Raw genomic sequence first — 72,089 nt, forward strand, 5'->3', positions numbered from 1 at the left:
AGGGATGGGTGGTATGAGAGTGGGAAATTGGGAGTTTTATGGGGTGGATTCTTTCTTTGTATGTTATGTTAAAAAAGCTGTCTTTGTACAACTGTGTACAATTTTAACTAATGTAAATAAGGAATATGAGGAAGTACTCAAGCACTTCATAAAACTGATCCTGCAGTCCAGCACATCCAGTCAGCATTATCTTCATACACTGACCCAGGTGGCCATCACAATCCACTCTATTTCTCACATTGATTTCGAGCCACAATGAGCTGCTGTTGGACCATTGCTCGACACTATTCTTTGTGTAGAACAATGCAACTACGGCACTTAAGCCACTTTGAACCACACAAACAGCACTGAACAGCCTGGTTCACCATGGTCGAACCGCCAACAAAGTACTGTTTATTTATTTATTTATTTTATTTTTATTTATTTATTTATTTTATTTTTTACATTTATAAAGCGCTCACACAGCCCGCAAGCATCGAGGCGCTGTTACAAGAATTGTTTGTTTTTCTTACTTGCTAATTGTGTTTTTTTTTTTTTTTTTTTGTCTTAGTTACGTATTTATAACGCGCTTAAACACCCAGAGGTTTCTAAGCGCGGACCCGGGGATCGAACCTGTGTTGCTTTGTGTCGTCTTGCTTCCAAGACGTGCACGCTGCCGCTGAGCTATCCTCCCGGGATATACCCCATATCTGCCCCCCATGGCCATTTTGGGCCCTAGAGATTGGTAAAGTCATGTGTCCACCTTTTCACTCAAGACATAGGGCCTCATTACGACCCTGGCGCTAAGGGATTACCGGTACCGGTAAGGGTACCCGTACCGGTAATCCCTTAGCGCCTGATTACGAGGTCCCTTTGCGGGTTGGAGACTTTAACGCCTGCTTTTTGCAGGCGTTAAAAACCAACCCGCAAAGGGACCTTGGTGCTAAGTACGGTGCCGCAATTTGCGGCACCGTACTTGGCGCCTTCCCCATTTCCATTGAGCCCTATGGGGCAAAAATGGGAAAGGGGAAGGGCCATGGCGGCATGGGGAATTACCGCCCTGCCAACCTCGGAATGGGGCGGTAATTCCCCATTCCGCCATGGCGGAGTCGGTAAGTTACCGGCATGGACCATGGTACTGTTAGCACCATGGTCCAACGCCAGGGTCGTAATGAGGGCCATAGCCTTTTAAACAAACATTGTGGTAATTGAAATTGCCTTTCACTCCTATATTCTTGCCCAGAGTGATACATTTCCTTTTATAATGTATATTTTCTGCTGGGTGGATTTAGATACAGTTTGTCTATCTAGTTTTTTTTGCAGATGGTGTGTTTAATTAAAGTATATACATTTTGTATACACATGTGATCGGGCATCCCCCTTTTTTTTACAGCCTTTTGTACTTTGCTCTTAGGGTTGCTACAGAATCACATTCACAACCCTCTTGAGAGTACAGCCTTGCCTCAGCCCACGTTACCACAAAAGGCAAAGGAGATGTATCTCTTAACTGTGTCTATTTTACATTTACGTCTGAGAGCCTGGTTGGGACTATGTCGATAATTCCTGGATTTTATTCTCCTTCCCTTCCTTTTCTGTCTCCCTCCATTCCCCAGTTTCTGCATATTTCTCTAATTTCTCACTCAATCAAGTTTCATCCATAGGTCACTACTCTTTCTCCCCTATCAATGACTCCCACTATCCCCTTCATTCCTTCTTCCCCTCTTGTTAGCCCCCACACCATTGGGTGTCTCTCGATCATTATTCCCTTTGATCTCCTTTATGCAAAGCACAACACTCCTCCTTACACTCATCCTTTTCCCCATTCCCCCATCCACCTATCCCCATTTGCTCCATCGCACTTCCCATCTTCTTCAACAACTTCCCTGCATTTTTCATTTTCCCTGACTCAAACACTGCTTCCCTTCTTTCTAACACCCATCCCATTGCCTCCCCTTGATCATGTTCCCCTTTCTCTTATCCAATTGTTCTATCCTTCGTTAATCCCTCATCTGACCTCTCTCTTAAATCATTCCCTGCCCACTTCTGCCTCCCCATCCTCCTTCAAACACAGCTCTATTACCCCTATTGTAAAAACAAATTTTCTTGACCAGTCATTGCCCTCTAAGATTCAACCTATTTCTCTCATTCCTTTCCTTTGCAAACTCCAGGGCAGAGTTGTCCAATTTTGTCTTATCTTAATTTGTACGGTCTGCTTTCTCTGACTCTATCAGGATTCTGCCCTACATGCTCTACTAAAACTGCTCTTCTCCATGTCACTAACTCTCTCCTCATTGCTCAGCACATAAATTATCCTCTGTTCTTATTCTCCTGGGCGTTTCTGCTGAATTTGACTCTTTTGACCATCCCACTCTGCTCTCTATCCACACTGCATTGTAATTTTTGGATTCTGTCACTCGCTGGTTTCACTCATGTCTCTCTGATTGCACCTACTCAGTCTCTTTGATGGGCCAAACCTCCTCTCCGTGTTATCTCCTTTAAAGTGACCCACAAGGATCCATATTTGGTTGTCTGCTATTTTTTTCATATAATGTTCCTCTTTTCTCACTTATTGAATCATTTAAACTCATCTCACTTCTATGTCGATGACTCCCAGATTTCCTTCTCTTTCACTTCCTTTTCTGGCTACCTCCATTTGTTAGTCTCTGCTGTCTCGTATTGCCTATATCCTGCTTCTGACATCTCAATGCCTCAAAAAGGCAGATCATCTTCTTTCCAGCATCCTCCCCCTCCCCTTCATCTTTCAGGTCTCTTCTTTCTTCCTTCTTCTCTACCTTTGTATTCTTCTGCACATAATCCAGGTGCCATCTTTGACTCTCTGCATTCCTTCTCGTCTCAAATCTCCACAACTGCCTGCATCTTTTTCATTCATCTTCACAATATTTGTGGAAGTGTGGGGGCTGATTAGGTGGTTTATTCATGACTCAACCCTTTACTGAGGCAGAGCAGAAGTCCTTTTGTCACACCTCCACTGCACTCGTACCCACCAGTTTATGGAAAAGGGCCACTGTCCCAACACAGCTGATTACATGAAGAGTCACGTGACCCAACCATCGGCGACTTCTGGCTTGCAAACTCTGCTATTCCGAACACTTCCTTCTGCTGACTTCTTGCAGTCACGCTGCAACCCAAGGAACACTCCTTTGCATCCACACATACCAGATAAGTAAAGAAGCAGCCACTGTCCCAGCTTGGGTGGCCATGTGGTAAGTAACATGACCAAACTATCAACCTATTCTGGTACCCAGTCTCTGCCAGTAAGACAATTCATCCTGATGCATTCTTGTGGTTGGGTTGCCACTGAGGAGCTCTCTACAACTGTTGCTCTTCCACACACCGCCCCTTCCTTGCACTCAAATGCACCAGCTGGTTGAAGGATCTGTCACTTTCCCACCATGACTGATCACTTAAAGAGTCCCAAACTCCTTAGATCTCCATCCTCCAGGGTGTCCTTACCCTAGAAATCCTCATTAAAAGGTGAAACATTTAAGGGATACAACAAACCTGTGCTTCTCATGTTTCCCTTTTTTGTTTGCAATATCCATTTTAATTTCTATCAGAAATGTATCATCTATCATTCCTCTCAAACAAATTATCATGTCCTTGCTTATGGCTTCTTTAATCCCAACCCTACTTTCAACTCGTCCTTCTCCTGCTCTCCCATTCTGGTCTCAGTTCCCATCCAATCTTGCCTATCCTCCCATATCCTCCTCCCCTTCCGTAGATACTTTGGAACTCAGACTCCATCTGCTGTAAGTCCCATGATACTCTTGACTTGCTTTACCATCCGATTATACAATTCTCTTTGCGTACAGTAACTTGGTGTATTGCTCATAACACCTCCACTCCAGCTCTGCTTTCCTCTCCCTTAGCTAAACTCCCTCAAACTCCTTGGTCTGTTGGCTGAGGAGCTGCCACTGACATTCTTTACCACACTTCCTGGTCTTTACCACACCATTTTCCCCTACTAATTTCCCTGTTTTCATCCATTCAGTACTGTGAAGGCATCATGCTGCAAGACACAGACAGCAAATTCGATGTTCAAACAAACTTACTTTATTTAACTTAAATGTCAGGATGGGTGAAGGCCTAACTTGCCCTAAGCTAAGGTAGGATTTCCCTAAATAAAGAAGAAACTAAGGACAGTCTGTGTCACACAGTTCAACTTAAAAGTCTGTCTGTGTCCAAAACCTATACTTGCCCTCACAACTAAAGCTACACAATGTGTAGGCATGTCAGCAATAAAGAAATAGTGTTCCAAACAAAGGTTGGAGCTTCTTCCAGCTACTGGCTAACTCTTCAGTTCCCCTTTAAAGTTAGAAACAGTTCCACAATACTCTTAGGGTTCCCTTCACCAGGTTTAAGACAGTTCCACCAAGTCTTGGCGTTCCCTTCCCCAAGTTCAAGACAGAAAGTTTGCAGTTTAAACAGAACAGTTCTCAAAGGAATGGCGTCCTCGCCAACCCTCTTACGAAGGGTGATTTCTCTGGTTCACCAATGCACGTTTGCTGCAACACAAGTCTTTCCACATTTTATTGACTTGTTCCTACACTTGCTTTTTATGCAGGCACTTGGCCTAGGCACAGTTTGACAGACATCACGGTCCACCCATTAAAGGTCACACAACCAATAACCCTTTCTTGTCTGTTGTTCTTTAATATAGCAGCCATCAAGGGGTTCCGTTGGTCTAGGTGCAGTTAACAGACCACACGGTCCACCCATCACAGGTCACACAACCAATACCCCTTTTCATCAGCTTTTGCAGCAATTGTTCACTGCTTTCCCTTGACAGTGAAAAATACTTCTTGTATCAAAATGATCCTCTTCCAACACTTTATCCTGGTTGGCTTTATCACTACTCACTTGGTTATGCTGTGGAACTGCTCTGGCCCTTGTCAATTTTGATAAACCAAAGGGTGTCCTATCTGCTAGTCCCCGGGATTCCCTCTCTCAGGTGGGCAGGGCACGTACATTACCTTTGAATCCAGACCCTGGTGGTGGACCAGTGCGGGAGATCACCTGGGTGAGAGGTCTTTGAGGAGTGGAGGTGAGGCAGTCCAGTTCCCATGATTCCTCCTATTTCTTAAGGTTTCTGTGATGTCCCAACTTCCCCCCTATCCATACAAACACTGGGCGGAGGAAGACAGTGACTGAGAGTAAAAATTATAACTCTTATACATTGCAATGGACATGTCACGCTAAGTGGGTCAGGCAAAGTCAGGCATTTGACTGTAAGTGCATACAACTGATACCAATTAACTCTCCTTGCATGGATAAAAGGTGTAACATAGACACAAACTTTGAGCAAGGTGAAAAATGAGAAAGAGCATAACTTCCGGGGTGAAGGCAAACCTACAGAAGCAGAACAAAGGACTAAGGGACGAGAGTCATAGGCCGAGAACCCCAGGAGGTCCCCACGGGAAGTTGTTGCCTCCAAAAAGCTGTGAAAGACACGTGGATAAGGCTGAATCCCAAACAAGAAGGCTGCATTGCGTTTCAAGGATGCCAGTGACCCTCCCTGGTGAACGGCACAGTTGGGGAACCGAAGCTGGGCCTGTGGAACTAACCTTGACTCATAAACTAAAAGACAGAAAAGACAAGAAAAAATGCACACAGCTGGTGAGTTGGCAAGCGATGTGTGGGACCGGTGTGCACTAAAGAAAGATTGAAGTGCAACATTGTATCAAGTGAAGTGAAGGTTGCATGCATGTCAATGAGACACGAAGAAAGGCCTGTGAGTGAAACTTGAAGTAATGATAGATGTAAAGTCAGCAATAATGATTAACGGAGTGTTCCGGTGAAAGGAAGAAGCCCACTCAAAAGTCTCAGTTAAAGGGTGAAATGTTTATAGCGATAAAGTGAACGAACTATAAAAGCGAGGTGATTAAATTTGCCCCTCAGAAAAGGGGGGAGAAAAAGGTGTGAGAAACCTGAAGGTGTCTCACCCGCTAGTCCGTGGGGATCTGTCATCCAGGTGGCAAGGACACAGCCGGCATTTTTGGATCCAGTTCCTGGGGATGGACAAGTGCAGGAGGATCACCTTGATGAGGGGTCTTCAGGGAGTGGAAGTGGGACACTGGAAGGTGAGGTGCAGTATCCCCTTCGCTGCAACACCTTTTCCCCATCCTATCAGGTAGGATACTTAGGAACTCAACCCCCCCCCGCACCCCTATTTTCCGACTTGAACACTTTCTCATAGACAGCTCACTGTGAGAGAAATTGGACTTACACCCGAGCCGTATACCTGACATGTCCCAATACAATGGTCAGGCTGGGTGAGGCAATTACTTATCATTACACACCCCTGACTTCCACCACACTTCCCCATACTGATAAAAGGTGGAGCACGAAAGCACACTCTGAGCAAGTCAAAGCACACGAGCAAACAGGAGTTACAATATGGCAGTTTAATACAAGGAGAAAGGCGGCGAGACTGAAGAGGGTTACAAGGAAGGAAGTGCCCTTGACCTTGTAAGAGAAAGACTGTTTCTTTCATGAGCCTTCGAGGATAAGAAATGACCTGGAATCAAAGCTGAAGAAACCTGCACCGTGTGTCGGATGTACCCGGGCTCTCGCACGTCGATAGCCATGGCTCAGAGGATCGTTTGTCTCTGTGATACTATCATTCGCTCCCACAACAAAGCAGCACCGTGAAGTCAGCACAGCCAGTGAGTTTAGGAGACTGATGCCTGACCGGCCTGTGTTGAACCCAAGGTTGTAAGCGGCACCATTGTATAGATAAAACTGATGAGAATAGTGTGTGAAGTGTATGTGACAAGAAAAGTGAATATAATTTAACAGCAGATGAGTGACTGAACATTTGAATCCAAGACAGATATCGTAAAAAGAGTGGCCCGGTGCCACATTGATGATCATTCGAAGGTCTCTGTTAGGTATCATACTGAAATGTGGTAATTGTAAAAAGAAATTGTGAAATGAAAGTGGTCCTGCAACGGGTCAAGACAAATCCTGTGCATATTCGAAAGTCTTCAATACCTGATGCTAACTAAAATTGGTCTGAACCCAGCTGAGGGAGACTAATTGTATTAAGAATGGGATCTGAGCCTGGCTGAGGGGGATCCGGGGTGAATCGCAAGTCACCCGAGAAAGAATTTTCTATGAACATTGTGAAAAAGCATCTGAGCCCGGAAGAGGGGGATCCAAAGTGACGATCATTGTATTAAAGGGATATGTGCCCAATTGAGGGAGATCCGGGGTGAATCACCTGAATTGAGTACTTGTAAGAGGAAAATAACTTCTCGTTTGTTGTATCATACCAGTCCTCTGCATGAAAAGACTTTGATAGGCAAATAGACTTGGGCACAGAAGGACTTGATGTTAATGATTGAACTGTATTATCATGCTGAAGAAGCCAGAGATTGTGCTACGTTCGAGTGAACCACCTTGTCCCATGCTGAAAAAATGGGGAATGGCCTGAACATCCTGACATATCATTTTGTGAACTTTATTTTTCATAAACTATAACCCACACTATTTGTATTTAGAGGTAAGGATTGGTAATAGTTGTTTTTAGTATAGGCCCTTTTATTTTGACAAGGACTGTGTTATTATTATTATTTGATGGTTGTAGCTTGCTCCCGTCTGTAGATTTAGGATTAGGATTTAGGATTAGATAGATGATTTGGTAAATTGTGTCTGTCTTACTGTTGATACTATTCCTTCCTTACAAAGGTGAAATTTGGTGCATAATACAGTGAGCTACCGTGACCAGGAAGCACTGGTGCAAATAACATAGTAGTGTAATTGAAAGCTGCAAAGTCGAAGTGGTCCTGCGGAGGGCTGTAGAATAAAGAGCCACGCACATTCAAAAGTCTTTGACATCAGTAAATGGTCTGAGCCAGACTGAGGGAGACCGAAGTTGTACTAAGTTAGGGAAAAGGAACCCCTAAACAAGATGAATCAAAGCTTGTGGAAAGGAACCCCTGAAAGTGTTTTGTTTTGCTTTAAGAGGTCAGAACCTGACGGAGGGCGTCCGATGTGAACTTTTGCTTTGTAGAGGCCTGAGTCCGATTGAGGGAGACTGGTGTGAACTATTGATTTAAGAGGTCTGAGCCTGACAGAGGGGGACCGGCGTGAACTTTTTGGTGAATTGTGTTATGGAAAACTTTAACGTGCAAGGCCAGGCAGGACACAAACCATGTCTTGAACTGTGTTTGTGTTAAGAGCCTGAGCCAGAGTGTGTCATCTTTGCTACAGGGACCGCCCTATTCTGTGCTGTCGAACGTGGATAGATAGTCGACTAAGCCACATTTATTCTTTATATTTGAACACTGATTTTCCTTTGCATACATATTCTCCTTTTCACACTTTTTGTACAAGATATAGGGCAGGCATTAGGTTTTTGTTAGCATAGGCCATTTTTATTTGACATACTTAACTAGGACTGTTTTCTTTATTGTTTGATGGTCGAGGCTACTCCCATTTTAGCTATAGGGCAAAGTAGGAGTTTCTCCAAACCCATTGATACTTCAATAAAGGTTTGACAAATTGTACCTTTTGTGTCAGTGTCACACTTGTGATACAATTGCCTCCTTTACACAATACAGGTTTGCATTCAACCTACAGTTCCTTGACCAGTTCACTTGTGTCACTACCTGTTTCTCTTCTCACAACCTTCTAAGGATTTGACTTGCTTTGCCAACACTGGTATTTCAATCAACTTGCTCTGTGGTATTTGCCACTTGCTCCACATAGCTTTGGTTTCATTCCAAACATTCTTATAATGTTCTCCATTTCTTAGCAGTATTCAAAAATGCTTATTTCAATCATACTTTCATGTTGCTTTAATTCTGTATGGTATTTAATAATGCTTTCACTTTGTTTGGTATTCACAAGATTATCTGTTTCACCCTTCAAAACGTCTTGACTTCTTTTCAAGCTTTTAAGCAGAATTATTTAACTTGCTTTTTGAATTGAAGAACGGCCTATTGGCAGTTTTTGGAGCACCCCGGTGTGAGTATTTTCCATCCACACTCACTGGCTTCAGACGGTAGCTCCCATGGGCTCTGTTCCTTTCTCTGTGATGCTTTTTCCACTTCCACAGCCTCTGCACCTCTCTCACGGAGGTTGGGGAGAGTGCTGCTCAATCTCCCTCTGGCCCGCGATGACCGGAGTTCTTCGGCAACCCACTGCTCCTGCTTGCGCCCGACATGGAAGGTGCAAAGGACTTCTCGACCTTCTCTGAGCCTGCCTTGACCCTGCATCTCTGGTCCCTGCCTGGCACGGCTTCTCGCACTCATGTGTCCCACTCCAGTTCCTCCAGTTCACCAGCTTCCAGCTCCTTCTGTGCGACCCCTTCGACCTGAAAAGTCTGCATTTGTATATCCATTGGACTTACTAAATGACCACAGGTGGTGGTCACTTAGTCCAAATGCCTGACCATAATTTAAGGGACATGCCTGAGCTTTACAATACTCTGGAGATCGCTTCCTCATTTCAGTACTAGAGTTGTAAAAGGACCTGTTCATCACTCTGAGTTGCCTTTTCCTCTTCCTAGTACCATAGTGTTTTGAATGATGGAAATGTGGGGAAAGGTGTTACAACAGCCCATAAAGGCCGGGGGAGGGTTAAGCTGGTCAATAGGGAAAGGGGATACCATGTCTCACCCGTGGACATCCGCTTCGCAATCCCAATGACCCTCCACCAAGGTGATCCTCCCTTGCTTCTCCACTCTCAGGGTGAAGATGCAAAAGTGATGGCATTTCCCTGGTCAGTTGAGAAGAGGATCCAAAGGTAGTAGGTGTGCAGATACCGTTGGATTTCTCACATGCAATTCCCCTATTTGGGTTGCCCTGGGGTGCTTCACAGGGAAACCGGGAGAGGAAGTCTACAGTACTTGATCTCCTCCCTTTCTATGTTCTTCTGTGAAGCAATAAGGTTGGAGGTCCAATAACCACTGCATTTCCCTGGCTAATCCATACTAAAGGAGAGTGGTCAGTAATTAATTGAAACCGCCCACTAAAGAGGTATTCCTTCAGATGCATCACAGCCCACTTGGTTGCCAGTGCCTCTAACTCTTTGACAGAGTAGTTTTTTTCAACTGATATGCAAAACTGGGTGTTCCAAATCGTCGTGATTTTGTGATAAAATGGCTTCTAAACCCATTAAGGAAGCGCCAGTCTAGAGGATGAATTCCTTAGAAAAGTTGCCATTGTCAGAATGAGGCTCTGGCATAGGGCTTGTTTCAAGGTCATATAACTTATATCGTCTTCCTCCTCCCATCTGATCTTTTGGAGCTCATTGTTATTTAATTGATCAGTTAATCTTGCTACCTTGCTGGAGAAATTTGGAATAAATCTGCCACAGTAACCGATTAGCCCCAAAAAGGCCCTCAGATCTTTCTTGGTTTTTGGAGTGAGGGTATCAAGAACAACTCTCACCTTCTCTTGCTGTGGTTGGACCCTACCATTAACCACCAAAAAAACAAATATTTAACTGCAGATTGGGCCAGCTTCCATATTCTGGGATTAGCGGTTAGCCCTGCTTTTCTTAACACTCTCATGACTAAGTAAAGGTGGTACAGGTGATCTTCGGATGTCTTGCGATGGATCGCAACATTGTCTATATAGGCTCCGCAGAAATCTGATTATGGCTGTAAGATTTTATCGTTCAACCTCTGAAATGTTGCGGGAGCACCATGGAGACCAAAGGCCAGGACTTTGAAATGAAACAATCATATGGGAGTAGCAAAGACAGTTTTCTCTTTATCAGAGCCATACCACTCAACTTGCCATTATACTTTTGTTAGATCTATTGTTGAAAGGTAGTGTAGGGGATATTTTGGGGTTATATCTAGTATTTATCGGTATGTTGTGGTATTTTGTGCTATGGTGGTATAGTGGTGAGACTAATTTCAGAATACTGCCTAATAATTATTTCACCAGGGTCACTAACAATAAACGCATACTGGACTTAATACACTCTGAATAAATGGCTCATGCTCGCCTGTGATGTTTTATTTTCAACAGCACGCTTATGCCCCTTTGGCTCTGTTTCAACAAATGTAAAGCATGCAAATGAAATACAAAACATTAATTCAGTCTCTCTTATTTACCGTGCCCCACTTTGCTTTGAGATTGAGATTAGCCGGTCAAGTGGCACAGCGAGCAGAGTGCTCGCTTTGACATTCGTGCAGATCCTGCTAACGCAGGTTCGAATCCCAGCGGGGCCAAACTCAGCCTTTCATCCTTCCGAGGTCGACAAATGAACACCACACACCGTGGGTAATAATAAGCAGCGCTCAGATACCTGAGGGTTCGTAGCGCTATATAAATGCCAAATTATTATTATTATTTCATAGCACACACTCTAACTACCTATGTGCGCTGAACCAATGAGACTGAAATGCCAAAAAATACAAGGAGACTAAATTACCTTTTCAAATTTATAATATGCAAGTTACCCACAGTGACATGTTAACCCACGTTGATATTCACAATGTAAGCAAAGTGTTTTCTGCAATGGATTTCAACACTGTGATAATGTGCAAAGCTCTGCCAAATCAACCTTGCCTTTGTAACAAAAATTGACAGGATAAATATACTTTGACTTGTAGCAAAACTTAGAGAAATACAAACACAGTGGTACATGCACGTTTAAAATCTCATTGTTAATGCAGTGCCTATAAATGAACCGAATTATCTAATATGTGCTATATTGTATCACTCACTTCACATGCCCCTCAATTAACAGATAATTACCTAGGTTAAGCTGCTGATATTCCCCGACTCAGCTTGTGTTACACTCACCTGGTCTCTGCAGAGGCGTTGGGGCACAGTTGCAGCCCTCCCAGAACTTGAATCACCCCCTTCAGGCCTCTCCCCCAGTAGAAAAGCTGTGAGCGGTGATACGTGGTGATACTGCTCCTGCGTGGAGATAAGAGTGTGTGAGTGCACCAATCTGTGATTGTTGTACCTCTCAAACCCTTCACCCCAAAGTACGGTTTCTGTGAGCATGCGCCAGCCGATAAAGCTCACCTGTGAATTATGGAAGATAAGCTCTCCGCCCTGCAACTTCTGTCAGGTGCGCGTCAAATGGGATCTAGTTCATTCACTGATCCCTGATAAGGATTAGTCTAGTCCAGCTGCGACTATGCTTCTCCTTATGATTGGTAAGTCTTTCTTGAGCTCTTGTGATGCTGTTCATTCTCTTTAATGTCTGTATATGTTTCTCCTATTTATGCCCGCAATAATGTCTCTCTTCTGTTTTCTTCCCTTAGATGGATATGCGGCCTCAATGCAGCTGTGAGACGCGAGACGCGGCCAGATGGAAGATGGATGCAACCGCAATGCTCGACAGCAGGTAAGTGATGGTTTAAGGGAAAGCATGAAGTATGGCGAAGCAAAACCTTAAACTGACATGTCTAACCTTGTCTTCTGATTTTCCTTGCAGGCGCTGCTGTCAACGATGGAGTGTGTCGTGCTGCTGTGCCAAGATGGAGATTTTGGCATTCCGGAAAGTGTAAAGATGAATACTTGGTTCGCTGAAGAGATGTACAGGTAAGAACAGCTTCCCCCAGTTGGTAAGTATGCTGACAGGAAGCAGGATGTCTAGGAAGCAGGCTCTTCAAAGGTAAGTCTGACCTCAGGCGACGGTGAGCGTTACGCTGCTTGCAAGTGCAGAATAACGCGAAGCGTCTGTCTTGAGGATCAGGGCAGCTTATATAGCTGAGATCGTGGGCACGCCCACTAGGGCTGGCTTACCAGCCACACCCTGCCACTCCTAGAGAGTGAGCATGTGCAAAGGCAATCCATTAGCAGCCACACCCAATAAAACAATAGGGGCTGCTTAATGGATGGAATGCTCAAGGTTAATGCATCCTGCTTAATGGATGGAATGTTAAAGGTTAATGCATCTGAAGTTTGATGTCCATAATAAAAGTCTTTTGGTGTTAAATGGATGTTCTTGTTTACTTTTGTTCATGAGCCTTGCAACAAAGGTGCCAGGACATTGACCACCCAGGTCTCCTGTGCATCCGACCCCTGCATGCCTGTACCCATGACTTCATGACCATGACAGCTTGGCAGTGATCCAGGGTCATTCACAGCTAAGGTTGCTCAAGATTTCGCAGCACTTCTAACGATTACCAACCCAGAAAAAAGACAGCCCAGCCTCCGTCCAGAAAAAAGACAGCCCAGCCTTCTGCGCCTCCGTCAGTGAGTGCAAGAAGAATGCCCCTCTAACTCTGCCTCAATCCCTTTTCATCAAACCCCCTGTCACTCAAGAGCACCACGCCTTGACAAGATCATCCCACTGAAATAGAATGTGATTTCCTCTGAGCCTTTCTCATTGTGCTAACTGCATTGCTGAAGAGAAAATGATACATCTGTCCTCCGCTTCCTGCTCCGTAACATTGTTATGCCTTTAGAAAAATTGATCTTTACATTCCTTAACTTACAACTCAGATCCAGCCTGCACGTTTAAATCGTTTTTCTTTTCCATTTTCAGAACATCATGCATTATGCTCAATCTGCATCCATCTTATATCATGGGCCAATTTGCACTAAATGCTATTATGGGAATCAGTTACATGTTAAATGGGGTTGGGTTAATTAGTATATTAATTTCATGTTAGTATTATTTTTCAGTGCAGCTCAGCCCATTAAAATAGCATAATAGAGCAATGTGATCATTTTCTAGCACAGGCTCTGTGCATTGGCATCTTATTAAATTCAGATTGGCACTTATACTCTTGAGTCATAATGAGTCTCCAACCTTGGCCCTAATAAAATTCAAACTCTCACCTTAATGTGAATTATGAAATTTGGAGTCTAGATGTTGAAATGTGGAGCCTGCATTCTTCCTACAGTAGACCGCATTACCCAGCCAATCAAACAAATTGTCGATATGGGGCATTGGGTAAGTGTCAATAGCAGAAATGGCATTCACCTTTCCAAAGTCTGTACAAAACCTCCAACTCCCATCAGGTTTTGCCACCAACACGATAGGGGAGGAGCTGGGACTATTAGATGATTTGATGATGTTTGTCTCAAGCTTTTTCTAACTTCCTGGATGATGGCCTCTTTTCTAGCTTTGGGTAATTAGTAAGGTTTTAAGTGTACCACTATGCCTATGGTAGTGCGGATATGGTGATAAATATATTTCACTTTTCCGGGTGCCTCTTTAAACACATCAGTGAATTGTCGTATTGTTGTTATCCGTGTCTTCTAGTAATAGACAGAATAATATTACAGCCTACGATTCTGAAGGATTTTTTTGCCATTCCTTTAATATGTTTATATGGTAAACATGGGTTTTAAGACAGTGGTTCGGTTGCGTGATCTGATAATTACACAGACCCATTTGTTCCAGAACCTCATATGGTCCATGCCACTTGGATATAAGCTTATTTCCAGAAGTGGGCAACAACACTAGCACATTTTGACCTATGGAAAAGGACCTCAACAAAACCTTTTTATCATACAAGGTCTTTTGCTGCTCTTGTGCTCTCATCATGTGAGTTTGTACTAAAGATCTAACAGGCGTCATATGTTCCTTAAGCCTAGGTGCAGTTTGGGAGATTGGAATTGGGGCTTCTTCCCTTTCTTCCAATGTTTCCCTCAGCATATCCAGAATATCCTGAGGTTCTCGTCCATAAAGAGGTCCAAACAAAGAAAATATAGTAAATGCCTGAGGGTTCTTTCTGACTATGAACAAAGCCCAGGGAATGATCTGTTCCCAGTTCTTACAATCCTGTCCCACTAACCTCTGAAGGATTGTTTTTAGAGTTTAATCAAATTTCTCCACAAGGCCACCTGTCTCAGGGTGATACACTGATGTTCGTAGTGTAGTAATATGCAACAGTTGTTTAACTTCCCCCATAAGTTTACTCATAAAGGTAGAGAACTGGACAGTTAATATTTCCTTCGGAAACCCTACTCTGGAAAAGAAAGGGAGCAGGTGTTTCTGAATTTGTTGTGTTGGCTCTCAAGGGGAAGGCCTTGGGATATTGGGTAGTGTAGTCTACAAAGACTAGGATGTATTCATTTCCCAATTTGGAGGTTTCCAGGGGTCAGACAATGTCCATACCTATACTAGAGAATGGAATCTCAATTATTGATAGCGGATTTAATGGGACTGGTTGAGTCATATGTATTCTGGTGTTATGGCAGATCTCACAGGCTTGAATGATATCTTTAATGTCTGCATGGATCCAGGGCCAGTAAAATGCATTCATTATATGGACCTGAGTTTTGGACTGTCCCAAATGCCCCCCCCCCCGTTAGATGTGAATGGGCTATCTCTGGAACCACCTGTTTGTGGCTTTTAGGGACAACCGACTATGTTTTCAGCAAGCCCTCCAAAGTGCTATCTTCTCTCTATAGAAGTCTATGCTTCAAAAAGACAAAAAGGTACCCCTTTCTCACGACCCTCTGTCTCAGGTAGGACTTGTAAAAATGACTCAGCCAACACAGGATCATTCCTTTGGGCAAAGGCTAAGTATGTAAGTGTATCAGGTTCATCCTCTCTAGTTTATCTGAGTTCAGGGTTGAGAGGGCCATCACATGTCTCATCAGCCTCTCAAAAGACTTGTGTTCATCTATCTGTTTTCTCCTCCCCAGATTCGTCCTTAACCATTCAGAACAGGGCCTTCCCATGTACCCCTTGAGCACTTTTATCGACCTGATGAATTTGGAATCAGTCCTTCCCATTATTTTGTCACATGGCCTAAATGTCACCCCTGAAGTCTGTGTCTATAACTCCAGCTAATATGGTAATTGCAAACCTCCCTGCCAGCCCTGATTTGGGTGCCAACCTGATGTAGGTATTAGGGGGGGGGGAATTAGGATCAAATCAGTGAGTATCAGTATTCTTTTACCTGGAGGAATGTTTTAATCGCTAGTGCTACAGATATCAAACCCAATAGAGCCCTTTGTGTCTAATGAAGGGTCTTATTCTCAGGCACTTACCTTTTCAAATTTTAGGGTACCCCAACTTGTATTGGTTGCGCCGCATCCCACCCTGACACCATATGTGAAGGCATCATGAAGCAAGATGCAGTCAACAGATTAAAAGTCCAAACAAACATACTTTATTTAACTTAAACATCAGAATGGACAAAGGCATAACTTGCCCTAGGCTAATGTGGGACTTCCCTACCTAAAGATACTAAGGACAGTCTGAGTCAAAGAGTTCAACTTAAAAGTAGGCCTGTGTCCAAAACCTCTACTTTCCCTCACAACTAAAGCTAAACAATGTGTAGGGATGTCAGCAACAAAGAAACAGTGTTCCAAACAAAGTTCTGAGTGTCTTCCAGTTAATGGCTTACTCTTAAGCGTAAACAGTTCCACACAATTCTCAGGTTCCATTCAACAGGTTTAAGACAATTACACAAAGTCTTGTAGTTCCCTTCCCCAAGTTGAAGACAGAAAGTTCACAGTTCAAAGAAAACTGTTATTAAATGATTGGGGTCCTCCCCTACCCTCTTACCAAGGATGATTTCTCTGGTTCACCAATGCACATTTGCTACAACACAAGTGTTTCCACATTTTCATTGATCTGCCCCTTCACTTGCTTTTCATGCAGGGCACTTGGTCTAGGCATAGTTTGACATACCACATGGTGCTCCCATTACAAGTCATGCAACCAATAGCACTTTCTTGGTTGTTGCTCTTTAATATTGCTCCCATCCAGGGGAACTTGGTCTAGGCACAGTTAACAGATCACATGGTCCACCCATCACATGTCATGCAACTGATAACCCTTTTCATCAGCTTTTTCAACAATTGTCCACTGCTTTTCCTTGACAGTGAAGAATATTTCTTGTGTCAACATGATCCTCTTCCAACACTTTATGGTGGTTAGCTTCATCACCATTCACTTGGTTATGCTGTGGAACTTTTCTGGCCCTTGCAAATACAGGTTTGCATTCAACTTCCAGTTTCTTGACCATTTGGCTTATGTCAATACTTGTTTCTCTTCTCACACTCTTCTTGGGATTTTACTTGTTTTGCCAACACTGGTATTTCAATCAACTAGCTCCTTGGTATTTGCCACTTGCACCGCGTTGCTTTTGTTTTATTTCAAACATACTCATAATTTGCTCCTTTTTTTGCGGCATTCAAAAATGCTTATTTCAATCAATTATACTTTCAGGTTGCTCTAATTCTGTACGGTATTCAATAATGATTTCAGTTTGTTCGGTATTCACAAGGTTATCTGTTTCACCCTTGAAACTATCTTCACTTCTTTTCAAGATTATAAGTACTTGTTTCAGCATTTAAAAGTACTTAACTTGCTTTTCACAATGTTCGACATTCCAGTACTGTGTATTGCCGGTCGTCGCAGCTACACAGTCTGTTTCCCATCCGCACTGACCGGCTTCAGACGGCAGCTCCCATCAGGTCTATTCCCTTGTCTGTGGTCCTTTTCCTGCTTCCACGGCCTCTGTTCTTCTCTTGCAGAAGTCGGAGGAGAGTGCTGCTCGCTCTCCATATGGTCCGAGACGACCGGAGTACTTTGGCACCCCACAGCTCCTGATTGTGCCCAACACAGAAGGTGCAAAGGACTTCCTGACATTCTCTGAACTTGCCTAAGCTCCATGGTCTGTGGTTCCCACCTGACATGGCTTCCCAAACTCGTGTGTCACGCTCTTGTCTCTCCGGCTCGCCAGCTTGCAGCTCCAGTTGGCTCCACAACCCAGACTGCTGTACAAACTCTTTCACCTGAAATGTATGCATTTGTATATCAGTTGGGCTTACTAAGTGGCCACAGTTGGTGGACACTTAGTCCAATTGCCTGACCATAATTTAAGGAACATGCCTGATCTTTACAATACCCTTCAGGCCTCTTCCTCGTCTCAGTACTAGAGTGGGGAAATGACCTACATATGTTCATCACTCTGAGTTGTGGATATCCTCTCCCCAATCCCCAAGGACCCTCCACCCAGGTGATCCTCTTTTGCTTCTCCACCCCCAGGGTGAGGATCCAAAAACAATGGCCTTTCCCTGACCACCTCAGATGAGGATCCAAAAGGAGTAGGTGTGAGGATATGCAGAAGTCTCTGACAGCACCACTTATATTCCTTAAATAAAACACACTCAGTTGTTTCAATAACCAACTTTTGTCCTCCAATCACTACCATCACTTTCTATGGTGATCCGGGCTCTGTCTTGTCCCTACATCTTCCCTGTTACACTCTTCATCTTCATCTCTCATCTACCCACTTGTTCTCCCTACTTACACCTCTTGTTAACTCTTTGTCTTTCTCAACTCTCTACTCCTTCCTCCCACATGAGTTGCATATTTTGTTCAATATTTCTTGATTCCCCACTTTCTTCAAATCCCATCTATTCTTTGGGTCACGTCTTCCTTTCCTTCTCCTTCTCCCTATCTTAAACGTCCATCCCTCGTCACTCTTCCATTTCTTTTCTCTAATGCAATTTACAGTCTTTCTCATCATCTTCCATCCTTTCTTCCTTTCTTCCATCCTTCTGTCTCAAGCATGTTTCTCTACTCTCTTACTCGATCAAGTTTCATCCACACTTCACAACTCTTTCTCCGCTATTAATGACGTCAACTATCCCCTCCATTTTCTACCTCCCCTTTTGTAGACCATGTCTCCTGATTATTCCCATTATTCCCCTGAACTCCTTCATGCAAAGCAGAAATCTGCTGCAAGAAAGCACATGACCCCCTTTGATCTCACCTGTCTATCTGTACTCTATTCTGTCTGTGATTCTTCACTTCTCTGTGTCAAAAATCATTATTTCATAACACTCATCTCTTCTCCTTCACAATACTGATGCCTTTTCCAAGTAATCATAAATGCCTTTTCATCAACCTGATCATTCCATCTCTTCCAAGCTTTCCTCTACCGACTTTGTTAACTTCTTTATCTCTCAGTTCTCCTCTTTGCGCTCATCCTTTTCCTCATTCCCCCATCCACCTACCCACATTTGCTCCATCTACCTTTGCATCTTCTTCCCCCAACGTCCCTGCATTTTTCATTCTCTCTGACTCCAATACTACTTCTCTTATTTCTCACACCCATTCCACTGCATCCCCTTTATCATTTTCCTGTTTCTCTTATCCCATTAAGCTATCATTCTTGAATCTCGTATCTGACCTCTCACTTAAATATGCCCCTGTCTACTTCAGCCTCCCTATCATCCTTCCAACACAGCTCTATTACCCCAGCGTAAAACTCCTTTTCTTGACTAGTCATTGACCTCTAACTTTCAACCAATTTCTCTTCTTCCTTTCCTTTGCAAACTCCAGGACAGAGTTGTTCACTTGCAAGTTGTGTCTTCTCTTAATTTGAATGGTCTGCTTTCTCTGACTCTACCAGGGTTATGCCATGCACAGCCTACTAAAACAGCTCTTCTCCAGGTCACTAACTCTCTCCTCACTGCCCAGCACAAATAATATCTTCTATTCTTATTCTCCTGGACATGTCTGCTGCATTTGGCACTGGTGACCACCCCACTCTGCTCTCTTTCCTCATTGTATTGGGATTTTCCGATTCTGTCACTCACTGGTTTCACTCATGTTTTGCAGATTGCACCTACTCAGTCTCTTCAGTGGACCAAACCTCCTCTCCAAGTTCTCTCCTTTACAGTGTCCCACAGGCTCCATATTTTTCCTCTCCCATTCTTTGTATATAATGTTACTCTGTTCTCTCTTATTGAATCATTTAAACTGTTCTCACTTCTATGTCAATGACTCTTGGATTTTCCTCTCCTTCACTTCCTTTTCTGGCTCCCTACATTCCTCAGTCTCTGCATGCCTCTCTACTGTCCGGTCTTGGTTATTTTCCTTCTTCTGACATCTCAATGCCTCAAAAAATGTAAATCACCTTCTTTCCAGCATCCTCCTGCTCCCCTTCAGCTGTCAGGACTCTTCTTTCCTCCTTCTTCTCTACCTTTGTCTTTTCTGCACGTAATTCTGGTGTCACCTTTGCCTCGTCCCCTTCCTTCTCGTCTCACATTTCCTCAACTGCCCGCATCTTTCTCATTCATCTTCATTATTTGTCATATTCTTCCTTTCTTGTTTTTTCATTCAGTTCAGTATCTTATTATGTTCTCAATCCTCTCTTGCCTTGACTATTGTTCTGTTATTTTCATTGGGTTGCCCTCCTCATGCCTTACCCCCGTTCTCTCTGTCTGAAACTCTACTATTAGTCTTATTTTATAGCCTTCTCCTTGATCCTCTGTTAGAGCTATGCGTCTGTCCATCTCTCTTCTCCTCTATGACTTTCGTATTCTCTTACAATTTCTCTGTATTGTCTTTAAATGTTATCACAGACTTGCAACTCCCTACCTTGCTGGTCTCATCTCACCATTATATCCACCTCTCTCACAATATCGTCCTCTATTGTCTTCTTCTGATCCTCCCTGTGCTCCCTGTCACATGCGCTATTAACTCTTCTTGCTCCCAAACTCTGGAACTCTTTTCCCTCTAACATTCGTTCTTCTGTTCCCCCATATTTTTCGCTCTAATCTAAAAGCCCATCTTTTTTCCTCCCTCTCCTCATCCTAACATTTCTCTGACCTGATCATGCGTTTTAGCAACTGTTCTTCTTTTGTTCCCTGTTGTTGTTATTATGTGCAGGGCTTTGGCAAAAGTGTTTTTATAAATCCCAATAAAATGCAAATATAAAATACAAATCTCAAATGACAATGTAAAAGGAAATCTGGTGATGAAGAAATATGACAAATAACTAATAGAAAGGAGTATGAAGTAAAAGGACAATGGTGACATGCTTGAACAAAGTCAAAGGACTATGATGAAGGACAGTGACGAAGGAAAAGTATGCAAATGAAAGAATGTTAAGGAGATGAAGGAAAAGCAAAAACAAATATTGCATAGGAAAAGGAAGATGATGAAGGAGTATTGTGAAAGACAATGACGAACAGAAAAAAATATTATTAAAAGGACCGTGATGTAGCAGAATATTCAGGACAAAATGGAAGACCTATGACAAAGAACTATGTAAGAAATATGAGGAGGAGAAACACTTTGACTAAGTTTTATGATGAAGGACTATGATGAAGGACTCTGATGAAGGACCTGTAATACGGTGGTGGACTATGTGAACTGAGATTGTCTGGAATGACGGGTTATGACAAAGGAATATGACAAAATACTATGGGGAACAAGAAGAACAAGCAGAATGAGAAGGACAAAGGTACATGACTATTATAAAGGACAATACATTGGAGGAAGGATAATGATTAAGGCAAAGGAATGTGCTTATAATAAGGAACTATCATGAAGAGCTTTGATGAAGGTATAGGACTATTAAAACAAATGACAATGATGAAGGGGAATGACTCACCTGAAGATTAGGATTAAGGACTGTGACAGAATTGAAGGATTACAATAAAGGACAATGATGGAAGACTGACTTTTACACAGAAGTAGGGCTAGGAACGTAGTCTATGATGATAGAGAATGTCTAGAAAGAAGGAATATAAATAAGAAGTATGAGGAAGTACTATGACAAAGGAGAAGGACTAGGACAAAGACAATCGAGTGTGAAGGACTACGATGGAGGATAAACCACTTGCTCATGGACAATAAAGAAGTGATATTAAATAAAAGAATGTTTGAAAAAGACTAGGACAACTAATTATAATGAAGAAGAATTAGAACAACTGTGATGAAGTACTCTGAAGTAGGACTATGCAGTAGAAGAAGGACTAGACTTAGGCACAAAGTCTAAAACAATGGATTAGGAGGAAAGACTATGTTAAAGGGCCAGAACAAAGGAGGATAATGGAGAACACCCAGAACACTTGTGAAGTTCTTGGATGAAGGACTACAATGGGGAGACAGGTGATGATGAAGGAGAAGGACAATGGTGAAGGACTTTAATGAAGGACAACGATGAACAAAAGAACTACAGTCAAGAGGTAGGACTAGGATGAAGAACAATGATTATGGAGCATGAATATAAAAGTGTCCATTGATGATGGATTATAATGAAGGAGACAATTTGGATAAAGCACTTTGATCAAGGAACATTATTTTGTTGAAGTGCTATTATAAAGGAGAACGACCAGCCAGAAGAATACGGACTATGAGGAAGGTCTATGGTGAAGGAGAATAAGACCAGGTCAAAGCAGAATGCATATGATAAAGGATTATGACAATAGAAAGGACTGCAATGAGTTTAATGACAGGTACACAGAAGAGTAACTATCATCAAACACTATAATCACTATAATGAAGGATTGTGATTAAAACACAGGAGAACTAGGATGAAGGAGAAAGAATGGTATGAATGACAAGGACGATGATGAAGGTATATGTTGACGACTTTGCCCAAGACCATGACAAAGGAAAAGGATGTGATTAAGAAGAAGCCATTTGAAATAGCAACATGATGTAGAAAGATGACGTACTACAATGAAGGAACATAATATAATTGTATGGACAAGACTGAAAGACTATGATGTAGAGGGAAAGTTACACAGGACTGGGATGAAGGAGAAGAACTAGGCACAGGAAAAGTGCTAGAATGAAAGACTATGACGAAGGACTATGAATGACTACATGAAAGGAATATACTGAAGGAAAAGGACCAAAACAAAAGGAGAAGGACTATGATGAATGACTATGAAGAATGTGCATGACAGTGAAGGATTTTGATGTAGCACAAGGGCTATTATGACAAACTATGAAAACATGAGTAGGAAAAAAGAAGGACACAGGAACATTCCCAGAACAATGGTGAACTGGTATGATGAAGGCTAAGGATGAATGAAAAGGACGAGGACACAGTTGACGGACTAGAATGAAGGATTTGGCCAACAAATGGTGATTGGAAGGACACAGAAAATACAAATTGGTAATACACCAAACACACTTTACTAGCATTACCAATTGGTGTGGAAACAAAATATTCTTCTTGTCAACACACATGTTCCTTCTCTCCTCTCAGTAGTAATGTAATGGCCGCAAGGTAGTGCAAAAGCCGCACAATATGACCCCTCAAAAATTGATAATGAAACAAAGGAATCCATTGTTGGAATTGGCCCTTTTTTAAAGATGCATTAATAACCAAACCTAATTCCTTGATATGATATAATATGGCATTTATAACGATATGATATGGAATTTATAACCTGCCTATACACAAGTGTTTCAAGGCGTGAAGGACTAGAATGAAGGATTTGACAAACAAATGGTGATTGGAAGGACACAGAAAATACCAATTGGTAATAACCCAATTCAAATGAATAATACAACCTCTAGGCACAATAAAAACCTAAAATAATTAACAAAATAAAAGAATGTATGCATCTACATTTGTTTGCTGGTTCCTGAATAAATTATTACACATATCTCCATGAATAAGAAAGAAAAAATACATGTTTAGCAATATCACAAACAGTAAAGTATCAAGAATGTTTAATAAAATCTGGAGAGTTGCCGCACATACGAGTGTGAAGCAGCTCTTAAAAAGTGAACAAGCAAGTCTAACATAGATGTGAAATATGTGTAATTAAGAAATATCTATAATCAGTTCAAATTATATTTTTTAAAATCACAATCTGGACCACTTTGCTAATATTTTGGTAACATGCCTCTCGCTCTTTTGCTGTATCTGATTATTCCTGGCTTTTCAAATAGTGTGAGTAATTGCATATTCTTGCATTCTCTGTTTGTGGTTTCCCACAACCACTTTTATAATATAAACATCAAATTATATAATAAAAGGGCAGATGTATGTTTGTCTGAAGCCGTCCTGCCAGCTTCGCCTGTTATCACAGCTACAAGGAGAAGTTGCCTTATGCATACAACAATAAGAATTTACATTCATCTTTCAGGCAAACACAATGTGTATTTCAATAATCATGACATACAATTAGCTGCACAAAATTCCCAAGACAGGGATTACACTTTAACAGCATACGTCAAGTTGTATACCCTAAGAACATATATACATTAAAAAAAATATATAAATAGAAATGTAGTTGATTAAGCACAATTTCTATAACAAAATACATTACTTTTTGTCAATACACATATGTGTTATTTAATTACTCATTGTAATATTTCTTGGTATGTATTATTATACCAATAATATTCTTCATGTATGCTTTAAAGTTTATTTGATTTCAATATACTTTATTTTATGATCTCATGTCTACTTTGAATCATTCTGCATGTGAATTGTATTACTCTGACATCCCTCAACATTATATATTTGAGTCCAAACCCCATAAGAGGAATCCAAGACAAGGAGGAGCAGATACAACAATTAAGCAATATGCCCCAAGCGGTGGGGGCATTATCGACTCAGGTAATGCTCTGGGTCAATAGTTAACAAAGGCCCTGGGGCATTGCCAGAGTTGGTAATGCCCCCGCCGTGAGGGGCATATAGCTATTAGTACCCTGGACCGCAAGATCTGCATGACCGGGGCACTAAAAGTATTTTTATTTTTTCTGTCCCGAAATGTTGCAGCGTTTCGGGACAGAAAAAAAAACGACCAAGGAAATGGCCACCGGGAAAGGGAAAACTGAGTCCATCAGGAGCGGACGTGCTGGGAACAGAAGTGTTCCCGAAAGACAACAGAGAAGAAGGTAAGCTGGGTTGGGAGGGCAGAAGGGAGGGGGGAAACAAGAAAAAAAAACTTATCTGAGTCCCCGGCGGGGGACGATGGAAGCCTCCATCCGCGTGGAGGCTCAGAGCAGGGATGTCCCTGCTTCAAGTCTCCACACGGCTGTAGGCTGCCATCATCCCGCACCAGGTTCAAAGCAGACAGAAGGTAAGTGGGGGTAGGAGGGCTCAGGGGCTGCCACACCACCCACCAGGGACAAATGCATGGAGTATGAGGGATTCCCGGCTGGGTAATGCCCCGGCCAATCAGAATGGTCCTTTCATTCTGATTGCCCCCTCGCAGACTTTCAACAAATTCTGTGAGAGTTGTTTGAGGTTACTACTCCTCCATATAAAAGGAACAAGATCCTTTCCACTCTTCCTTTACAGACATTATCCCATCTACACAGGCTTTTCCACTAGTATAACATGTAACATCAATTACATATCAAAAATGCTAGAATGTTTTATCTGCTGTTGCAATCTTCAAGCATTTTATTTTTGGTATGTATATGTATGACCAATACAGGGAAAAGATTACAAAATAAAATAAACATCAAAGAATAATAGTGACATCCACAATATATTGGCACAGGTTCATTGACATGTTAACTGACTTAACAAACTTCATGGACATGATATTGCTGCTATTCTCCCTTCCTGTTAAGGGAAAAGCTGTTTTCCCATTGGCCGAAATAAAATGTTCTGAGATTCCGCCTTCAGATTATAATCCAAACATGATCTGCTCTGATTTTATGGGCCATATTGTCAATTGAAACTCCCATTCCCTCACCTTAGGTCACCACTCACAGATGACGTGAGAAATCTAAGGTTGGTTTCAGAGTTTGTGCTTTAATGTCCATTCCAACAGACTCGCATCAGACATTGGATTTCAGGAGTGAAATGCATATTGTTCTAAACTATCTGAATTCTATGCTGGAGGTAAATTCTCCACTTTGGTCGCCAGTGTCAGTAACAGAATTGGTCAAAATGTTTTACCACACTGCCAAATTCAGAATGAGGCCTGATTGACAGTCTTGGCTGAAAAGAAGATCTCTCCTGTTTCTGAAGATATAAATGTTATATTTTCTCATGCTACAAAAACAAAAAGAGTATCCTAAATAGTACAAATGGTAACCTGGCCCTTAACTTATAAACCAATAAACTGACAGGAATAAATATGAATATTTGTGCAAAACATGTAAATATCGAATATTTTTTAATCATAGAATGTACGTATGTCTAACATACACAAGTGAAAACAAAAGAACATACAAAGGGTATACAATCAGTATCAGGAACAGACATATAAGCATTTTGCAGTGGATAACAATGAAACAACTACAATATTCAAACATAACACATTATGCACAACATACCTATGAGCTTTCAAGGAGCTATTCTCCTCACTTCTTTGGGTTCCTGTTGTCTACACATTGCCCTGCTTCTCTTATCCTGCACTTTTGCTGCCCTCCTCGTCACCTTCCTCTTTTTGCTCAACTTTCAACCATGGGCTCAGCCCCTTCCGTGTGTGGCTTCACAATTAACCTATGCCTTGGGCAATGCATGCCCTTTAATGTCTACCTCCTCTGTCTGGTCTTGTGACCATCTGTTTTGCTGCATTCTAAGTACCTCTCCTATCTCATCTTGTGTTCCTCCTTCCAACACCTGTTGTTCGCTCTCTTTTCTCCCCCACTGCTCCCTTCTTTCCACCATCTGGTGTTCACTTTGTTGTATCACCTTAAGCGTTTTTCATTCCACCTGCTGTTATTTCTTCACCCCTCCAATCCAGCCCACCCCTTCCCCTACTTCTCCACTGACCACCTCCTACGTAGCTCTGTCTGTCAATATCAACTAATTCCAAACTCGGCATTGTTTCTTTTCCAAATGTCCCCACTACCCCCCCTCCTGCTTGACTCTTTGATCTTGGTCTGCCATGACCCCCCTCTCAGTTGTTGGCCTTGGGTTCAAGGTTACCAGTTTTTTTATACCATTATTTACTGTGATTTGACATTTGATCCTTGTGCATGAGCCAATGCTAAGGAATTGAGTAGAGGTTGTGACCTTGCTTTAAAAAGGAATTCCACATCTTGGTACTGGAGCACATCTCTATGTGTATTCACCATTGGGCAAAGCTTCCTAAGCAGATCTGCGTCTGTTCACTTCTGTTATGAAAGTGATTGTGAATCACAGATTATATTCAGTGGGATTTAGTAAATTACTTTCTCTTTTGAGTTGTAAAAGTTTCACTGGGCACACGTGGGGCAGTTTTAAAATTGGGCTTACTTTGCTTGATGATTTTTCTGCACATGATCATGGCCCTCAGAGTCAGGGATTTTCTGTATCTTCTGCCATACAAATTCATAGCCAACCCATTAGATGCAACAGAACAATGGGTGGGGACTTCTTTAAATATCCCCTTCTTCCTTTTGAGACCCGGTAGTTCTGTGGAAGTTACCAGGTTAAGCAGTCTACATTTATCTTGGGCTTAAATTCTGTACGTCTATCTGAGAGGAAGTGAATCTGGAGGGTCCAGAACCACATCATGTCATCAACAGAGAGTTGTTATCCTGTGCCTAGGACAACCCCGTTAGATGGACATAGTCAGCAGCCAAGGTGAATTTCCTACCCCTTCCGTAGTAGATAAGTGCCTCTGTTTCCCACTGTATAGACAGACATGCAAGTTCAATAATGTCATTGTTCATCTAATTGGGATGGCATTTTCAGCAAATTAATATAATGGGTTGTTCCACCGCAATCCAGACTTGACACCTTACTGCCCTATCCCCACTCTGGAGACCTAAAATTGGAGGATAAATCTGTCTTTGAAATTGGGCATTCTTTCTGGGGGTCCTTCTCTGCATTTCAAAGGCATTCTCCATATTTTCAGTTGAATTTGGATCTTAATGGGTGGTTTGTTAAGGGTCCTAATATGGTGAAAACATTTTGAAAGAAGAGATGATAGTAGCTGATGAGACCAAAGAAAGTTTGTATCTCCTTCTTTGTTTTAGGAATTCTGTATGCTCTTAACTCTTGTTTTTTTATAACTGCACTGCCCTTTTTCCGACCTGAAACTCCAGGTACTTAATTAAAGTCAGAGCATGGTGGCACAAGCAGGATTGGTTTTAAGTCCAAGGGTTTGAGTGACCGAAAAGAGATGCCTCATGTGAAAAAGCCAATTGTTACTATACACCATGATGGTGTCCATATAGGCTCCATGGAGGTCTTGATAGGGGTGTAGTATGTTGTTCATTATTTGGTGGAAGGTTGCTAGGACCAGTACAGCGTGAACAGTGGTAGCACTTTTGGGATCATCCTGCAGGTAGGTTTGAGGGCTACTGGGAGTTTGGGGAAGGCCCCAGCATCTTCCTCCCAAAAAAGGAACACAGGCCCAGACAGACAGCAAGTTCAAACTGCAGTTTATTACAGCCAAAACCAAAAGGGATCAGTATGAGGATACACAGAATCCATGAACCACTCAATGTTTCCTGGCTCGCAGGACAGTTTTGTCACTTCCCAACATCAGAATGACACTGAAACCTGGGCCCCTCTCCAGAAAATCTATTGAACACTATACATGTTAGTTCACTGGCTCTCGCATGTCAGGTGGATAGCCTGGCCCATCCTCAATTATCTAACTCTACACAATGTTGCAATTTGAGGGTCTTACCATTGATCATTGCCCATTGCTACCCACCCCTAGGGGCCTGACATGTGATTGGCTAGAGCTGCTCTTCCCAGGCCTGGGATTTTTAATGGTTCTCGGCTCTTGGTGTACCTTCTCAAGGTAATACGAGTGACTGTGTCAATATTGTATCCTGTGTTCACCATCTTAGACTATGAGAGTGCCCGTTCACATTGTGCAACACTTGTCTCCAGTGTAACATCTTTGTTGCAAGCTTCAGTCTGGCGGCGTGGGATCACGTCTCCTTCCCAGCTCTGGTTTTGATTCATCATCGGATTGGCTGAGTCAAGTGCTCAGAGACCATTATTTGAACCTCTGCAGCTCAGAATTATTGAGGAATTATTCACTTTGCTATGGCTGGTGTTACTGTCATTCAGGGAATAGAATGTTGTCTGTATCTAATGTCCTTCGATGTGAGTCGCATCTCACACATGCTTGTTCTTGTCAAAACCAAGAACAAGCGTGTGTGAGATGCGACCCGCTATTGCTGAGGACTCGTGGTTTACTGTAATTTTCCAAAGTCATAACATGGCTCCTACATGTTTGTGCTATTCTATACTCTTCATACATTAGTCACACTAGGCTGTCAGGTTCAAAAAATGCTCCTGCAGTTCCATAAGGTTAATTGGATATAAGCATCTGCAAGCATTCCTTCGGGATCTCTCGCTTCTTGCAGTTTCTGCGTTGCTGCGTTTAAGCTAGTGACAAAATAATAAAGCAATGACAGTATTTACGGGTATCTGTCCTTTCACTATAGAACTGTGCATCTGTGTTCTTCGTGTAATCGAGTGCTTGTTTGTGTTTCATTGTAGGTACGGCACATGTGCTTCCTGTCTAACGCTGCTAAGTCATAGTGTCTCTAACGATGTCAGTGGCTTCGGCATCTTAGCGCTTTAGTCAATACTGTCAATTGAAAGTCTCCTTAGTTGCCGCCTTAGGGTCTTCATTCACTCTGGGTTGGATCTGTATCACTCCTGGTCTGTAAGGTTGGCTGAGTGGGTACCTCTCAATGTATTTGTCAATGATTTGAGCACTAGGAATTGGTCTGAAATAGTATGGACGTTCACAATATCTTCGGTTCCACCTCTGTATCATATACTTCATCGGTGGGGGAGGATGCCCATCCCTCTTCAGTCCCACCTCATGTCGACTTGTCAACCACATCCTTATATGGCTTTCCTACTGCTATGGGCTGCCATTTCTTCCTTATTGTTCTGAGATGTCCATAGTAGTTTGTGTTTTCTTCAAATGACCAGTGCATGTAACTGTACTGTAATTTTCCAAAGCCATAACATGGCTCTTACATGTTCGTGCTATTCTATACTCTTCATACATTAGTCACACTAGGCTGTCAGGTTCAAAAAATGCTCACGCAGTTCCATAAGGTTAATTGCATATAAGCATCTGCAAGCATTCCTTCGGGATCTCTCGCTTCTTGCAGTTTCTGCGTTGCTGCGTTTAAGCTAGTGACAAAATAATAAAGCAATGACAGTATTTACGGGTATCTGTCCTTTCACTATAGAACTGTGCATCTGTGTTCTTCGTGTAATCGAGTGCTTGTTTGTGTTTCATTGTGGGGATGGCACATGTGCTTCCTGTCTAACGCTGCTAAGTCATAGTGTCTCTAACGATGTCAGTGGCTTCGGCATCTTAGCGCTTTAGTCAATACTGTCAATTGAAAATCTCCTTAGTTGCCGCCTTAGGGTCTTCATTCACTCTGGGTTGGATCTGTATCGCACCTGGTCTGTAAGGTTGGCTGAGTGGGTACCTCTCAATGTATTTGTCAATGATTTGAGCACTAGGAATTGGTCTGAAATAGTATGGACGTTCATAATATCTTTGGTTCCACCTCTGTATCATATACTTCATTGGTGGGGGAGGATGCCCATCCCTTTTCAGTCCCCCCTCATGTCGACTTGTCGACCACATCCTTATATGGCTTTCGTACTGCTTTGGGCTGCCATTTCTTCCTTATTGTTCTGAGATGCCCATAGTAGTTTGTGTTGTCTTCAAATGACCAGTGCATGTAACAGCATACTCCTTTGGGGTTGCACCAAACCCACTTCCCTTCATAGAACTTTGGATCATCGGGATGTCCAGCTTTATCACTCCTGCTATAAATAGTTCACACAGCAAAATCCTCTCTCAACTTGTCCCGTCCTGCAACGATATCATCCTTCGTTCCTCCTATGTTCACATGCATCAGGATCTGCATTCCAATAGCTTCTTCTGTTGTCTTCTTGCATTTTGCCATGCATATCTTAACCCCACACAATGATGCTGCTCCCAGCATAAGGGCTCTGGCTATCACCTTCAGTCCATCTGACAACCATGATGGCATCCATGACCATGTGTAAACTAGCCAGTTCTTGTCTTTTCCTGTTCCTCATGCTTCATCTTTCATCTTCACATGCATCTGTGCCAATTGTGCGACTACATCTGAGAGAGCCCAGTTATCTCCATCATTATCTGTTAGGAATGTGCAAGAGGAACTCCCTATCTCTGTGCAAACTCCTCCTTCCATAGCTGTGAGGTTATCCAGAATGTATCTATTCTGGAGTGCCAACAACCTTATTGCTCTGAGCTCTTCTTTTAAGGCATTGAACCCATTCACGGTAGAGTTGATCATTTCCATCAGCTCCCAACGAGTGATCTGTAACCACTAGGCCTGTACTCTGGGTATTATCGATGGAAAGAACATGTGTGTCCTGCTGAATAATCAGTGTTCTGCTGGTATTCAACTTGGGCCGTTCCTGATGCCTCTGAAAAATAATTCCCCTGGAGCACTCTTGTTTTTTAACCAATTTCTAGCGGACGCTGGGGAACAACTGATGTCTCGGCACTGGCCAGTCCGGTATTAAATTGGAAAAAGATATTCTGGCTGGACTATGCAGATGACATAGTTTTGGTCGACAGAACAGCTGACAGCCTCCAGCAACTTCTGAACAAGCTGGGAGAGTATGCTGCCACAAATGGGCTGGTTATAAACCCAAAAAAGGCAAAGATCCTGGTTTTTAAGCATCCCAGGAAGATGATCAGCTTTAAAAGCTGGGTACTGGATGGCCAAATAATACAGCAAGTGGAAGAAATTGTATATCTGGGTTACAAGATATACGCAAGCCCAGCAGTTTATAAAGCTGAACAGGACATCCTTATTAAATCCCTCTCCTTGGTACCTCATTTGAAGAAAATCAACTCTAGGTGCTGTGAGCTTTCTATCCTTCCAATGATAAAGTACTACATAGCCAAAATAGTTCCTATAGTATTGTATCGTTTAGAGGCCAAGCCACAATTTTGGAACACAAACTGGCCTAAACTGGAAGGGATAATATGGAAGGGGGCTTTAAATCTACCCCTGAGCACTCCGGGCTGGCATTTGAGATACAAACTGGGATTGAAATTGCTGGCCTGTTTGGCAGAATGGAAGCTGCTTTCTCTGTATAGAGAGATTATAAACCCTATGTTGGGCTCCCTCTATGAGGACATCAAGGAGCACCTTAGATGCTCAAAGTCAAAACATCTTACAGGGCTAGGACACAGAGTGAAAGCTGCACTAGCGAAAACAGAATCAGATATCAATACCCTCATTGCCAACTCTTTGAAAGTAAAGTGGGAGCTGGAAACACTAGACTGGGTAGACACCATTTCGAAAGTAAGGACCTCAATTCCCCTTAATACATTCTTGGTAGTAGACAACAAAATAGGATTCCTCCCACGGAATTTGGAAAAATACCCAGATAGTAAAATCAGAAATAACTTCCTAAGAGAAAGATTCAACGTATTGCCCACAGGTGAGATCCTAGAAGCTCGAAAGCAGGTGGAGAAAGCAACCTCATACTGTGAAACATGTTCTACTCCATTAAATCAATCCCTTCGGCATTTATTAATGGAATGCGAAGGCACGTGGCACTTGAGGGAAAAAAACTGCAGAGATTTGTGCTGGGGAATGACAGGTTGACGTCAGAAGATTTATGGTACAGAATAACTTCTGGGCACGAAGTGCTCTTGACATCAGCAGTGGTAGATATCTTGAGTACCTTGAATCTACTGCATCAAGATAAAGAACCCATCAAGGAAGCAGAATTTTGCTTCAAATAACTAAAAAATGTGGATATATATTTTAAGTAAAATCTTTTTATTCACTCTGAGACACATGGAGGCCAGTAGAAGTATGGGGAGAAATAATTGAATAAAAACTGAAGGAAAGGGGGAGGCACAGTGTTAGGGAGAATTCTCACCCACATGCTAAATTCTCTCTAAGTTAGAGCCCTCCAGCTCTTTTGCTAAACTTTGGGGCTTTGAAATTTTCAATTCTGTTTGTTTTCTGTGTTTATTTCTTTGGTTATGGAGTTATAGATAACTCCATAGGCATCATCTTTTTATTGTTGTGTCACACAGCACCTTTAGTGCAGTGGCACAGGGGTGTCCTTTGGACTTCCCAAGGTTTAAATACCTTCTCTGTGATGAACTACTGTTCGCCAGAAAATGTAAAGTTAAATTGACTTAACTAGTCTTTTTAAATGAATAGACCCAGCACAAACTATCTTCCTAGGGCGTGCTTCTAAACACTCTTGTAGCTATCAAAATCTACCCTTTCCTATTGAAATGGCTAGTGTCAGTGGTTTTATAACGGACTACCACGATTTTTCCTGACCGCGAACACCTGTAGCTAAAAATCGGGGCTACCATGTTTTTCAATATGGCGCCCAAGATCCCTCTGTAAAAATAGACTCTGGTCATCTTTTTTCGGCATTCCTTTGTGGAAAAGTCCTTCTGGTGTTTAACTCTGTGCGCCAAACCACGTTTGGTCCCTTTGTTCGTGAGCCTTTGGCCGGCTTCAGAATTGAAGTCCGCCAATGGCGTCTGAGTGTCTGGGGTGGGCAGGAAGTGAGGGAGGTGCCTGAAACTTCCTTGTGCTTGGTCTCCTAGGAGACCCAAATGCACTCTGGCATGATTGGCTGGCTGACTTTCCGGCAAGGACAGCCACCCTGCTGGGTGAGTGACAGCTAGGCTGGAATGAATGGGAGAAAACTGTTTAAAAGGCGAGTCTCCATGACTGGAAGGCAGAGTCGACCACTGGAACTAAAGAACCAAAGACGAGCTGGAAGAGAGCAGCTGCTGCAACCACTGAACCATTGGTTTGCCATGTGAAGCCCTACTGCAACCCCAAATTGCCAGATCTCCAATCAATAGAGAAGCTCCTTCAAGGACGGCTTCTTCCTTTGAGTTGGTGGGACCAATCAACTCAGCAAACACCTGGATACCATTCTCGGAGCTGGTTAAGGTTAACCAGGGAGAAGGACACACGTTTGTGTTTGGAAGCCACAGCTACTTGAGCTGAAGTGATGCCATTTTGTTTGCTCCGATGATGATCCCGTGCAGTGAAGGAGTCCCCAAAGTCCTCCCTCTTGTCCCCACGACTGAGGCTCAGGAACAGCAAGATCTGCAGGACCTGCCAGGAACTAACGTCTTCAGCGGCGTCGTTTTGCTTCACTTTAAGGTACTGTGACATCTGGTTGAGAGATCCTAACTCTCACGGTAAAAGTTTGTAAAGCCTTCCCAACTCGCAGGCCTAATCAGCTTGTGACCCAGCATATCTTTCTTTATCATCTGTCTAAAAACCTTTACAAAGACTTCTCCATTCGTACCAGAACTGTGCTTTCCTGTCCAAGAACACTTGGCTATTGACTTTGGACTGGCCTATTGAATTGAACTGACCCTCCTGATACACTGAACCTTTACATTATCTAAAAGAAGGATTTTCTAACCCCTGTGTACAACCCTATGCTTTTTATTCGTTTTTAAAATAAGCGAAGTGCCATTTGGCTCCTTTTTCAGGGGAGCTCAAACTGTGTTTTAGTTTTGTAATGTAGAATAATGGTGTTTAATATTGAGTTGATTTCTACTAGTGAATGTTTTCTGAACTACTGTGTAAATAAATGTGAGTGTAAATATCTACTTGAACCACTGGAATTGTGATACATCTGTGTAACTTCTACTGCTCACATTCCCTCTTGGGATAAGCCTGGCTGCTCAGCTTGCTACCAAAAGTGTGTGGTACAGACTTATACCAAAGGTTGGTTTTTGCTTACACCTGTAGTCCTAATTGTGTGTGGTGTTCCCAGAGGGTACTGCATGCAATTCTGCCTAACACAAAGTAACCCTCAGCATAAAATGCTGGAACCCACCTTCCTTGCGATTTTCTGCATCCCAACATGGTGAGTGGTATATGTCTCTGGTATTTTATGGTGGAAATGTAGAGTGAAGACTTCTGTGTAACAGTCTGTGAAGGTCTCTAAACGGTTTTGTTATTTTATGGTGGAAATGAAGCGTGACTATTTCTTAAATAATATTTTTCAAAGGTGTGATACTATTGAATAATAGTTAATAAACCAGAAACAATAAAAACATTAAAAAATAATAATAATAATAATTCCCTCCTCTTCTCACTCAAATTGACTTTGATCTCCCCCTCTCCATCTGGTTTATTGGTGCTATCTTGACCAACCTCTTTTTTCATCTACTGTTATCCATCTTTGGGAACTCATCAAGCTTCACATCCTTCTTGGGTACCACCAACAAAGGTATGTTGATGTGTACCTATGAGCAAACTCCTCCCCATTCAGGTGGCAGCTTTTCACACACCTTTAATCCACATGCCCAATAGTGATCGATCAGTACTGCCGTCCCTGCTCTTATTGCGGGAAGCTGCTCAATCGTCTTGCATCCTACGTTTTCACCAACTTCAACCTCGCCAGTGTTCTGATAGCACAGCGGTGGCATCTCCAGGGGAATTATTGGAATCGGTCCAGTTTAATTTTCCACCCGCATTTGCAAATTTGCACCTGTATCCCATTTCTTCAAGCACTTGTCATTTTCTTCCTGCACCTTGTTCACTGCTGATTGATCTAGTGTCAGTGCCTTACTTCCCACCACTCCATCTTGCCATCCTTCGTTAGTGTACACTCATGTGTACACTAATATCTGTGTTCTTTCCCAGCATCTTGGGTCTCCTCCTATCTCCTTTACTCTTCATCAGGGACATGGTAGTTCTTTCAGTGTAATAGTCCTTGCCTCTCCCTTCTTGGGTCCATCAATTATGTACTGCAACCCTCCGTCTAGCTGCCAGTAGTTGTTCATCATGTCTAGTGTTTTTATGTAATTATCTTCGTATGGGAATGTTCCTTTGCACATCCATCTCAATATTGCTGTCTTCCTTTGGAATCTTCCTCGCGTCTGCACCATTGCGAGATACATCAAGAAGTGTGCTCTGGCTGCAGGTATTTAAGTTGCAATTAATGTTCATGAAGCACTCATGGTGTAGGGGATTAAAGAGCAGACATAACACCTATCCACAGTGGTTTCCTTACCTTCTTTGGACATGTGTTTGTACCACATGTTGTTTGTGATTCGTTCTGTCTCGGTGAGATACATATCAACTCCCTTCATGTCTGTGTCAACACTGTGCTTACCTCTCCTTACCTTACCAGCAGTGTCTTCTCGTCCACCTGACATGGTCGTCCTTCCTGCTTGGGTCGGGTTAATGTTAGTAGAGGGTACAGCAGTAGTGCTAACAGCGATGTATAGTTGCCAAAACACTATTCCCATTATGCCACTAGGAAGTAATAAACACACCATGATAATAATGTTCTTTATTGCTTCTTTCATACCCTCTTACGCTGCTGGGTCCCTGCGGCTGAGGAGGTGAAGTTACCTGCCTGAAATTTGCGAAGAAAAGCAGTTTTTCTTTTAGTCTGTGTCAGTACTTTAAGACTGCAAACTAAATAGTTGCTTAGTGCAAAAATAAAGACCTCCTCCCAAACTGTTCTTACTGAGGGATCTCTCAATGTGGCCAATACAGGTAATTGACTGGGCTTAAGTTATGGAGATGCTTGAGCCAAGTACTCTACAAAGACAAGGACATATAATTCAGGGGATTGTGCTCTGAATTGTCTGGGTCTCCTTATGTAATGCACAAACTGGTTAGAGAAACTTTCATGGTTGGAAATGGGAGGTATCATTGGGACGACACCCTATGCAATCCACGGTACTTTCACATAGACTTGCGTGTGCAGAAAGGAAAATAATAAACAGACAGTGTTCCATTCATCTATCTGAACAGGTGTCTCAGTTTCTGCTTCTGCTACTTGGGATCGTCGAACCCAGGGGTGACCTGGCCTCCCTAATTCTGTGAGGTCTGCTCGCACTTGTAGCTTGTCAAGGTCATGAACGATGGCCCTGTCAATTACTGTAACTCTGTTGCCAAGTGATGCCACTGCTTTGTAGGGCTTGATGTCATGCAGGTAATTCTAGACATTTGTACCTACCAGCTTTACCGCTTTGTCGGCTACGGCCTCCACTACGCGAGGGCCACTGAAGTGAGGTGCATTCCAGTGCTGAATAAAATTTTGGAAGAGATATACATCCTCCACCTTAACTGAGTGCCTTAAGTCAATGTTCTGTGTTGTCTCTTCTTTGTCACTCTCTTCGTTGTCTTCAGGTCTGCCCTGGACCCGCTGTATCTGGTGCGAGATAAAAGAAGCACTAGAAAACAAGGAAGTGATATAGTCAAATTTGTCCTGCCTTAACACATCTTCACTGTTCTCACAATCCTTCAATGCTCATGTGGGAGGAACCAGGGGAAGATGCATTTGCTGTCCTGTTACCACCTCGTGGGGCGTTAACTGGTGGTCGGACCCTGATTTGCTGCGCAATTCAAATAGTGCCAACGGTTGGCAGTGTTGCCAGTTTTTCTTGGTGCTCTGCTGAGTTTTGGCAATGCACTCCTTTAGGAGTCCATTGAGACCTTCACACATTCCATTTGCTTGTGGGTGGTACGCACAGGCGAATGTGTGCTTGATGCCTAACAAGGTTGTGATGTGCTGAAACAATTCATTCGTGAAGTGTGAGCCGTTGTCAAACTGCAGGACCTCACACACACCCCATGTTGGGAACACTTCTCTGACCAGAAATGTAGACAGCCTAAGGGCATCATCGTGGGTACAGGGCCCAGCATCAATCCATCTGGAGAATGGGCAGACCACCACTATCATGTAGCTGTACCCTTGACAAACTTGGAACATGGGAAATGGGCATATGGGTCTTGGTATGGCTCCTCGCACAACTCTCAAATTATGCCCTTCTGTAAACTGCTGGCAGGTCAAGAAGGTACTAATAAAATCAGCTGCATGTTCATTCAAATTTGGGCAACACCACGTTTCTCCAATCCGTGTAACAGTTACCTCCTTTTCTGTGTGTGCTGGGTAATGCAATTATGCTAGTGCTGTTTTCAGTAATGCCAGTGGCATAGCCACCTTCCCTGTATTGTTCTGTTGCCATACCAAACCTGTTGGAGACATGGAGCATCCTCTCTTTATCCACAGCTCCTTCTCCTCCTGTGGGGCAGCTGCCTGCAATTACATAATCTGTGTCTCTGATAATGCATTGTAGCCTGCCCTCATCACCATGTTCCTCCTCACCCCTCCCTGAGCTTTTGGCCTCTCTTGTAGCTCCCATAATTGCCCGAAGTACGCTGTGCATTTTACCTCATAGTCTGCTGCTTTGTTCCACCTGGAGATTGGGTCCTCCCCTCTTGTGTGGGCCTAGTACTTCACTTGTGCTACCTCTTTTGGATATGTGATCACCTCAATCAATTTGCCCAAGAGGAGCACAGGCTGCACTGGGGTCCCATCTGCTCTCCTGAACCCCCTCCTCAGCACCGTGGCAGTCCTGAATGGACTGTTGATGTGACGTAAGCAGAATCAAAATAAATTGTCACATGCTTCTCTAAGCTGTGTTCTAGTGGTAATATGAGAGCCACTAGTTCTGCTGATTGGGCTGAATAAAGGGATGGTAGCTGTTTGCTCAAAGCCACCTCACTTGTCCCATCCTCCATCAGTTTTACTACTGCTGTCCCAGTTCGTCGGATCCCATCAGTCTGGTCAATAGTCAATGATCGGTCAATATACAGCACGTCTCCCCACTGTAATACGTCCTCCTCCACCTTGCGTTTGTCACTGAACATCTGTATGTTCTTTGTACTGTTATGTCCATACTCTCCTGCCTTGAGAGTGTAGGCCAAAAATAGTGCTGGGTTTACAGTTTTACATCTCACTATCTTCAGTCCTACATTGGAAAGTATCACTTCATATCCTGATGCTCTCTGTGTGGTCAATTTGCTCTTTGGTTTATGCAGTTTTGCAAAGAGGTTACTCTCCAAGGTGGTGGTGCATCCCATTGTCACTGCTTCGGATTTTCCACTGTGAAGGCTACTGCAGCCAATGACAGTTCACATGGATGATGTCCTTCCATCACTGGTTCAAGTTGTCCACTGTAGTAAGCAATTGGTTTATAGCCCATGCTGGTCTTCTGGGTCAGTACCGTCTTCATCACTATGCTGTCAGTGTGAGAAAATAGGAAAAACTCCTTTTTGTACTCTTGGGTCCTTAACACTGGAGCTGTGCTTATGGCTTCCTTTAGCTCCACAAAGGTCTCAGTCATGTCTGTGGTCCATGTCAGTTGGCCTCATTACAAGTCCTACGGTAACCGTGCTGGTAAAACCAGCTGGTTGCCGCTGGACTTGCAATATTTACCGGTGCCCAGCTTGCCGGCAACACCGGGGATTACAACCCTGGTGGTCCAGGAAGTCAGGTGATGGTAAATGTAAATTTAGTTTACACTCAACCTGTTCTTGAAAGCCAAGCAATTGGGAATTCAACACAGCAAACCATTTGTTCCTATCTCTTACAAGGGAAAATCCACAGGCTTCTTTGTACTTCATTTTATTGGCATTTATTAAAAACATCCAAAATGCTCTCCCTTTTTGGTTATTTCTGTCACCCTCTACAGCAAACTAGGTTCCTGGGTAGTGTTACGACCTCCTATATGAGGGAAAAAAAGGGGCCAAATTTGTCTGAGATATCTCATCTAACAAAAAAGTTACAAGGCACTGAATGGCGACATACCGAAATCACCAAAAAATGCCTTGGGACTGGGGCGGGGGGCATGGCAGTAAAGGGGTTAAATCTGCTGTCTTTGCATTCATTTGCTGACACCATTGAAAGTCTAATTCACTGCTCCCCACGCCTTCACTTACACTGAATAATTTGCAGTCTCTATTTACATTTATCTATACTGACCCCACTGAAAATAATGTCATGTTTAAATAATTTGCCGTTCCCATCTGCATTCATTTTTACTGGCTGCCTCCATTGAAGTACTGCCATATACAATAACATCTTGCAACCTGCAGGTGGTGAGTTGATGTGTTCTTCAGGTGGCATGTCCTCATCAGTGGGCAGAGGCACATTTCGTCTGAGTGTGTAGACACTGAAAATGGCCCTCCAGTAGGCCAAAGGTCCTCTCAATGCGCAGCCTGGCCCAGACATTTGGCTCATTGTAGGCCACCTGCAGATTGTGCACAGGTGTCATTCGCAATGGTAGCTGGAGGTATCCAGAGTCACCTGAAAGGGCAAAATTTACAGGTTTCAGTTACAATATGTTGTGGATGTGTTGCCTTTCTAATGACATTTTGATGGACAATCTGAGCATGAATATTCCATGTATTGTCATACCAAATGGTGTTCATCCAAGTTATTGGATGCAGAGCCATTCACTGTGTATTTATGCATTGTGATGTTACACCACGCACACAGCTCTCAACTAGCAGTCATCACTGTCCTGGTCTGTGATTGGCATTGAAGAGTACATGTTGCCTGTGTCCAGCCTCTATGTTGCTATCATGCATGTGTCCTGATGGGCGATTGGCTGCTCTTGTGCATGTTTGCTGTATATGCATTCCTTCCATTATGGCTTTAAATACATGGTTACCAGATAACATGCCATTACTAACTGACAGTGTTGCATTGTCTTTTTGCAGTATTGAGCTGTGACATTCGATGTGTAGGTATGTGTCCCTGTGCATTGAGGTACCTGCTGTCCTCTGTGTGTGTAATGATAATGATAATGATGTGTTATTTATATAGCACCTTAATCCAAAGCGTTTTACAGAGCACAATATTGCTTGTTTATTGGGGCAACATGCATCATCGACATACTACTACATTGCTGTGCATGTTCTAGTCCTGTGGGATGATGGCTGCCATGTGTGGGGTGAGAGAACTTGTCTTGCAAGCACAGGGCCTTGAAAGGACATGCAGTGATCAATTGCAGTGATGTCACCCCCCCTTTCACATAGTATTTCACTGGTGCTGCAAGATCAGTTTGTGTGATGGCACTGATGCTCAACGAGTGTACCTGTCTGCTGTCCTCTGTGGCTCTCCATGTATGCAAGCAGTGTGTTGTTCTGCTGGACAATAGCATTGTGTGTGGAACCCGGGAAGCATGGAAGGTCATCATTGCAGGTGACCAGGAAACTCATGGAGTGAAAGTGCTTCTGGTTTCAGTATACATTTTTGGATGCCTGGGGTGACCAACACCACATAGGTGCAGTCCAGAGCTGCAAATACTTTGGGTATGTGGGTTGCTGTGTAGAAATGTGCCTTAGTGCCATTAATCTGCGCCAGTGTGGTGGGCAGGGAGATGTGTTAGCAGGCATGGCACAAGAGTGCTTCTAACACCTGCACAAGTACATGTGAAAATGGGGGCTGGGACATGCCATGCAAAATGCCCACAGTGTGCTGGAAGGTGCCATTTGCAATGAAATGAAGGACTGATACAAGCTTCAGCATGGGGGTAAAGGTGTTCCTATGTTAATCCTGCTCTGCATGCTATCATGAATAAGGGAGAGTTGATCTACAATGGTCTCACTGTTCAGCCGTTACAGGGTAGTATGAGCTGGATATCAGTTAATTTCCAAGTAGGGGCCTTACCTGGGGAATGAACCATCACCATGCATGGGATCTCCTCCTCCTCCTCCTCCACTCTGAGCCCTGTGTCCTGTGGTGCTGTTCCTGCCTGTGCAGCTAAATGTGGAGCAGGAGGAGCTGCATGTCCAGGTTAGTGACAGCCAGTGGCAGCAAGGTGTTGGAAAGTGTTTTTGGGTTCAAGTGCAGGCCTTTTTTTTAGTCTTTCTGAGTGGACTGGGTGCTATTGTGACTTATTTCCCATCAGCTATATGCATTTACCTCCACGTTTGAGTGGAGGTAACTGTGCTGTGTTTTTGGTGGAATAACTGCCTATTATGGTGCTATTGATCTTGGAGGTAAATCTGGCGGCAGAATTAGCAATGGATCTAATTCCAGTCAATGTTTACTGTAGTACCGCCGGGGGGTAATTCTGCTGGTGCTAATGCTATAATTAACGCCAACTCCTTCTTCATTGTTGTGGTAAAAGTGGCAGTAATTCCATCACCGCCTCTTTTACTGTATATCGCCAAACTCGTGATGGTGCCAATGTGCAGAATTATACCTACTTTCGTACACTTTGTTATTTAGCTTCTCTCATAGAGATTCAAGATGCACATTTAATAGCATTATAAAAAATAAAATCAAATGTTATCCTGGGAAGTTGTTAGAGTCTCTAATGGGAACCTCAGAATCACCAAATGCACAAGTGACTCTATTCAGTTTTTCTATCATGATGGTTATACATTGAATTTTATGACTGGTTGGTAAGTATTCTGCTTACTTTTCCAGTCTAAAAACATTACTACAACTAGGCAGCGGGACCTGACAAATGTAACGTTTACTGGATATTTTCGGACCGTCAATGGCATGTGTAGGGAATGGAGAATTCCCTTAAACATAGTTGGGGCAGTACGTACAAGAAGAAGAATTGGTATCTAAGATGATAGGGAGAAGGATGGTAGTTTGCTAGTACACCAAGGTTGTTTTCTATTTTTGAAGATATTTGGATGCTCGCAGGTACTTGCTAATATATATTCTTCCTGCCCACAAAAAATGAGATTAAAATATGTTTTGTCACCTGATATTGACCCTAATTATCCAAGGGAAATGTATTGTTATAAAAGCTGTTGGGTTATAAAAGTAGCTGAGGATGAAAGTATTGTCTTCGGGTACTGAGCAATCTATTGGCCCATCCGCCATCTTGGATCACCCAACCAGCGCTTATTATTCTGGAGCTTGATTGGCTTTAGCAAGTTCAAATTCTCATCACGTCACTCAGGCAGATATTATTAGGTCGTGGATGTGCTTCTGAGCTTTTTGTCTCGTTTGTTTATGCACAAGGGACTGAATACATCAATTTCCCCACCACCTCCCATGGGGAAGTGGAGCCTATTGCTATGTACTTCGTTCTGTCATCCATTAGTTTGCCTCCCATCTTTGATCACCCACCCAGCTGCAATCTTGATGTGCATTTGCAGGAAACAGAACATCGTCCCTGGTTCCTGATTCCTGTTCAAGTTGTGCTAAAACCAAAAGGCCCTCGCAGGCGCCTGGCAGATTGGATTCTGGCCCAAAGCGTATGGGTGTGTGCACTTGGCTGCATGTGTAGAAATGAGTGTATGTTTGGGTGCATGCATGGATGACTGAGTATGTTATCATGTTATGTGTGCATAGGTGCAAGAGTTCTGAATACTTTTAATGTGCATGGGTGTGCAAGTGAAGGCGTGTGGGTGCAGGAGTGAATGTGTATTAACGAGTGAACAATGCACACCCATTTCCTGGATCTCCAAATCAGAGGCCCGCTCACCAGAATGGTGAGCACCACTCACAGTGCTGGTGAGCGGGCCTTAGCTTTGGGGATGAATCAGAACAGAGGCTTTGTCACTGTTGAGTGCACCTCAGATTCATCCCAAAATGAAAGGACTGCTCACTGTGCTGGTGAACAGGCCTTTGATTTGTGAATGAAGTAGAGTAAAGGCCAGTTCACCAGCATGGGTTGTGCAGCTCATGGTGCTGGTGAGTGGGCCTTTGATTTAGGGACACAACAGAGTCCCACTCCCAATCACAATGAGCACTGCTCACCATGCTTGCGAGAGGTCCCCTGATTTGGTGCACACTCCTCCCCCAAACCTCTCAAATCTGAGACCAGCTCACCGTGAGCAGGCATCTAATATGTTGATGTGCGGTAAATGGGTGCATTGTTTACTGGGCATCAATGTTAAAGCAAACATAATATCATGTTTGCTTTAACACTGATGCCCAGAAATAAATGCCAATCCACAGGCGTAAAGCATAACCAGACTGGTTACAGCAATGAAGTCCAGTCTAGCCATGTAACGGCACATAGAATTTGTGCATGAAAAGTGAGGTTATATGGCTATATTGGACTGCTTTGCTGCAGCAAGTTTGGTTATGTTTTCTGCATCTTTCGGGGCATTGTTTGCTGGTCATTATGGTTGAAGCAAACATGCTAAGAGGTGTTATGTGGCTAGAATAGACTTTGCTGCTACACCCAGTCTGGTTATGTTTTCTGACTTAAGCATGACATTTTTTACTGGCCATGAAATGTAAAGCAAACAATGTTGGCTCTCATGTCTGCTTTAACCGTAATGCCATATAATAACACTTATCATTGAAACAGAGATATGCAAGAAACACAGCGCTAAATAATAACCATATAATGTAAATCCTACAAAGGTTTGCATACTCTGTCATGTGAAAAGAAAATAGTTACAATGAATACTTTCATAAACAACATGCCAGACTATCTTATTTCATACACTAAATGTTATCAATGTTTACTTATGTCAAAATTAAATACCCACTGGTGAGAGCACAAGCCTGTGAGGATTCTTTCATGACACACAAAATATGTATTAAGTGTGTTCTTCTGTGGACCAAGATTGGTTAGTAGATGACAAATAGATTTTAGCTAAGCAAGGAATCTATTTTAATTGAGAACTATACCAAACTCAGGAAGAACTCATGTGTGGCCCTTCTGTATGGCCAGTAATTGAATTCTCTGGACAGGTGATATCTGTGAACTCACCAAAGAAGTGTGGGCATGGAGTATTGGTTACAAACTCTGATCTTGACGGAGGAATATGTCAGTGCAGCAGCCCATGTCCTTATTTATTTTGTATTGTATGTAAGTTTGAGGGTTTTCAAAGTGTCAAATATTCCTCAGTACTATTTGATAGACTATGATCTGTTGTCCTTCATTGGATGCACTTGGCCATCCGTTTAAAATGGGTAAACTAGTCAGGCATTTACAACCAAGAAGGCTGAGTGCAAATTCAAATCAAATTAAAATGTTATCTTTTGGAGCTAGCAATGTCAGTTTTCATGTCAACTAGAGGGCACTCCATTTCAAGTAGCAAACTTGAACCAATATTGTGGGATCCTGTTTCATAAAATGGGAAGAGGATCATATCTGTTTGAGATCAAGCAAAGGTCATAAGAATGGGTGTCCTGTATACAATGATTTCTTTTTAAACTTAAGAATACAGAGACTCACCCAATATTTAAAGGTTTGACAAAGTATATTCAAATCTTATCAAATGGCAGTGAAAGCTGGGGGCCATAGATCCCTAGGCTATTTTTTACGAAATCTAAAATACATTCCTGAACACAGTTTTATAAGTTTGACATTTGAAGCATTGCTCTGCGTTAGGATTGAACACTGACATGCCAGTGATGTTTGATTTTTCATGACGTTTGGACTGGATTCTTCCAAATCTGACATTGAGCATGGCAGTTTGGTGAGCCCAAAGGCAGATTTTGTCATGAACTTCAGATCACTCCCCTTTTGGAACTCCTGGTCCTTGTCTCAACAGGGCTTACATTCCGTACTACTTCCAACATGGCTGTCCAGAGCTGAAGGCCTTGCTCGCTCCATGCGCTGAACGAGGCGTGATCTATTTATAGACCATGCCTTCCGCGGCTCCGTGCGTCTCAATGCTATTGCAGAGTAGCCTCAGACGTGTGTTCGCAGCTCGCGGTATTGTTTCCTTTGTCCCAGTGCTATTACCCGCTCCTGACCCTTTCCCCTTTTCCTGATTCCAAGCATTACTAGCCTTTCCCAGACTCCCGGATTCCTGGACTACGCTCTCCCGGAACTAAATGCAAACTGGAACCAGACGGGACTCGAGCAGCGCTGTTCAAGACCCGGAGTATTCGCAAGAAGGCAGCGATCGAAGATACCGGCAAGCACCGGACCCAGGTGAGAAGGGGGGAACTCCTTGACAGTTTGAGACGCCACCCGATCGAACTTAAAAATGAGATGGAAGCCGCCGTGCAGGACTTAATGTGGCGCATGCAAGAATTATCAATCGAGGTTCAAAATCTTAAGGCGGAAAACGCTGCGCTCAAACAATTGGTCTTATCCCAGGATTCTGCTACAAAGGAGGGTGCCCTGTTGGGCGGTATTGTTGACAAGTATGATGGTTCAGCAAAAACACTTCGCGGATTCCTGGATTCATGCCTGGTCCACTTTACCTTTAAGCCCTATTATTTCGCGACTCCTAGGGCTAAGGTTGGTTTCATCAAATCCCACCTTTCCGGCAATGCTTTAACTTCGGCAACACCCCTTGTTAACTCCGGCGATGCCCTCCTAGACGACTATGATGGGTTCATACAGGCCCTTAAAGGCATGTTTGACCGTCCAGAGGAGGTCTATACTGCCCAAGAACGCTTGCTGGACTTTCAACAGGGCTCCCAAGATATGCTCACTTATGTGACCAGATTTAAGCAATTGGCTAAGGAAGCAGACTGCTCCTCTGAGGCTAGTTTTACCCTGTTCAGGAGAGGCCTGAACGATGAGATCAAGGATGAACTGGCCAGGGTGGCAAGATCAAATTCATTCCAAGCACTAATGGACCTGGCCTTGCACATAGACTTTTGCATCCAGGAAAGGAAGGCTGAAAGGAAGAAATCCAAGGAAAACCCATCAAAGACGTCCTTTGAAAGCACAGCCAGAACAGACGCAAACCCAAGCCAAGCCCCAGAACCTGAACCCATGCAAATTGGAGCCTTTCGTGGACCCATATCACCTAAAGAAAGATTGAGAAGGATCCATACGGGTTTGTGTATGTATTGTGCTTCAGACAAACATTTGGTCAGGGAATGTCCTCTGGCACCTCCTCGGCGTTCGGGAAACGCCAGCTCCCGATCTTAAATGGAGCAGAGATTCGGGAGAGAGATGTTTGCTCCACATCAATTCCATCCTTGAACTCTCCTGGACAAAACAGTTTGTTGATACTACAGGCCTTCCTGTCGCCCTCCAAAGACAAGACCTATCCCAATCTGGCCTTGGTGGACTGCGGAGCTATGGGAATTTTCATTGATCAAGACTGGGTTGTTAGTCATCATATTCCGTACGAGACACGAAACACCATGCAGCCAGAGCACCCCTCTCTTCAGGACCCGTAAGCCTGCAGACTAAAGAGATCCAACGTTCCATAAACCATCATCAAGAGCGGATTACATTCGACATCATTAAGTCAGCCCATTACCCCATGGTTTTGGGAATGCCCTGGTTACAAAAGCACAATCCATATATCAATTGGACAGCAAGATCATTATTCCTGGGCTCAGAGTTCTGTATGTCCCATTGTCTATCCCTGGACCCCTCCTCGATAACTTCTAAAGAACCACCAAGAGACCAAGAAACACCACTCATGGTTTCGAATATCATACAAGTTCCAGAGGCCTATCAGGGATATGCTGATGTATTTTCTACTGCCATAGTCCAAGCCTTACCCCCTCACAGGCCCGAAGACTGTGCCATAGATCCCATGCCTCAGCTGTAATTCCCTTCGGCAGAATGTTCATTCTTTCCAAACCTGAGAAAAAGTCCCTTCGGGAATACCTAGACACTAATCTTGAAAACGGCACCATAAGACCCTCGAAATCTCCAGCGGGTGCTTCGTTGTTCTTCGTTCCCAAGAAGGATACCAAGGAACTCAGACCTTGCCTCGACTATCGAGGCTTAAATTAATGCACCCTCAAAGATCGGTACCCACTGCCCCTGATCTCGGATATCCTGGAAGCTGTGAGAGGTGCCGTAATATTCACCAAATTGGATCTCAGGGGTGCCTACCATTTGATCCGTATCCGGGAAGGAGACGAGTGGAAGACCGCCTTTAGAACACCCTTTGGCCACTACGAGTACCTGGTCATGCCCTTTGGACTAGCCAATGCCGCAGCAGTATTCCAACGTTTTATGGATAGGGTGTTCTCTGATATGTTGTTTCTCTTCGTCATTGTCTATCTGGACGACATATTGATTTTTTCCAAGGACCCTCTGAAGCATGAAGGACATGTTAAGGCAGTTCTACAAAGACTCCGGGAACATCACCTCTTAGCCAAGCCTGAAAAATGTTTGTTTCACGTTACCTCTGTGAACTATCTGGGATTTATCCTTAGTCCAGAGGGGATTGGCATGGACCCTTCAAAAGTAAAGGCCATTCTCGCCTGGCCTACTCCCACATCCGTGAAACAAATCCAATCCTTCCTAGGACTAGCCAATTTCTACCAAAAGTTCATAGCCACCTTTTCCGAGATTGTACAACCTATAGTGGCTCTGCTAAAGAAGGATACCCCATTTATCTGGTCAACATTACAAGAAACTGCATTCCAGCGATTGAAGACCGAGTTCACACAAGCTCCCATTTTGGCTCAACCCGATACAAGTCGACCATTTTTAGTGGAAACGGATGCCTCTAATTACGCTATAGGAGCAGTGTTGAAGCAGAAAATGGAGGACGAATTGGAACACCCCGTTGCTTATCTTTCAAGAACCTTAACTCCGAGTGAAACACACTACTCCGTCCTGGAAAAGGAACTCCTAGCCATTTGCCAAGCCTTCACTGAATGGTGACACCTAATTCTGGGAGCCAGACATCCTGTCCAAGTCCGTACCGATCATCTAAACCTTCAGATTCTACAGTCACTGGAGTGCACAAACAGTCGTCAGGCACGTTGGGCCTACTTTTTTGCCCAGTATCAGTTCCACATTACTCATGTCCCTGGATCACAGATCCTGATCGCTGATGCTTTGTCTCGCTTTCCTGAATACATGACCACTGAAGATAAGGCATTTCCTAAAATGTTTTCTCCCACGATCTTCGTAGCCCAAGCAGTTGATCTCCTGGAAGAAGTCCAATCGCAAACCCAATCCTTGGAAATATGGAAGGACATTTCAACAAGAAATCACTGGAAATTAAGAGCCAAGGAAGGCTACTTATTCAAGGACAGTGCACTACTCATTCCTACAAGGAGGTTACAGCAAAAAATAATAAACCTTTGTCATGACACACTCCATTCCGCGCACCGAGGTATCACCAACACCCTCCGTCTTATACAGAGACAGTTCTGGTGGCCTAAAATGAAGTCTGATATACAGCAATACATCCAGGCTTGTATAACCTGTGCCCAGAATAAACATGACAACAAAAGACCTGCAGGTCTTCTTCTGCAGCCCACTCTACCCTCTAAACCATGGGAAATCATCGCTACAGACTTCATAGTGGAGTTACCACATTCCCGAGGATATACTACCATCATGGTCACCATAGATTTGTTTACCCATATGGCCCATTTTACGCCACTGATGAAACTACCCTGCTCTTCAGAACTAGCTGGAATATTTCTGGAACACATATTCCGACTACATGGGCTTCCTTCCAAGATCATATCTGACCGGGGTCCCCAATACATTTCACAATTCTGGAAACACCTCTGTCGGGTACTAGGAATCCAACGTGCCTTCTCTTCAGGATATCACCCCCAAACCAACGGACCCACAGAACGTGCAAATCAGACCCTGGAACAATATCTCTGATGTTTCGCCACCAAGGTCCAGGATGACTGGTCTCTCCTGATACCCGTTGTGGAATTCGCTTACAACATCTCTTAACACTCAGTGCTACAGACCAGCCCCTTGTATTGTAGTCAGGGGTTCCATCCATCGGTTTTACCCTCGGTTCTTCCTTACCCTACACCAGTACCTACTGTTGACTCCTGGATCGAAACTCTTATCAACATTCACCGGGAGGCTAAAGAACACTTAGAGAAAGCCAGATTACAGACCAAGAGGTATGCGGATTCCAAGAGAAGACCAGGTCCTTCCTATACGGTCGGTGACCGAGTGTGGTTGTCATCCAAACTACTCCCCCGACACTTGTGACCAAACAAGCTGGCTCCCCGCTACAATGGTCCATTTCCCATCAAGGAGATTATGAATCCTGTCTCATATTGAATTAAGCTACCCGACTCCTGGAAAATAATTCATCCAGTTTTTCACACATCCCTACTGAAGCCCTACATCCAATCCTCTCGAAAATGCAGTAGACCTCCTCCTCTACTGGTTGAAAACCAACTGGAATATGAGGTGTCCCGGATTTGTGACTCCAGGTATAAGCGGGGCCATCTTTAATACCTAGTGGAGTGGAAAGGATATCCTCCTAGCAAAAGGACCTGGGAACCTGTTTCAAATATCAAGGCTCCTCGGTTGCTCAGAAGATTTCACCTAATACAGCCGGGCAAACCTGAAGGAAAAGGCCTTCGGAGGAGGCATGCTGTCATGAACTTCAGATCACGCCCCTTTTGGACCTCCTGGTCCTTTTCTCAACGGGGCTTACATTCCATACTACTTCCAACATGGCCGTGCACAGCTGAAGGCCTTGCTCGCTCCATGCGCTGAACGTGGAGTGATCTATTTATAGACCACACCTTCCACGGCTCTGCAAGTCTCAATGCTATTGCAGAGTAGCCTCAGATGTGTGTTCATAGCTTGCGGTATTGTTTCCTTTGTCCCAGTGCTATTAACCGCTTCTGACCCTTTCCCCCTTCCTGATTCCGAGCATTACTAGCCTTTCCCAGACTCCCGGATTCTTGGACTCCGCGCTCCCGGAACTAAACGCAACCTGGAACCAGGCGAGATTCGAGCAGCGCTGTTCAAGACCCGGAGCGTTCGCAAGAAGGCAGCGATCGAAGACATCGGCAAACACTGGACCCAGGTGAGAAGGGGGGAACTCCTTGACAGATTTGGACCAATCCATTCTCATTTGATTAGTGTCCCAAAAACAAAATAATGTGGTACCAACTCCTTTGGAAGAAGTAATGTCTTTCTTTTCTTGAAATTCATGACAAGTCCATAGCAGAGTGCAACACCAATCCACAGTTCAGAGTTCATAACACAATCATTAAGAAGAAGTATTTCTCATAACAGGCATAGCAACACAAATATATTAATCCTTTATTTCCACAAAATAGAGCAAGTCAGAAGTTTTAAAGCAAGGCATATATTGTCTCATTTTTCTAGACAAAATTCAAACCATTGGATTTTTTCTCACAAGAAAATCTGTATTAGTTAAAATGTCCATCATAACCATACACAATCCAGTTAAGATCACTGTATGGAAGAAATGGTGACCCAATTAACACTCGGCCAATGGAAATACAGATCTTCAAAGACACGAACAAAAACTCACATAGTGAAAAAGATACAAACATTGGCTCTCGTGACATGTGTAAATATAAGTAATTGCATTATGCTATGATAAGTCACCACTACTAAATTAGTTACATAAGTACCATCATCCTAAAATGAGTTAAGGACTATTTTTTCAGAAAGTTACATAAGGAGGAACATGGATTTGGGAATAAGAAATTATTTACTCTGGAAAATGTGCCTGAATTGATGCTAGCACATTCTACACATTTTACTTTCTAACCAGTAAATAAATTCTATTTAAGTTCCGATATTCAACATCACAAATCAGCAATTACTCATCCACCCTCCTCATTTCATCCTTTTTCTAAATTATGGGAAAATGGAGTGCTTAGCCACTTACATGGCTGTACCACTAGTATTCAAATATTTATGGATTATCTAAATATATACATGACAATATTAAGAAATGGAAACACCCAAAACACTGAGGGCCAAAAGACTGAAGCCTAAAAGCTCAGGCCCATTTGTCTGAATTTATATATATGTATATATTACATGGCCACCTTAGTGGCCATGTAGTTATGGTTAAGTTGCTGTTTCCACAGGAAGAGCACTTTTTGGGCGGCTTATAGCTTTGCTCCCCCTGGATGAATCCTCGCCAAACTTTGCAAAAAAAGTATATGGGCCACTCCAAAGTTTGGTGAGGATCCGTCCAGGGGGGGCAAAGTTATAGGGGGGGTCCCAAAACTTTTTTTTTTCCCATAGACTGAATGGGAAAAAATGTTTGCTTGCGCAGCGGCTTGGTCCCGAAAGCGTGCTTTTGCAAATTTGGTGAAACTTCGTCCAGTAGTTTTTTTTAAAATGACCAAAAAGTAGGTGAAAGAAAATTAGTGATATCTGTGTTCGGTCCGCAGACACACTTCCCTGTTCGCTCCGTGGACAGTGTCCTGATTGGCCAATCGGCTTGCGTGATGTCCGCGGACATGCAACGTGTTCGCTGATTGGACGGTGTTAAGCGTGAAGCGTGTCAGATTTTCGGTAGCGCCTGCCATCTTGGATTCACGGACAGCGCAGTGAAAGTTTGTTCTAAATGTGTATTTAGTAGAGTGTGTTGGTGTGTAGGAGTGTTTGGGGAGGATGGAAGGGTATGAGATAGGTGAAATGTTGTGCCTTTTTATGTGGTAGACGTTCTTTTTGTGTTCGATTTGTCTGCGGACATCACAGGTGTTCTGAAATGTTCTAAATAACTGAATGGGGGTGTTCTGAGTACTCAATATGTGTCCGTTTTGTTCGCAAGTATACTGAAACTGATCTAAGAACACTTGCGGTGTCCTGAAATGTTTGCAAATAAACAAAATGGGGGTGTTCTGGGGACGCTGTCCGTATTGTTCTGTGGCAAGTTGAATGTGTTCTAAGAACACTCGGGGTGTCCTGAAATGTTTGCAAATAAACAAAATGGGGGTGTTCTGGGGACGCTGTCTGTATTGTTCTGTGGCAAGTTGAATGTGTTTTAAGAACACTTGGGGAGTCCTGAAATGTTTGCAAATAAACAAAATGGCGGTGTTCTGATGACGCTCTCCATATTGTTCGTTGTCAAGTTGAAAGTGTTCTAAGAACTCTCGCGTTGTCCTGAAATGTTCGCAGGGGGTGTCCTGAAGACGCTGTCCGTATTGTTCAATGGCAAGTTGAAAGTGTTCTAAGAACACTTGGGGTGTCCTGAAATGTTTGCAAATAAACAAAATGGGGGTGTTCTGAGGACGCTGTCCATATTGTTCGTTGTTAAGTTGAAAGTGTTCTAGGAACTCTTGCGTTGTCCTGAAATGTTCGTACATAAACAAAATGGGGGTGTGTTCTAAGAACACACGTGTTGTCCTGAAGCGTTCTAAGAACTCTTGCAGTGTCCTGAAATGTTCGTAGGGGGTGTCCTGAAGACGCTCTAAGAACACTCGGGGTGTCCTGAAATGTTTGCAAATAAACAAAATGGGGGTGTTCTGGGGACGCTGTCCGTATTGTTCTGTGGCAAGTTGAATGTGTTCTAAGAACACTCAGGGTGTCCTGAAATGTTCGCAAATAAACAAAATGGGGGTGTTCTGATGACGCTGTCCGTATTGTTCGTTGTCAAGTTGAAAGTGTTCTAAGAACTCTCACGTTGTCCTGAAATGTTCGTAGGGGGTGTCCTGAAGACGCTGTCCGTATTGTTCGATGGCAAGTTGAAAGTGTTCTAAGAACTGTCTCGGTGTCCTGAAATGTTCGCAGGGGGTGTCCTGAAGACGCTGTCCGTATTGTTCGATGGCAAGTTGAAAGTGTTCTAAGAACACTCGGGGTGTCCTGAAATGTTCGCAAATAAACAAAATGGGGGTGTTCTGAGGACGCTGCCCGTATTGTGCGTTGTGAAGTTGAAAGTGTTCTAAGAACTCTCGCGTTGTCCTGAAATGTTCGTACATAAACAAAATGGGGGTGTGTTCTAAGAACACATGCGTTGTCCTGAAGTGTTCTAAGACCTCTCGCGGTGTCCTGAATTGTTTGTAGGGGGTGTCCTGAAGACGCTCTAAGAACACTTGCAGTGTCCTGAAATGTTCACAAATAAACAAAATGGGGGAGTTCCAAGGACGCTGTCCGTATTGTTCGTTGTCAAGTTGAAAGTGTTCTAAGAACACTCAGGGTGTCCTGAAATGTTCGCAAATAAACAAAATGGGGGTGTTCTGATGACGCTGTCCGTATTGTTCGATGGCAAGTTGAAAGTGTTCTAAGAACTGTCTCGGTGTCCTGAAATGTTCGCAGGGGGTGTCCTGAAGACGCTGTCCGTATTGTTCGATGGCAAGTTGAAAGTGTTCTAAGAAAACTCTGGGTGTCCTGAAATGTTCGCAAATAAACAAAATGGGGTGTTCTGAGGACGCTGTCCGTATTGTGCGTTGTGAATTTGAAAGTGTTCTAAGAACTCTTACGTTGTCCTGAAATGTTCGTACATAAACAAAATGGGGGTGTGTTCTAAGAACACATGCGTTGTCCTGAAGTGTTCTAAGAACTCTCGCGGTGTCCTAAAATGTTCGTAGGGGGTGTCCTGAAGATGCTCTAAGAACACTTGCGGTGTCCTGAAATGTTCACAAATAAACAAAATGGGGGTGTTCCAAGGACGCTGTCCGTATTGTTCGTTGTCAAGTTGAAAGTGTTCTAAGAACTCTTACGTTGTCCTGAAATGTTCGTACATAAACAAAATGGGGGTGTGTTCTAAGAACACATGCGTTGTCCTGAAGTGTTCTAAGAACTCTCGCGGTGTCCTGAAATGTTCGTAGGGGGTGTCCTGAAGATGCTCTAAGAACACTTGCGGTGTCCTGAAATGTTCACAAATAAACAAAATGGGGGTGTTCCAAGGACGCTGTCCGTATTGTTCGTTGTCAAGTTGAAAGTGTTCTAAGAACTCTCGCGTTGTCCTGAAATGTTCGCACATAAACAAAATGGGGGTGTGTTCTAAGAACACACGCATTGTCCTGAAGTGTTCTACAAACTCTTGCGGTGTCCTGAAATGTTCGTAGGGGGTGTCCTGAGGACGCTGTCCGTATTGTTCAATGGCAAGTTGAAAGTGTTCTAAGAACTGTCTTGGTGTCCTGAAATGTTCGTAAATAAACAAAATGGGGGTGTGTTCTAAGAACTCACGCGTTGTCCTGAAATGTTCGTAGGGGTTGTCCTGAAGACGCTGTCCGTATTGTTCGATGGCAAGTTGAAAGTGTTCTAAGAACTGTTTCTGTGTCCTGAAATGTTCTCAGATAAACAAAATCAGGGTGTGTTCTAAGAACACACGCATTGTCCTGAAATGTTCGTAGGGGGTGTCCTGAGGACGCTGTCCGTATTGTTCGTTGTCGAGTTGAAAGTGTTCTAAGAACTCTCGTGGTGTCCTGAAATGTTTGCAGGGGGTGTACTGAAGATGCTGTCCGTATTGTTCGATGGCAAGTTGAAAGTGTTCTAAGAACACTCGGGGTGTTCTGAAATGTTCGCAAATAAACAAAATGGGGTGTTCTGAAGACACTGTCCATATTGTTCGTTGTCAAGTTGAAAGTGTTCTAAGAACTCTGGCGTTGTCCTGAAATGTTTGCACATAAACATAATGGGGGTGTGTTATAAGAACGCACGCGTTGTCCTGAAATGTTCGTAGGGGGTGTCCTGAGGACGCTGTCTGTATTGTTCGTTGTCGAGTTGAAAGTGTTCTAAGAACTTTTGCGTTGTCCTGAAATGTTCGTAGGGGGTGTTCTGAAGACACTGTCCGTATTGTTCGCTGGCAAATTGAAAGTGTTCTAAGAACACTGGTAATGTCCGCAGACATTAAAAGTTTCCATAGGCCATAGTTGAAATGTATTACTATATGGGTGTGATATGCTGCGGTGGTTGTGGCCAGGGCATAGAGTGTTGGGTGCATGGCCATTTGTCCGTGCACCCAACACTCTATGCCCTGGCCACAACCACCGCAGCATATCACATTTATAGTTGCTTATAACTTTGGGTCAAAAAGAAATTCATAAGGAACAAAGTTATAAGATACTATGGGTGTGATATGCTGTGATGGTTGTGGCCAGGGCATAGAGTGTATAATATACTTACTGTTTGGTTTAGTAACTGGAGTACATGTATTTCTTGTTAATTTCTGTGATAAAGGAAAATAGCATGTTAGTATTAGTATTTTGTAATGACTTTTTACGTTGTATAATCAACATTTTTTTTTTTGGACCCTCATATTTAGTAGATTACAAACCAGAGTACTGTGCAATTTGCTCAGTTTCTGTGTTCATTGCTAAAATCATTGGTTCTGTGGGAGAAAAATAAAATCCATGTTGGATTAAAGAAAAAACCTTTTTCTGTTATGCTACAGTTTATTTGTTTGTTTGTTTTCAGTGTTCATTTGTTGTTTCTGGCTAATGCTTTATACATTGGGTTGTTGCATTTTTTTTGGAGCAGGAACATATTATTTATTTGTTTGGATATTATAAAATTTTGGAGCAGTTAGATACCAGTAGGCATATTCTAACTGTCTATTTTTTGATATATTTTAGTGGTATTGATTTATCTGTTTGGATATTGTTAAATTTTGGAACAGTTAGATACCATTTGGTGTAGTCTAATTGTCTATTTTTTGCTCTATTTTAGTGGTATTCATTTATGTGATTAATGGTTGTAGAATCTTTGGACAATTAGATAGCTTTTGGAATATTCTAAAAGTTTATATTTTTACTACAAGTTTACTTGAGGTTTAAGTACAGTTTAGTTATCAAATTTTGGTTTTAAGAACATTAAATAAGCGTTTGTAAGATTTGCTGGTAATCTCTGCTTTAGAGTAATGGTAATATCATTACATTGAAACCATCCACATTTCTCTTTTATACATGCAGTGTTGTGCCCTGAATTGGTTGTGGCTCCTGCATGGTAGATTATACCTATTGTTGTGAAGGTTTTCTTACCAAGTGATATTTGACCATGTGTGAATCCAGTCAGCTTGCAATTGTTTTTGGTACCATCTGCATTGTAACGTAGAAGCATTATTTACTATGTGTTTGTATTACTAACGTGGAGCGATTATCTGAATTGCAGGTAGAACATCTATCATGGTTTGCATGTTGTACAAGTTGCTGAAATGGAATGGATTCACAATTAGGTATTGATATATATATGAAGCGTTCATTGGGGATTTCTTCTTGTGTCACATTGTTGCAGAGAGTGCATGTATGTTTCCACATGTATGAAATCTGGTATGTTTTTGTTTTCCAGTACTTGCAGTAAGTACATTAGAAATTCTTGTGGATCTTCCTGTGAGTTTATAGTGAATTTCACCATTCCAGCACAGTAGTCCAATTGTTGTCTTATTCCATAAACACTATACGTGTTGTCAGAATTGTTTGCTTCATTTCTGTGAAGTACTAACATTTGCAAACACCATGGGTCTGTACTGTGTAGGTAAATGTTCTCAACAATTGGTGGTAATTGAAATAGAATATTCATTGCTACATTTGTGTAGCAACTTACACCAACTATATTTGAGAGTTTAAATTGACTAGATAGTTCTGTATCTGACTGCTTTTTTTGGAGTTTGTCTTCCTTCTTTGAAGAAGTACCTGGTTTACTTTCCCTAATTGATTCTTTTTTGATTGTGGTACTTGATGAAGTATTACTTTCTTTTACTCTCTTTGGAGTATTTGCAGTGACAACGTGTTGCTTTTCTGTTTGATTTATTTTTCTTTTATAATGTTTTACTTTTTGTGGAACAGAATATGTGTTTAGATGGTTAGTGTATAGTGAGCGAAATCTATTGTATTCTAAAATGCAAGGAATATCAGTGTTTATTTTACTTGCATCAAAGTTGATTAGAAATAGACCATCAAGTGTACGTAAGCGTGATAGTGCTACTTAGCTCATGCCTTCTTTAAAGACTGTGTTACCAATATCTATCATTGCTTTGTCTAGGGTAAGACCTTGTGATTTACGAATCGTGACTGCGTATGCAAGAGTTAGAGAAAATTCTTCTCTGCGTACATACATGTCTTTGAACAGAAGGAATCGAGCTGGTGAGCGTCCTATCCTTTTAACTTCTGAAAGTTTGTCAAAGAGTATATTGACAAACTGAATTTTGTTGTCACGTGGGTATGTTTGAAATCCAACAACTGTACCCAGTGCTCCATTAACTAGTCCTTGGTCCACGTCAAGGTTACGTTTAAGCATTACTCTGCAATTTAAGGATCATTTTAATATCTTTTCTAAGCCTGCTGTGTTTGAGATTGATTTTTCTAAACTATTTAGTCTTGTTGTGGCTTGGTCACACATAGGTAGTGTCATACCATGTACATCTAGTTTGTCTGTGGCGATAATTTCCATTATTTGTTGCATTTCTTTACTTAACATTATTTCATTGAATTTGAAACAGCTTGCAAGAGCTGGCATTAAGGCCATAGAATTGACATTTTTGTGGGCTAATTGTTCCATAACATCTGTAGCACATGCATTATCGCCATAAAGTGCATTAATTTGCCTGGTTTTCAATATTGTTTCTGCTTCTTTAGAGAGTATACCAACTCAGATAGTTTTTAAGATGTTGGCATAAGTGAGATCTGCAGATTGCCGCATGTTTTCTGTTAATTCTCTGTATTGGAAAAGTTGCCAAAGGTTGACATTTCCAATGCTGCCAACAGTTTTACGGCAGAGTTTGTGTCCTAATGTTTTAAAACTAGGCTCACCTTTTACTGGTGTCAATTGATGAAGATCTCCGAAAACAATAATGTGTTTTCCTGCAAAGAGCTCTTCATAGTTTGTTTTCAGTACTTCTTGTAATCTGAGGTGAATCAAAGCCAACATTAGGTTGGAGATCATGCTCACTTCATCTATTAGTAGCATTTTCATTTGTTTCAATACTCTGCGTAGTTCCATTACCGCTTCTGCAGAACGTTTGTAATAGTCTAATTTGTTCTGGTGTTCTACTGGCAATAGTAGTAATCGGTGCAAAGTGACACCACCTATGTTGTAGGCAGCTAAACCTGTGGGGGCAGTGACAACAGCTGACAGTTTGTTGTTTGTCAATTATTGATGGAATTTACTGATGATTTTGATTAGGAATGTTTTGCCAGAACCAGCTTCACCACTGACGTACAGTAGTATAGGTTTATAATTATGGCAGGAACATTCTTTATTTTCATGTTGTACACCATGTGCAATTTGTTTTGTTACTTCTTCAAAAATGCTACGTTGTTCATTGTTTAGTTTTGATTGTAGTATAGTGAAGTCTTCTTTATCTTCATACTGACACATGGTGTTTTCTACTTCTAGCTAATTCTGCCTCATTTATTATTAGTGGTTCTCCCAGTGGTTCTTGGCTTCCTGTTACAAAAGGTTGACTACTTTCAGGAGTGTCTTTATCTAGTTGGGCCTGGAGTTCTTCTTCGTGTTGCTGTTCATTGTGCAACATTGTTCTGTATTGTGTAAAGTTTACATCAGTTATAGTGCTTTCATTTTCTTTGAAAGCATCTTCATATGAGTCATAGTTTTCTAGTATGTCTTCTTCTTTTCTCCATGGTTTAAAGAGTTGTAGCAGGGACATGTAATATATTTCTTTATGTTGAGGAGTCTTCAATGACAATTTGATATGATTAATTAAATTTGGTTTAGTGAGTTTAACTAAACTGCATTCACAGTTTGTCACTCTATATTTACCTTTTTTTTCATCATGTTTTATATTATTTTTGTATGTGTGGTTTTGGGCTATGTGGTATAGACACATGGTTTCCAAAGTATTACTTCTGTTTGGGTAGTATGTGTCCAATACATTGTTTTTTAAAATGCCTTGGCTGTTGGGATCATGTTTGGCTATTGCTTCTATATCTTTGTATGTTTTTAGAACTCTTTTTCTAGATTTAGCTAGACCAAGACTTAGCCATACGATATTTTCAGATTTACCATACAATGCAGTACCAGTTAAACGATCAGCTGCTTCATATGATCCACATTCTCTACGAGAGGTCATTTTATGCCCAAGTTGTATAATTTCTGAGACGCTGTTTTATCTGATGACAGGTCATTCCAGAGGTCTTGGAGCTCTGTCTTTTCTGCTTTGGTTAAGTATGCTGACATATCGTGCAACTGCAGTAAAATTGTCTGCAATGTACTGCACATCTATGTTTGGATTCTATGAGTCGGCAATGATTGCATTATAATCATTGATATATTTTTCTTCTTCTTTTCTTTTTATGTAATAAGTATTTTAGGTGACTTACCTTTAACACTATGGGCCTCATTCCGAGTACGGCGCTAACCAATGGCGCTATTAACGCCTTGGTTGACGCCGTACCCGGACCGGCAGCGCCTTGGTGGATGGCGGAATTACCGCCCCATTCCGAAGTTGGCGGGGCGGTAATTCCCCATTCACCAAGGCTCTTCCCCATTCCCAAATGAGCCCCCATAGGGCTCAATGGGAATGGGGAAGATGCAAATAACGGTGACCGTTCATTACGGTCACCGTTATTGGCTTGGAGGCCCCTTTGCGCCCTCGACTTTAACACCTGCTCAAAGCAGGCGTTAAGGGCGAGGGCGCAAAGGGAACTCGGAGTATGGCGGTAAGGGATCACCGCCACCGGTCTCGTTACCGGTGGCCGCTATCCCTTACCGCCATACTCGGAATGAGGTCCTATGTCTAACTGAAGACATGAGGTTGTTCACTTGACCTGTATTTGTAACTGGTCTAGGCAAACCAAATTGGCATTTGGTGTAGTATTTCCCTTTGTTTTTGTATTTGCGACGACAATATTTGCCACATTTATTTCTTTGAAATTTTAAAATGTGTGCATGAAGATCACTATTTGTGGATTCTGATGGAATTTCACAAGTGACATATTTTTCAATAAACTGTAAAACAGTGGCATCACTGTCTTGACCAAAGTTAGGAGCATCTTTAATCCATAAAAGCATGTGGATATGTGGTGCTCCTCTGGTTTAGTATTCTTTTCTCTGAAAGAAGTGTTGCACTTCTCCAAGGGGAGGAACAGTTTTATTACAAATAAAATGTAGCATAGCAATGAAGCGATGGAGAAAATATCTTGAAACATTAACAGGATCCAAAGAACAAAGTTCTCCTGGTGTTAGTATATCTATGTTTGTTTTGTTTTCATTTGATATTCGTAGGAAATCATGTAAATCTTTCCATGCATATTCTGCACAACTTAATGTAACAAACCAAGTGGGTGGGCCAAGGTTTCTGATCATACAACGTACATCTCTGTGACGTCGAAACCAGTACTCTTTAGTACCACACATATCTGCTAATAGATTTGTAATATGTGATTGTAAAACCTCATCCTTTTGTTGCACTTTTTGTAATAATTGTGTAGCTGTGATATTTTGAAAGTGGGATCCTGATTTTAATATGTGTGCAACTCCGTAGCATAAAGTTGCTAGTTCACTTTCAAAAAGTAGGTGGAATATGTATTCCACATTTTGTCTAAATCTGGGATCTTCTGAAAACATCTGTAATGAGCGGTATTCTGAAGCTGATATTTGAATAGGTCTATCATCATACCTTCCTCCTTTGCCAGTAGGAAAGAGTAGAGGAAAAGCACGTGCTTCTATACTTTTTTCCCATATGCTGATTGGTGATCCTTTTGTTTGACGCATTTGGTATGTTTCCAGTGCATCTTCTATGGTGTCATTAGAGTGCAAAGGATGAATTGTATAATGGTCTAAAGTATTTGATATTGTAGCAGGATCTAGTAGCTCAAATTGACCAGCTTCTTGTCTTTCTTGAATTATTTCAGTTGTATCTTTCAAGTTTTCTTCAATATTCATTTCTTTGTAATATTCATTATTCTCTTTCAGATATTGTAAGGCTTGTCTAACATTATGTAAATCTACCAGCTTTTGCCATATTTTTTTGTCTTTTGTAGGTACTCCATTTATTACGATAATTAAAGATTGCTGCATTGGACGTTGCACTCCTAGAGTATGCACATTTTCTTTTAGATCTAATGGTAAATAAACTACTTTTCCACGAATGCCTTTTACCAATTCAGAGGGAGGTAATTTTACTGTTTTTGGTTGAAGGTGTATTATTGCTTGAAACGGGTGTACTGTTTGAATTTTGATGCTCTCATATAAATTAAGTTGTTGTAGGGGTTTTGGTAGTGGGTATAATTCCAAATTATTTGTGATAGCACATGAAGGAGTTTGGTTGTTGTCACGGTTTGTAGTGCAGTTAACTGCAAAGTATTAAGGGGTCACTTATTTCGTATTTGTTTTCTGCTACAAGGTAGAGAGCTAATTCAAACCATTTAGAATCTTCATTGTCTTCTATTTTATATGATAGGTCTACAGTTTTCGTGTTACGTTTATAAAAAGTTCTGCGGCAATATACACATAGATGGTTTGGTACTTCAGCTGATGTACTTTTAAATTTTAGTATTTCTTTTTTGTATGTTTTTAGCAAAAGGTTGCCATGCGTAGAATTGTTGCTAATTTGGTTTAAAGCTATTTCATTCTGTAAATGGCATTCACTTCCAAAATATTTCTTCTGGATATAGTCAATTTCTTGAAGTAGGTCTTTTGCTGTACCATGTAGAAGAATGTTGTTTAAATGTGCTAGTGCTAAAGCAGGACTTTTAGCATAGTATAGTTTATAGACTAGATTTCCTATAGTTGAATGCTGTGTTGATATTCTTTTGATATCATGGAAGGTGGTTTTACAAGTAGGTCCTGTAATGCAGGCCAATGAATGTCCTTGTAGTCCTGTGTATTTGCGCACTGGACAGGTATCCATATTTTGCAGTAGTTTAATTTTGATTTTGTCTTTGCTTTTGACATATTTATTGAGGAATTGGCGTAAAGACTTGAAAAATTGTTTAGGAATGTTACATATTGACGTGCATGGCCATTTGTACACTAGACGTTCTGATTCAGTTGAATGGAGGGGTAATTCTAAGTTTTCAGGGCATATTTTTGTACGGAGTACTTCTTGTTCCATTATGGTATTATTATCTTTTTCATAACCTCGACCACTGCTATGTATGGCTATTGTATTTGTTTGTTTTTGTTTGTAAGCTTCATCATTAAAGTATGGTTCTGTGCTCGTAGTGTGACTCCATTCACCTCCGCAGATAGTTAAGAAGTTCTTTCTGTTGACATTTAGTTTATTGAGAAGTCTTTTTTATAATTTAGTTGTTAGTTTTGTTAGTGGTTTCATTTTGTTTAACACTAAAAAAATAACTTTCTTTTGAGAAGAATTGCACTATCTATCAACGCTTCTCAAATTAATTTCCTACGATAGGTTTTAAGCATTGAACCTGATTTCTCTCCTGTTTTTATAAGATTTTGAAGGACTTTGTGATGGAACATTTTGGCTAAAATACTTTTCTTGGTATGCTTACTTTGCACTATATTAAAATTTAAAGAAGTAGTGATAGCTGATTTTTTGTTGATTGTTTTTTGGTTTGTTTTACATTTTGATAGAGAAGGCAAAGTTTTTGTACTTCTTGTGTTTCACTAAATGACTGTATTAGCTGTTTTGTTTGAACTTTTTTTACAAATTGTGCTAGAGATGGATGCTTATGTTGGACACTTTTATTTTCATTTGCTCTACTTCTGCGTTGCTTTCTACGGACTTGACTTTTGGTAGGCATTCTTTAGGGTCTGTTGAAAAAAATAAAGAAGGTATGGGTTGGGGTGTTCTGCAATGTATGTGTGCTGTGTGCATGAGTGTTTGAGTAAGATGATGTATGTAATGGTGTCTGATTGTGCATTGGGAACTACAACTAGTAAGGATGTGTATTCTTCAATTAATCTGTTACTAAACTCAGGTTCAGATGACAGAAACAAATAAGCCAGTGGTGTGGAGAAGTACAAATAGTTAATCTAATGTATACAATAAAAACAGTTGTTTGTTCTATAATATGAAAATTCTAGCAGTTGAGTTGAGTAATTTGTGTGTCCAAAAGTAGGAATTTGTGCGCCATTCTGGCTGTAAATCACTGTTTAAGACATGGGGATTTTCGGACAGAATGGTGCACAATCTCTATTTTTAGGCACAGAAATAGCATGAATTAACTTTACAGTATGTTTGAGTAATAATACAAATATTATGGTAATATTCTACTTACTTTTTTTCTAAAATGAGCAGTTTAATTCTTAGTTCTTCTTTGTTCTTGAAATTCGGCTGCTTCTTTTCAGGAGAATGGTCTTCACTGCAATTGTAAATGAAACAAATTAGTAATTTTGTTTGTATATAGCATTGTTTGTAATTTAGATATTGATTTTTTTAATTGAAATCCTCAGCGCCTTCCTTATAACCATTAAATCACATAAGATATGTCGCACCAGTTCAATACATATGAAATGTTCTTAATGAACAAATTGTATTGCAATGAGTAACTGTAAACTTGTGAAATTCATAATGTACCACTGAATACCACCATTTCTGTAACTAAGCTGTTCTAGGTAATAGTGCCTTAATGTCATGCTTAAATTAAAGTAATCAAATGAATAAATAAATAAAAAAATGTAATTGTATAAGTATATTTTTTGAGATTGGAACATAGAGTGCGCATGCATGCAATTTTGTTTCAATATATGTAGTCTATAAATTGTATTTAAAAAATGTTAGTTTAACATGATTTGATAGTTTGTGTATTAAGAAAGTAAATAGTATGAAGGTTTATAAGTGATAGATAGTTGATTTTAGGAAATTGGAAAAAAGACAGTAGATTCATTTTACAGATTACACAAGCTAAAAGCCAGTTTGAAAATGTGTTCATGTAGGGGGGCGCTGTTGAGCAGCCTGCAAGATGGCCGCTTAGTGTTTGAGCTCCACGCCTAGCCGCCTTCTATCCGGCTACATCTGCGGTTCCCTGCCTGATCCTGTAACCCTGCCTCGGACAAACGACAGCTGCTGCTGTAGGCTCTCTGCACGCCGAATCCCGGAGGAAATCGGACACCGGGTGCCCATAATCTGCCTACGTGCTACGCGGGCGGCGGTGCGGCCCTGGGCCATCGGACGTCTCCCGTGTGCCCCGTGCCTCGAGTGGGCGCTCGCCGCCGCCCCCATCGCTGCTGGTTCGTGCCTGTGCCTCGGGTGCGGCTCCTCATCGCCGCTGGTCCGGTGCCCCTGGTGTCTCCGCCTGCCCGCCCCTCCCGTGAGAGGATCATTACCACGCCGGCTGCCTAGCCGCGGCTGGGGGCGGGAGCTGAGCGGGCCTGCGGGAGTGTTGCCGCGGCGGAGCCCGTCGCCTGCCCGACTGCGGACCCTGGAGGCGACCCACAGATCTGCGACCCCTCCCTCCGCGATCGAGGGGCTGCTGGCGGACCATTTCGCTGCGGCGGCCCTGCCTGGATCGGGCCTGCGACGCGGCGATCTTTGAGGTGAGGACTGGGGGCGGCTGTGTCTTTCCGTCTTCCCAGCGCGATGGTCTGCTGAGGCCCGGACGCACTGTGCGTGGCCCTCCCTGCGGGGGTCTGCATTGGGGCCTCACCCCGCTCTCGAGTCTAAGTTGCACTATACCTCCTTTCGGGTGGGTGACCTGCACCACACCCAGTGGACTCTCGCTTGCCTATACCTGGTCCTGCTCACCCCTCACCACATCGGGCAGTCCCGCCACAAGCGGCGGAATATACCGCACCGGGCCGTTCTCTCCGGCTCCGCAACACCTCAACTGCGCAGTCGGGTGACCCCGTCTTGCATACCCCACCCCCTCAGCGCCCCAATCTTTTCTGGACTGCACGCTGCTCGCTCTGTTGGAGACCACCACGGGGACTGCGCTGGGAGGGCTGCTGGTCCCTCTGGTGAGCCCTTCATCTTGTAAATACTTTCAATTTCCACGCATATGGTCTTCTCACCTCCCGGCTCAGGGGCTTAACCGACCGAGGCCTACCTGGCCACCTCCTACGTGCCCGTAGCAGCCCTGTGCCGCTGTATCTGGCTACTCTCATCTTGGCATCTCCCCTCTCATTCTCTTCTACCGACCATGTCGAATCGATCTAAGAGCGGCGCTAGGGGGGGGGCCATGGACAAATTCACGAAGGCGGTCCCTCGATCCGAGGTGGGCCACGCAACAACTACGCCGGAGGAACCTGATACCGAGCTGAGTTCCGGGGCTCCATCCCCTGATCTCACTGCCATGATGGAATCGATGGCCAAAAACTTTGCCTCCTTTCATGAGAAGCTTGACGACATCAATGCTAATGTGGCCTCGCTCAAAACACGCGTCGATCAGGCTGGCTCCAGAATTACGGAGGCCGAGAATCGGATCTCGACCAATGAAGATGTGATACACACACTACAGGACACTGTGGCTGCCTTGTCACGCGACATGAAGAATGTAAAGGCCAAGTGTGACGACTTGGAATCCCGCTCCCGTAGAAACAACCTACGCATCATTGGGGTCCCTGAAACCGCCCTGAAGGGTCGAATGGAGGAGGCGGTCGAGCGTCTACTTAAGGACTTGCTTGGTGACCCGGATCTTTCCCCTTACTTTACTGTTGAGCGAGCTCACCGGGCCTTGTCCCCGCGCCCCAAGCCTGGCGATATCCCCAGGCCCATTATAGCCAAGATCCTCAATTACCGGGACAGGGACCTCATCCTCCGCCTGGCACGCGAGAAGGGTGAGCTGCGCTTGGAGTCTAATACTATCCGAATCTTCCCGGATTTCTCAATGGCTGTGCAGCAGGAAAGGCGTCAGTTCCTTGGCGTCAAGAAGATGCTCCGGGAGCGCAAAGTCCCATATGCCATTTTATTTCCTGCTAGGCTCAAAATCACCCACAGGGGCAAACTCTATTTCTTTACCATCCCTGAAGAGGCGGCAAAATTTATTGAAATGGAGATACCACTTCAGGGCCCTGGTGATGTCATTGCTGATGAAAATTGACGGGGTGTTGGGAGTGGGTTTACTCGCTGCATTTGCTGACTTTGTAATTACAATCTCTCACTGTGATGGTCTACGCACCCGCTGACTGCCTGGGCTGTAATGTTCAGGCTCTAATCTTCCTTAGGGCTGAAATGACGCTTTACATAAGGCCAACATTGTAATATTTTGCTGCCCAACTGTTATGTTTTCCTCCTTCAACGGCACAACTATGAGACCTCCACCTCGTTAAGACCGCTCCAGTTCCCCACTCAGGGGACACATGGGGTGGATGCTATATGACTGTTGACACTGGTCTGGTAGTTGCGGAACCGCAGGGGCTTGTGCGCTGTCCCCGCGTTCCCGCTTTGCGGGCGGGGACTTGCGCTAGAAGTCCACTGCTACTGTTTGTTTGGTAACAGAGCCGTTGGCTCTAAGCGTGCTAGTGCGTGGCAACGGCGCACCCCACTGCGATTGCACTGTTCTTCTCTGTTCTGCTAGAATAGGTTGGCCCCCGTTGGGCCCTTGGGAAGTTCTGGCCAGGTTGGGGTTGGCCTATCTCTGGGCGGCTAAGGTAGGGTGATGGGTACACTGCTGATTTACGGTTAGTGGTGCGGGTGGGGGGCGGGGAGGGGGTTGTTTTTCAAAAAGGCATACGAGGTTTCGCGAGGCGCATACTGAGGTGGCACAACCGCGCATGCTGTCTTAACTACGGGAGCCCACACGACCATTTGGGTTGGGATGTTCACTGAGGATGAATATTGCGGTTGAATATGGCTACAACTGAAATGCCTACTGTCATAATGTCCTGGAATGTTCGGGGGTTGAGCAACCATACCAAAGCCCGCAAGATCATGGCGTATGTCAACAGGCATAACTCTAGGATCCTGCTGCTGCAGGAGACACACTCCAATGGTCTGATACCAAGGGCACTTGCCCCATCATGGGGTCCCGCCAGATTTTTCACTTCCTACTCCACGCAATCTAGGGGGGTTCTCACGCTTATCCACAAATCAATTAAGTTTGGACTTCACAAAAGCTACATCGACCCCGAGGGTCGCTACGTTATACTACACTGCACACTAGTCAATAGGGAATACCTGCTTGTCAACACCTACTGTCCCAATGTGGACTCACCGGAATTCTTTGACGCAATAGCCACCATACTCCTGGGTTTTGTGGGAGTGCACATTATATGGGGAGGAGACCTGAACCTTATATTGGACACTGTCTTAGACAGAACATCCACGGTTCCTAGGGCAGTCTCTCGCGCGGCGCGCAGGCTACGGGGCCATATGCAATCCCTCAACATTTGCGACGCCTGGAGGACTCTCCATCCGCAGAAACGCGAATACACCTACTACTCATCGGTGCATGACAGCTCGTCCAGGATAGATCTGTTTTTGGTCTCCGGTGGGTTGATGGGCGGGGTGGAGGGCGCGGGCATTCTGGCCCGCACGCTCTCGGACCACGCTCCAATCACACTGTCCCTGAGACTGGGCACTCCTGTTCCAACGGTCAGCACTTGGCGCTTTAAGTCTGAGGCCCTAAAAGACATCGTGTTCAAGGCCGAAATACTAGCTGATATCGAGTCGTTCTTTGAACTTAACTCACTCCATGACACGACCGCCGCGGTTAGGTGGGAGGCCTTCAAGGTATATATAAGGGGCATGTCCATCTCCCGGGAGGCCAGGGTGCTGAAGGCCATTAGAACTGCCCTGGGGCAATCTGAGACCAAATTGAAACAACTTGAGCAACGTACCACTACCAGCTCTGACCCCTCCATTCTTGCCCAGATCTCTGACGAACTCCAAGTATATAATACACTGGCCACCTCCGAAGTCCGTTATTTCAGCCGCCCCCAGGCCGCCAGGAGATATGGGGAGGGCGACAGACCTGGGAAAACGCTCGCGACCCTGGTTAGGGGGAAATGGGCCGTACACAGATCTCCTCCATCAAAGACCGAAATGGTGACGCTCAGTGGACGGACCCGAAAATACTAGAGACATTCACTGAGTTTTATAGCTCCCTTTATTCCCAGCCCGCAGAACACACCGAGCAGCATATGCGCGAGCTCCTCGGGCAAATCCCCACTACAGAAATTTCCCAACAGACTAGGGACCAGTTAGACTCCCCGATCACGTTAGACGAGATAGTGTCGTCCATCTCTGACTTGCCCAAAGGCAAGGCGCCTGGCTCTGACGGCCTTACCGCCGACTTTTATCAGGAGCACATGGCTGTCCTGGCCCCTCGTCTGTTCGAGGTATGGAACGAGGCACTACAAGCCTCCATCCTTCCCCCCTCCATGCGTGAAGCGGTAATCACGGTGTTGCTCAAACCGGGTAAGCCTGAAGACGAGTGTGGGTCATACAGACCCCTTTCTCTCATGAACCTTGACACAAAGATCTTTGCTAAAATCATTGCCAACCGCTTCTTGCCAATCATGACGCACCTTGTGCATGAGGACCAGGCGGGCTTCGTCCCGGGCAGGTCCACCTCCCACAATATCAGGAGACTGTTTAATGTCATGTCCCGCATAGATCAAGACGCCCAGGCTGTAGTGGTTACGCTGGATGCCCAGAAAGCCTTTGACATGGTTTCTTGGAAATACATGTGGCTGGTCCTTGAGACAATGGGTGTTGGCCCAAACATGATAGGGTTCATTAGACTATTGTATACATCCCCTGTGGCGCGTGTTCGAGTTAACTCTCTTACATCTGAGATCTTCACGCTATTCAGAGGCTTCCGGCAGGGCTGCCCCTTCTCTCCGATTCTCTTCGCATTGGCGATTGAACCGATGGCGGACTTTGTACGTTCAAGACATTCTCGCAAGGGAATAAGATTGACAGAGGAGCCTGAAATCATATCCCTATATGCAGACAACGTCCTACTTTACATCAGAGATCCCACAACTCACCTCAACCCCATATTGAGAGACATCACTCGCATTGGTACACATTCCGGCTTTACGATCAATTACTCCAAGTCGGAGATCTTCCCGCTCACTAAAACTACCACACAGCCCACTTCCGAATATCCTCTGCGCTGGGCCCCTAACGGCATTAAATACCTGGGAGTACATGTATCCCTCACTAAACCCACCCTACTCACCGATAATTACTCAGCGGTAGCGCAGACAGTTGAGACTAAAATTTCACGATGGCGCACTCTCCCGTTGTCCGTTGCGGGACGACTGTCCCTGATCAAAATGATTCTCCTCCCCAAGCTCCTGTACACCTTTAGTAACGTACCCCTATGGCCTGGGAGGGCATACTTCACTAAGCTTCACACGCTCTGCGCACAGTTCCTCTGGCACTCTGGTGCGGTGCGCAAGAAGTGGACTGACATGGCACTCTCGTACAGACGGGGGGGTATGGCTGCTCCGGACCTCGCTACATATTGGATCGCGGCCCAAGCCCAGCACGCCACCCACTGGTACCCTGGCGCCCCAGTGCGCCCTCACGTCAAGCTGGAACGGCTGGCATCCTCGGGTATTAATCTGATGACCCTAGTGCTGCACCAACACTATGCACCGGACTCCCCCATTGACCCCATAGCCGCGACCTTGTTCGCTTGGTCACACATACTAAGCCCATCAGCTGGGACTTCCCCGTATTACAAGTGGCTGCCCGTGTGGGCCTTCCCGGGGCTGAGCCCACGCTCAACGCGGCCTTGACCCGCCACTGGGAGGCTCTGGGTTATAGGGCATTGTCTGACTTCTATCCAGAGGGCAAATTTATAGATCCCCAGACTTGGAGGCCAGGTCACACTAGATCTCCCTTAGAGACTCTTCAATACTACAGGCTTCGCGCTGCGTTCCGCACTATGTGGCCCTCCTTCCCAGATGAACCCCCAGACGACCCGGCTATAGCGTACATTGCCAACTCGGGCGGGGCACGGGGCGTTGTCTCATCCCTGTATCACATCCTGCAGGATGCCTCCCCTGCTCCGGTTCTTGGAGCGCGCAACAAATGGGCAGACGAGTTGGGTCTAGAGATGCCTGATGGGTTGTGGGAAAGCATGTGTCTCCACACCAAAAGAGTCTCCTTCAACTTCCGCTTTCGGGCCATGCAGTATAAACTCCTTAACAGGCTATACTATACACCTCACAGGACTTCTGGGTTTGCTCGCTCCGAGGTGCGCCTCTGCCCGCGCTGCAGGGCCACAGATGCTGATCACCTACATATGTTCTGGTCCTGTCATAAGCTGTCCGATTTCTGGGAAGGGGTCATGAACACACTTAGTGCAGTAACTGAGACCACTATTGTTCCCGATCCTCTGGCAGTTCTGTTTGGGGTTTGGAGCACTGAGGAAACTAAACGCCTGAAAAAGTTTTTAGATATAAGTTGCATGATCGCCAAGAAGTGTATACTCCAGAACTGGAGGTGTTCCTCTCCTCCGACCCCTCAGAGATGGTTGGGCCTGCTCACATGGTCACGGAACTGCGAGGAGGACTATTTGGCTACGCTACCGGCCCGTTCTCGTCCCAAAAACATTTGGAGTGAATTCACCACATATCTCAACAATCAGTCCGAAGCCGCATCGGGGTCTTGTCCATCCCCGGCATCCACCCATGCATTGTGATATTCTCTTGTCTCCTCCTTTATTTGTAAAATATTATTATCACTGTTGTAAAGATGATAAAGTGGCCCGCAAGCAGCTCCACGATCCACTTGATTCATATGCTTGTTGCCCCGATGTTTGTACCCTGTGAACCTCTGCCAATAAAAATAAAAGTTTAAAATAAAAAAAAAAGAAAATGTGTTCATGTACTGTACAGAAAATATGCATACCTGGAGTTTGTGTTCATGCATATGGATATGCATGGAGCTGCAAGTAGACATCTTGGAAACTTGTACAGTATTTCTTGTAGCTGGTGCTTGCCAATGATATGACACTTGTACTCAGAGAGATTCACAGTACATTTGCAGTGCTGATCTATGATGATGCAGTTAGATGTAGAGGTCTTGAATGTGATTGGTGAATGGTCATGTGATTTCTTAGCTACATCCAATGAGGGAATGGCACAGAGAGTGAAGTGGAAATGGTAGAAGGGCTGTTCATGTTACGATATGTTCGCGGACATGGCAGTAGTTCGTGGACATCGGGAGTTACATCCGGGGATTTTTGGGTTCAGAAGTCATGCAAATGAGAATGAGCAGTGAAAGGGTTTGGTCAGGAAAGTTTAGTGGGTGTTGTGCCAGGAGAGAGTTTCTCAGATACTCTTTTTGCTGAATGAACAACAGATAGCTATGGCTGTGTGTTTCAGAAAACAGATTGTTTGGATTTTGGGAGATTCGTGGATACATTGGTTGAAGGTGCATGCACGAAGCTGTGGAGTAGCTGTAGATCTTGGATTTCCACATGTGGAAGTACACTGGCATGGAGAACTTGGAATGAAGTGGTTGGACTTGCTACCTCTCTGTGATACTTTGGAAACAAAGCAACATCCAGACATAATTGTAATTCATGTGGAAGGAACAGTTTAGGAAATGTGTCTGGAATTTCTTTGCAATTTGCTATGAAAGAAGGACTTGGGAAACTCATGGACATGTTTCCTAATTCTCAAGTAATATTTTCACGGATTGCGCAGAGACAAATGTGACTTTGTTCTTCTTCATTTGGTCCACAAATGGAAAAATCAAGGTGCAATGTTAATAAAGCTGTTTGTGCATTTCTAAGAGATTTTGGCATGTCCTTGTTTCACAATGAAAATATTATGTTTCGTAGTACATACATTTTTCGCAGAGATGGAGTCCATCTTACTTATGCTGGCAATCAGATTTTTTCTGAGAAATGTACAAAATGCACTGCAACCTTTTTTAGAAATACAGCATCCATTTTGAAGTAGGTGTTAAGTATTTATTTTTGACATACAAACACCTCCCAAAGGCTCTTTTCAGAGCCACCAATTCCTCCCAGAGAAAAATGCAATGGTAACAATAGGTAACAATAGGGTAGCACCCCAATTTATTTTGTTCGCAAACTGTCCACAGACTTTTAAGAAATACAAAGGGCCCTGCTTTATTTATCTTCACTTCTATTTTTTAACTGTGAAAGGCGGCTCTGAAAAGAGCCTTATTCTTTTTGATTTTTGTAATTTTATATATTTATTTTTTGGTTTTTAAGACACAACACACTAGGAGAGGAGGGGAAAGGAGGGTAAAGGAGGGACAACAACCACAGGGATAAGAAAGGGCGAGCTGAGAGAGGAAGATGCAGAGTGGGT

The sequence above is a fragment of the Ambystoma mexicanum genome, chromosome 5p (assembly GCF_040938575.1).
Source record: "Ambystoma mexicanum isolate Mex_15411 chromosome 5p, UKY_AmexF1_1, whole genome shotgun sequence".
Taxonomy (NCBI): domain Eukaryota; kingdom Metazoa; phylum Chordata; class Amphibia; order Caudata; family Ambystomatidae; genus Ambystoma; species Ambystoma mexicanum.